This window comes from Lithobates pipiens, unplaced genomic scaffold, assembly GCF_037356315.1.
Source record: "Lithobates pipiens isolate NorthernLeopardFrog02 unplaced genomic scaffold, aLitPip1_a1.2 Scaffold_1, whole genome shotgun sequence".
NCBI classification, from domain to species: domain Eukaryota; kingdom Metazoa; phylum Chordata; class Amphibia; order Anura; family Ranidae; genus Lithobates; species Lithobates pipiens.
Genome location: NW_027507685.1, coordinates 202,672,854 through 202,744,942, shown reverse-complemented (window position 1 = coordinate 202,744,942; position 72,089 = coordinate 202,672,854). Strand labels below are relative to the sequence as shown.

Here is a 72,089-nt window from a genome sequence, read left to right as displayed (position 1 = left end):
TGAGTCCCTCTTTGGCGCTCCTGCCCCCTTCCCCTCCGGTTGAGTGCCCCCACAGTAAACGGCTTGCTATGGGGGCACCCAAGCCAAGTCACAACTCCCTGTGTCAATTCAGGCACAGAGCCCAGCCCCCTCTCTCCCCTGATTGGTTAATTGACTTTACCATTGGCTCCCGCAGCTGTGTCTCAGCCAATCGGGAGGAGAATTGCGGACGGCTAAGACACACGTTGACATCGCTGGAGAGCGATGGGGCCCAAGTAAGTCAGTAGGGGATGCTGGGGTAGCTGTCACACACAGAAGTTTTTTTGTTTATCTTAATGGATGGAATGGATAAGATTGGGATTCTGCACTTCTGGGTCTGGAACATGCATGTGTGCCACTGGCGACCTGTTCCTGGTGTGACTATACACAGCAGGAGCTAATCCGTGGGTACCACAGACTCGATGTCCACCGGCACCCGCTGATCATTAGGCAGAGAGCCAGAGCGGCGTTCTGATGTAAACAAGGCAGATCGCCGTTCTGTCAGTAGGGAAGTCATTGATCCTGTGTTCCTGAAAAGCAGACAGAGACATGGATCAATGCCTTCCCCTAGTAAAAGCACCTCCCCCATAATACACAAACACCGGCTAGGCACACAGTTAACCTTTTGATCGCCCCTGATGTTAACCCCTGCCCAGCCAGTGTCATTAGTACAATGACAGTGCATACTTATTAGTATCACTGGTCCCCAAAAAGTGTCAGTGTCTGATTTGTCCGCTGCAATATCGCAGTGCCACTGATCGCCACCATTACTAGCAAAAAATACATTAAAATTCCATAAACCTATCCCATAGTTGTACATGCTATAACTTTTGTGCAAACGAATCAATATACACTTATTGGCATTTTTTTACCAAAAATATTTAGCAGAATACATATTGGCCTAAATTGATGAAGAAATCGTTTGTTTTTTGTTTTTTGTTTTTAATTTTTTTTTTTTATTGGATAGGTTTTATAGCTGCACAATTGTCAGTTAAAGTAACACAGTGGCCTAATGCAAAAAAATGCCTGGTCATGAAGGGGGGTAAATCTTCCAGAGGTCAAGTGCTTAAGGATCATGCTGTAGTAGTCTGTCTCAGTATCTCCAGAACATGAGTAGGTTAGGATGCAATTATCCTTGCAACATACATGGAGCAGATTGCACTGTATGCTCAATCGAAAATGGAGTTTCACTTTATCCCTCTTTCTAGTAATGTCCTTAACAGCTAACTGAATTTTAGCTTTGTATTTGATGAATCGGCTAAATAAATTTTAGAGATGATTTAAATCTCCTAATATCTGATTTCAGAAGACTTTGTTTTGTGAGTACTGGGACTAGTAGTAAGGTAAACCATAGATAATGTGAATTTCTTTCCTGCAAACACAGTCAGTACTGATGGGGGAATCCCTCAGGCAGTGCTACTGTGTGCTGCCGGCGAGGAGCCTTCCCTGCCAGCAGAACACAGTAATCACTGCTAGTGGCTATAACCGCCGGCAGTAATCACATGTAAAAAAAATCAACAGACTGGTTGCACTGAAGTTGATTGATGGATCCACTTCGATACCACCAGCCTGCCCATAGATGAACCCAGGGCTTTTTTTCTCAAACAATAGGTGCTGGAACTTAACCACGACCCCCCCCCCCCCCAAAACCCTTCCCCCTACACACACCCTCCAAATCACATCAAATAGTGGGTGTGGTCAGTCAAATTTCACAAACAGTAGGAGGGTCTTAAAAGTCATTAAATACCAGGATTACATTACACACAGAATGCAGAGCTGTCACTTGTAAACACAAAAACCAGACTTCTGTGTTTACAAGTGATAGTGGTGAGCAGGGAGCAGAGGGTCTGAGCCAGAGGCGATGAAACTCAGTACTACATGGTTTTTCAGCTCTTTAGCGGCACCCTTTGGGCTCCTTCTGACAATTTTGTGTTAGTAGAAGTTTTGTGAGTGTTGATTCGCACTTTTCAGTTTGTTTCTGAGCGGCCGTTCGTCAATCAGACATGTTGCGGAATCGGAGGAGATAACGTGTTATTTATTATTGGCCTTGGAGTTATTACTTTGACGTTATTTTTTTGGTTGAATAATGATTTGATTTGGTAAATTTTCTATATTTTTGAATGCATAGAATGCACTTTTTAGTTAAGTTCTATTGGCAGATAGCATGTCTAATTTTATTTGTTTTGTTTTTTTAATGCACAATAAAAAAAATTGTGCAGAATAATACATGTGTGTATACATGTGTGAATAATATGTGTTTTATTTCAAATGACAGTTTGAGAGTAGGCAGTTACATTTTAAAAAATACAATGTAAAATTGACAAGGAACACCAACATAGTTGTATCTTTGATCTTATAAACTACAGGATAATGGTGTTGACGTAACGTGCCCAAATAAAAAAAAGTCAGACAACAATTGTCCGACGGAGCATACACACGGTCGGATTTTCCGCCAACAGCCTAACATTGAACATTTCCCATTGGAAAATCAGATCGTGTGTATGGGGCTTTAAGGTTTGACCTCATATTATATGGTTTTGGTGAATCTGAAGCCAAAAATCTGCAGAAAATCTAATAGTGTGTATGGGGTCTTAAGGCCTGCACACACGGTCAGAAAATCTGAAGATAAATTTCGTCTGATGAACGATCTGTCAATTTTCTGATCGTTGGTATGCTGCTTTTGACAGCCGATTACGAATTTTCGGCAGACAAAAACTGGATGTGCAGGCTTGAAAATGTTTGTCTGATGTAACCACAACGTCCGATTTTCTTTTTCATTAGTACGGTTTTCTGACAAAAAAAATAAATCTGAAGAGCAAGACTAGGCATGCTCAGAAATTAAAGCACACATACAAAACAATTCAACACATTACGTCACTTCAGACGTTGAATTCTGTCATCAGAAGATTTTCTGATCAGGAGTACCCTCTTCACTTTCCATTTGAGACTAGCATCAAACAAAAAAACTGACGAAAATGTGTCCAATAATCTGACTGTGTGTACAAGGCTTTAGTTTCAATGCTTTGCAATTTGATATTAATACTAACAATATGCTGTCGGTGAACAAGTTCTGTGGCCCCAGTACAAAGTCTGAAGATTAGTTTACGTGTTCATTTACAAAGAAGACTTGTAATCGAATGTAACCGTTTTTACATACAGTGATATATTTGTAGCACTAAGGAGCTGCTGGTTATTTTTGGGTTTACCGTTACCTTCCGCTTCTTCTTCTGGCACGTCTACGGGATGTCCCCTGGTAGGTGACCCAGCAACTTGAGACTGACAATAGATCCAGTTGAATGGGTTTTATTTGCAAACTTCAACCATTGAACAGTCTTTACCTTGGGATCAGAGGGTTGGAAAGGAGAGTTCAGGTACTCTCAATGTCAAAGTCAAAAACGTTAGGGAACTTGCTTACTTTGACTGCATCCAGAGAATAGCCGTTCGCAGCTAGATTGACATTCAGATTGGACAGTCTCTCTCTCACAAGGCCTAGCAGCCAACAAGGTGCTTACTCAGGAACAAAATCTTTATCACCGACATTGTTGCAGAACACATAGGAAAGTAAGTGGTAGAACACTTGTAGGATACCTGGATCTTTCAACCAGCTTGGTGATATCCACAAGTCCAGATTCTCTTGGTTACTTCAGCCCTTCCAGGCTCTTGTTAAGAAAACCAAACTCACTCGTGGTAATCTTCTAAAGAGTCCTCCCTTGGAATGCTTGAAGTTCAATGGGTCTCTCCCGAACCGGAGATGGCACCCAACCACCTCAGAATCCTCCTCTAGTTTCCCTGCCCTGGGCTAGCCGAGTCGGGTGGATCTACACCCCAGGTCATAGCCTTCTTGGGGACTGGTCAGGAGGACCAGGACCAAGTACTCAACACTTCATACTGGACCGGAACCTCGAACCACGTGATGTCCGTGTCTTAAATACCCTCTCCCAGAGGGCACAGCGGGAGGGCCACTCCCACTGACCTGGCTCCGAAAGAGAGTAACCAAACACCTGACTAGACCATAGTTCCACGCCTGCCACCAGAGAAGCGCGCCCCTCTGTGGCCGGGCTGAACATTTCACAGCCCAGTCAGACTGACACAAAAGTCTAATTTAGATAAATAGGCCCAAACCAAACTGTAGTCTGGGTAAAGTTTTAACTTTGAAAAACATAGCGGGTGCTCTTCAGGAGCTCGCCGCTACATATTTTTATCTTAGGCTGACTGATATCACATTATCATCAGTGAACACTGGGCTGTACATACATTGGATATAGACATTCTTTAAGCCTGATTTTCCTGTTTGTGGCTGATAAAATGTTATATACTGCCCTCCAATGGCCATTTATAGGTAGTAAATCTTAATTTCTTTTCTAGGCACCAACATACACTATATTACCATAAGTATTGGGACGCCTGCCTTTACACGCACATGAACTTTAATGGCATTCCAGTCTTAGTCTGTAGGGTTCAATATGGAGTTGGCTCAACCTTTGCAGCTATAACAGCTTCAACTCTTCTGGGAAGGCTGTGCACAAGGTTTAGGAGTGTGTTTATGGGAATGTTTGACCATTCTTCTAGAAGTGCATTCGTGAGGTCAGGCAATGATGTTGGACAAGAAGGCTGTTTTTGCTCTTTGCTCTTATTCATTCCAAAAGTGTTCTATCGTTTTGAGGTCAGAACTCTGTGCAGGATAGTCAAGTTCCTCCACTCCAAACCCACTCATCCATGTCTTTGTCAACCTTGCCTTGTGCACTGGTGTGCAGTCATGTTGGAGCAGAAAGGGGCCACCCCCAAACTGTTCCCACAAAGTTGGGCGCATGAAATTGTCCAAAATGTCTTGGTATGCTGACGCCTTAAGAGTTCCCTTCACTGGAACTAAGGAGCCAAGCCCAACCCCTGAAAAACACCCCCACACCAGAATCCCCCCTCCATCAAATGATTTGTACCAGTGCACAAAGTAAGGTCCATAAAGACATGGATGAGCGTGTTTGGCATGGAGGAACTTGATTGGCCTGCACAGAGTCCTGACCTCAACTCGATAGAACACCTTTGGGATGAATTAGAGTGGAGACTATAGCCAGGCCTTCTCCTCCAACATCAATACTTGACCTCACAAATTCGCTTCTGGAAGAATGGTCAAACATTCCCATAGAAACACTCCTAAACCTTGTGGACAGTCTTCCCAGAAGAGTTGAAGCTGTTATATCTGCAAAGTGTGGGCCAACTCAATATCAAACCCTAGGACTAAAGCCTCGTACACACAATACGATTGTTGGCCAACAGAGCGTCAGACTTTTGTCCGAAGGGCATGTACCAGGAACTTGTCTTGCATACAAACAATAAACAATCGTCAGCCAACAAACGCGCACGTAGTGACGTACTACGATGAATTTCAGCTCTTTTACATTTGTTGGCCGAAGTTGGACAACAATTGTCTGATGGAGCATACTAGTGGTTAGATTTTAGGCAAACAGTCTGTCATCATGCAATTCCCTGCCGAAAATCTGATTGTGTGTACGAGGTTCAAGACTGGGATGCCATTAAAGTTCATGTGTGTAAAGGCAGGCGCCCCAATACTTTTAGTAATATAGTGTAAATTGGACATATACGTTTTTTAAGTTTGTGCATGATAAAATGTCATGTACTACCCCTAAATGGCCATTGGAAGGCAGTATATCTTAATGAATTTCTTTTAAAGAACCAATTTATGAAGAGTGGATGACAGACCTGTGCAGGTATAAGAATCTGTTCCTTACTTGTCCACTACCATATTTGGGAGAGCACAGGACAAATATGTGAATTTACAGCTATCATATTATATAATTCAGTGTTCATTATATATGTAGCGCTGGCTCCTGACAAGCAGGCACTATGTTTTTTTTCTAAAGTTAATTTGCCTGAAACCATGGTTGAGTATTGGGGCTATTTCTCAAAATTTCTGGTTTCAGTACCAGTCCAGCTGGGTTGCACTGGGTTCTCCTTGACCGCAGGTGTCACTGTCACCGCCGGCAAGAGTAGAAACGCAGTTTAGCTGGGTGTATTAAATGCCACTGTTCTCTCTGAACCAGCCCAGTGGGAGTGTTCTCCTGCTGTGCATTCTGGGGGGTGGTATTTAAGGTACCGATGCACACACCAAAAAAGTCCAATACATGCACCCTTAGTACGTCCTACAACCTATGGTCAAAAAGACTCACATATAACACAGACAAAACGGACAAGGCCCCACTCTGATCACTCACACATTGAGTTCTCTTATGGGAGTAATCTCCCTTATTACCAAAAATCAATCATTTATACTATAACAGAGAACTCAGTGTGTTAGTGGTTCCCTAGAATTACAATCTAAAGCGATCAAACTAGTTTTCTATGACGTGGTTAACGGAACAACCGATTTGTTAATGTCAGGTGTTACTAATGAACTATTACCGCTAAGGCAGATCACTTTGCTCTCCATCAAATCTCATTGAAATCTTCTGAAGTGCTAATATTCCATAAAGTATGTTGTTTCATTAAATATTAAGTAAGCGATATGTTTATATATGGGACAGAAAGATGTCAAGTTCAAATACTGGTAAGGAAGAAATCTTATTCCATTATGGTCAGAAAATTTTGTTAATTATTTTAGATCGCAGATAACTTCCACAGATGTCTCCTGTAGGGATGAGCTCAGGCGTGTTCACATGGAACACGTGCAGAGCCCGCCAGGAAGTCGGCACAGCGCTGCGCTAATCACAGGCAATGAGACATTGCCCGATCTCTGCAGCCACACATCGGGGCAATGTCTCACTGCCTGTGATTAGCGCAGCGCTGCACCGACTTCCTGGCAGGCTCTGCACATGGTCAATGCGAACACGCCTGAGCTCATCCCTAGTCTCCTGTATTGAAATACAAGTCCTCAGTCCTAAACAAAGTAACAGACTGTTAGGGATGAGCTTGGTGTTCGACTCGAACATCAGTTGTTTGCCCGTTCGACGCAGCCAGAACTCTGTGGGCCGCTCGTGCCAAATTCGTGTGGCGCTCACGCCCCACAATGCACTGCGCCATCGCTTGGAGTGGATGACCAAGCCCTCTTCATCCTCCTCATCCTCTCTCACCCAGGCTCAGGGTACTAGCAAAGCAGCTGCCAACGCATTCTCTTCCCTCGTCTCAATGTCATCATCAGTTACTCCTTCCCTAGACCCACCATGCCCTCCTGAGTAGTCCCCCGAACTATTTGAGCACAGTGTTACTACTCAGCTAGAGGAAGGCAGTAGCGTGAGCACAAAGAGAGGGGATGCTCAAGAAGGACAGCAATCTGGCAGTCATGTTCCACAAGCTGCAGCATACTGCCAGGTTTGCTCCAGGGATGAAGAGGGAGGGGATGATGAGGTCACTGACTCCACATGGATGACTGATAGGAGAGAGGAGGAGGAGGCACATCTCCAACGAGGCAGGATGCTCTCCGGGGGCCAGCTTAGGGGCAGCACACCGACTGAATCACACCGCAGAGCTCCGCCTGTGCAGGGCGCTGCCTCTGCGCGTTATTCCAAAAGTTCTTTGGTGTGGGCCTTTTTTGAGACGAGTGCATCAGATCGCACTGCTGCTATTTGCAACATATGTCTCAAGCGTATCTCGCATGGCCAAAACATCAGCCGCTTGGGCACCACGTGCTTGACCAGACATATGTTGACCTGCCATGCAGCTCGTTGGCAAGCGTACCTTAAAGAACCACACCAAAGAACAAAGCGGACCAGGTGGGATGTCCAACCCCACTAGACCTTCAGTCCTCTCTGAAACCTGCACTGAGAGGAATGAAGGTGTAGAATTAGGTGTTGTGTGCCTCCAGCACAGCACAGTATACACCTGTATCTACCCTTTATTGCTGTTCTCTAATAGAGCCATCTGCATGAGTTAGTGGGTGTTGTGTGCCTCCAGCGCAGTATACACCTGTATCTACCCTTTATTGCTGTTCTCTAATAGAGCCATCTGCAGGAGTTAGTGGGTGTTGTGTGCCTCCAGCACAGCACAGTATACACCTGTATCTACCCTTTATTTCTAGTGTTCTCTAATACAGCCATCTGCAGGAGTTAGTGGGTGTTGTGTGCCTCCAGCACAGCACAATATACACCTGTATCTACCCTTTATTGCTGGAGTTCTCTAATACAGCCATCTGCAGCAGTTAGTGGGTGTTGTGTGCCTCCAGCACAGTATACACCTGTATCTTCCCTTTATTGCTGGTGTTCTATTATACAGGCATCTGCAGGTGTCAATGGGTGTTGTGTGCCTCCAGCGCAGTATACACCTGTATCTACTCTTTATTGCTGTTGTTCTCTAATACGGCTATCTGCAGGAGTGAGTGGGTATTGTGTGCCTCCAGCACAGCACAGTATACACCTGTATCTACCCTTTATTGCTGTTCTCTTAGCCCTCGTACACACGGTTGGACATTCCGACAACAAAATCTGTCGGATTTTGTCCGAAACTGGTGTTGCATACACACGGTCAGACAAAGTTGTCGGAGAATCCGATCGTACGTAACGTGATGATGTTATTTCGTTACGACGGGACTACGTTCAGGCTAGTAGCCAATAGCTTTGGTCTAGGAATTTGATCTGAGCATGCGTGGCACTTTGTCCGATCGGAATTCTCTACACACAATCGGACAAAGTCCGATCGGATCATGTTGTCGGAAAGTTTTATAGCCCAGCTCTAAAACTTTGTCGGTCGGATATTCCGACGGAAACAGTCCGATGGAGCCCACACACAGTCGGATTATCCAACAACACAGTCCAATCGGACATTTTCCGTCGGAATGTCCGACCGTGTGTACAAGGGCTAATAGAGCCATCTGCAGGAGTTAGTGGGTGTTGTGTGCCTCTAACGCAGTATACACCTGTATCTACCCTTTATTGCTGCTCTCTAATAGAGCCATCTGCAGGAGTTAGTGGGTGTTGTGTGCTTCCAGCACAGCACAGTATACACCTGTATCTACCCTTTATTGCTGGTGTTCTCTAATACAGCCATCTGCAGGAGTTAGTGGGTGTTGTGTGCCTCCAGCACAGCACAATATACACCTGTATCTACCCTTTATTGCTGGCGTTCTCTAATACAGCCATCTGCAGGAGTTAGCGGGTGTTGTGTGCCTCCAGTGCAGTATACACCTGTATATACCCTTTATTGCTGTTGTTCTCTAATACAGCCATCTGCAGGAGTTAGTGGGTGTTGTGTGCCTCCAGCACAGTATACACCTGTATCTACCCTTTATTGCTGGTGTTCTATCATACAGGCAGGAGTTAGTGGGTGTTGTGTGCCTCCAGCACAATATACACTACCCAATTGCTGGTTTTCCCATCTCCATACAGGCCATTACTATGTCTGGAAGGCCAACAAGGAGAGGCAGACAGCCACGAGCCAATAAAAGAGGGCAAGCAGGCTCTGTGTCTAGAGACAACAGTGCTGGTCGTGGACGCGGTGCATCGTCATCAGCACATGGCCATGGGACACGCTTGTCCTTATTTTCGGCAGCTGGACGTGTTGAGCCGCATCATGCCGGAGACTTGGTAGAGTGGATGACCAAGCCCTCTTCATCCTCCTCATCCTCTCTCACCCAGGCTCAGGGTACTAGCAAAGCAGCTGCCAACGCATCCTCTTCCCTCATATAAATGTCATCATCAGTCACTCCTTCCCTAAACCCACCATGTCCTCCTGAGGAGTCCCCCAAACTGTTTGAGCACAGTGTTGGGTACATGCTCCAGGAGGATGCCCAGTGTTTTGAAGGCTCTGATGATCATACTCAGCTAGAGGAAGGTAGTAGCGTGAGCGCAGAGAGAGGGGATGCTCAAGAAGGACAGCAATCTGGCAGTCATGTTCCACAAGCTGCAGCCTACTGCCAGGTTTGCTCCAGTGATGAAGAGGGAGGGGATGATGAGGTCACTGCCTCCACGTGGGTGCCTGATAGGAGAGAGGAGGAGGAGGAGGCACATCTCCAATGAGGCAGGATGCTCTCCGGGGACCAGCTTAGGGGCAGCACACCTACTAAATCACACCGCAGAGTTCCGTCTGTGCAGAACGCTGCCTCTGCGCGTTATTCCAAAAGTTCTTTGGTGTGGGCCTTTTTTGAGACGAGTGCATCAGATCGCACTGCTGCTATTTGCAACATATGTCTCAAGCGTATCTCGCATGGCCAAAACATCAGCGCTTGGGCACCACATGCTTGACCAGACATATGTTGACCTGCCATGCAGCTCGTTGGCAAGCGTATCTTAAAGACCCACACCAAAGCACAAAACTGACCTCTCCTTGCTCCTCATCCTTGCTCCTCCTCCTCAACAAAGTGGACCTCTCCTTGCTTCGCCCCCTTTATCCAGACAGTTTTCCTGCTGTGCCACCCATCACACAGGAAGTGAACGAGGAGGAGGAGGATTGTGTCAGCATGGAGGTGGAGCCTGGCACTCAGCAGCAGCAGTCTTGTAGGGATGATATACAGTCCAAGAAACCCGTAGACTTGTACGTGGCTGGGAGGAGGTGGCTGCGGATCATGTTGTCCTTAGTGACCCAGAGGACTCCGGACCGAATGCCTCAGCTAACCTACGCTGCATGGCCTCCCTGATCCTGAAAAGCCTGTGGAAGGATCCTCGTATTCTTCGGATCAAGGAGAGGAACCATTACTGGCTGGCCACTCTCCTTGATCCATGGTACAAGGGTAAGGTTGTGGACCTTATCTTGCCGTCGCAGAGGGAGCAGAGGATGAGACATCTTCGAGAGGCCTTGCAGAAAGGTCTGTGCAACGCGTTCCCAGAGACTGGGAGGTTACAAACTCCTGGTCCTGGTTAACGTGTTGCTGAGGCTTCGGTCAGAAGGAGAGGTGGAGAAGGTGGCTGACCGATGCATTCAGACAATTTTTTAGTCTGCAGGCCCAGGGTATGGTCGGTTCCAACAACCATCGCCAGCGTCTGATTTACATGGTGCAGGAATACCTAGAGGCAAGGTCAGACTTGGACACCTTTCCCATCGAAAATCCTCTGGCTTACTGGGTCTTGAGGATGGATCACTGGCTAGAGCTTGCACAGTATGCAATTGAGCTACTGGCCTGTCCTGCATCAGGCGTTCTTTCGGAACGCACCTTCAGTGCTGCTAGTGGCTTTGTAACCAATCACAGGGTGTGCCTGTCCACCGACTCAGTTGATCGACTGACCTTCATAAAGATGAATCAGTCTTGGATCACCACCAGCTACCAAGCACCTGAGGCTGATGTAACCAAATATTTTATTTTTAAATGTCACATCTCTTCAAGACTGCCTATGCTGATGCTGAGTGACTGTCCTGTTATGTTGACTGACTATCCTCTTCCTCCTCAATGATCCCGCTGATATCTTGGAAGAAGATTTTTGGTTCTGGGTGATGCCACCAGCCCAATTTTTCAGCCCCTGTTTAACAGGGGCATGTAATTACAATTTTTGATGCAATGCTTTACAGCAGGGCTCATTCCTGCACTTCAACTAGAGTATATGGTAGAGGTTGCAGTGTATAGGCCCAATTTTTCAGCCCCTGTTTAACAGGGGCATATAATTACAATTCTTGATATAAAATTTCACAGCAGGGCCCATTCCTGTGCCCACCGAGAGTAACTGTGAGGACTTAGTGTTGTGGCACCAGCACCACCACCAAAACCACCAAAGGCCCAATTTTTCTACCACTGTTCAACAATGGCATGTAATTACAATTCTTGATATACTCGTTCACAGCAGGGCACTCCAGCGCCCACCAAGAGTCACTTTGAGGGCTTACAGTGTTGTGGCAACACCAACACCTTGTTCCGCCATTTCTGCAGAGCATATAGGGCAGGCCCCTACTTTCAAACATCCAACTTACAAACGACTCCTACTTGCAAACGGAAGGAGACAACAGAAAGTGAGATGAAAAAAAGACAGACGGCCCAAAAAATTATACAGGGGTGATAACCCTTCCCATGTTTTCCAAAAAGCTTAAAAATAGATTTTTTGACTCTGGAGCTACACTTTCAAAATGTACCAGTTCAAAATTACAAACAGATTCTACTTAACACAACAAACCTACACAGTCCCTGTCTTGTTTGCACCGCCTGTATACTGCTGTTCTGAGTATATAGGGCCTGGGGGCCCCACGCCTTTCCTTTTTTTTTTTGGGGGTTCCCCTTAATATCCGTACAAGACCCAAAGGGGCTGGTAATGGGCAGGGGGGCTACCCATGCCATTTTTCTCAATGATTTTCACCCATATTGCCGGAACCAGATATTAAATTAAAACCGTAAGCAGTTTTAAATTACTTTTTTTCAGTTAAATATCATTTTGTGCAGGGACTGTTCTAAACACGGGAAACACATGGCACTTCACAGGCATACTATAGAACCACCCAGGCAAGATATTTAAAGGAATATTTCACTTTTTTTTTTTCATTTTAATCGTCATTAAAATCAGTGCTCCCGAAAAAACGGCAGTTTTTAAAAACAATTTTGGCATTGACCCATGTCCCCTGGGGACATAGCACTTTTTATTTCAAACGTTCGAGTCCCATAGACTTCAATAGGGTTCTAAAATTCACACAAATTTTTGGTCCATTCGAAAGTTCTGGTGTGAACCGAACCGGGAGGTGTTCGGCTCATCCCTACAGACTGTGAAAGCAGTGGTTTTAAATAGCATACATTGTAGCCATGGCATCTCACATACAGATATTCAGTTTCACAAAACTTTGCTACATTACCACTTCCTGACGGAGAACCGACCGATTGCTGGCAGTTTGCCGGGTTAACGCCCGTAATTAAACATCCTCATTTCTACTTCAAGTTTCCAGAGGGCAGGACAATGTCTAACAGAACACTGCTCAGCCTATCCGATCAGCCAGAATACAAGCATATGTTGATGTAGTTGATTTTACTTACCCGATGTCTCAGTACAATGCTAGTCGGCTGTCAGCATTTTTCTGGATCTCCGTTCAAGTGGTCGTATCCTCCGCTATATTATAAATCACAGACATTAGAATGTCCGGTAGAGCACTGAATCGTTGTGAATGTTTTTTTCAATGTCAATTAAATTTGCATAGCGCTGACATAGGCTACCGCTCTCCACGCTAGGGATAACACTTTAAGCACCTGTAGTCCGCGATTACGTTGACGCGTTTCACAACGGCATCTTGCGTAGCTTCAACTGGACGTGGAGGAATCAGAGCTGCATCTTTCCCTTTATAGTGTATCTAGACGCTGTCATTCCTCCTATATTTTCCTGTTCATTCAAATATTAACCGGGACAAGCTAGATATTAGCTCGGATAAATATCTTGCCACTTGGTTGACAGTTCAAGCCCTTCATGTTCAATTTTATTTGTTTACAGATGAGTAAGGATATCATGTGTTAGATACAAAACTACCAAGAAATCTTTTTCATATAAGTGCCTCTACATAGACCTGATATGTTGTGAAATCCACATATACATACAAATCTCTACATTAGCAGCCCCCTCCTATAAGTAAAAAGGAATAATCAAGGGAGAAGGGAGAAAGGAAAGAGGGGAAAAGGGGGGGATTTTTATATACATAAACAAACAAAGAAACAGAAGAGGAAGTTTCCTTAAATAAATAAAACAAATAACAAAAAAAAAATAAAAAATAAGAAGCCTGGTGGCTTAGTTGAAGGACGCAACCTGGATCCATACTCATATGGTATCGCCGAATCGGCTAAGTGAACCTGGTACCGTATGATAGCTTTAAATTTATCTACGTCCCTCAGTAACGCTCAAGTGTATATCACAAGTCTGTGGCAGAGACTTTGTCAAACACCCTACCTGCTGCTAGGCCTAGTGAGAGGAGGTGTATCCGGGGGTGGTAAAATCCAGTTGTGAAACGATCTTTATTCTCTGGATTTACTATAAGGACTTCCTTTATTTTTTGCAACCTAAGTACCTGAACTTACTCCTAACCCTCTACCCTTTATTGAAAGACTCTGTTTCTGTTACAAATAAATAACCCAAAAGAAGATTCAGTGTCAGTTTCCACATTCTTTGGGCCATCTACCACAGGAACCCCTAGACGGAGAAACAAACAAGGAGGTAACGGTAAGCCCAATAAAACCAGCAGCTCCTTCGGGGGTCAGTGCTACATATAATATGAGTAATTTTGTATTTTAATTCCTGTTGAGTTACTGTATATACAGCTAATTTGCAGATTTTGTTTAAATATTTCTGTTTAACTTCCCTGGCATTATGATTATTTCTGATTTTAGGTGCTGAAAGCGGTACAATTATTTTGCATGGAAATTTGGCGTTTTATATTGTAGGCCTGCAATTCTTAGGAATAACTCTTAAATCTGTTCAAACAAGAGTCTAGTAGACATGCCGGGTATGATAAAGTATATAATATAATAAATAATGATAATAAATAATAATAAAAATTATTCAATAATGTAATCAAATCCAAAAACACAGAAATGTGCTCATTTGCAGAATTGTCGCTGTCATTAGATTCAGTGTTTGATGATGAATTTCCCCACAAATCACTATCGCTCAATTCTGCACATGATTCTAATTTATTATCACTGTTTTCTAGTTGGTCTAAAATCACTTTTGACATAAAGGGACACTTTTTGGTTGCTATGGACAATCTCCAAATTCCAGGCAGACCACTATGGACAAAGGGGGTGTGTATTTTTTTTTATACAGTACTGTAATCTGTAAGATTACAGTACTGTATGTGTTTTGTGTATTTGTACTTTTTTGAATTTGGTGCCGATCTCCACTCCCGTGCGTCGTAACGTCGCAGGGAACGGAGCTCGGCGGCACTCAGGCACTGTGTGAATCGAGTGGAGGACAGCTCGCACACACAGTGGGGGGACATCGCTGGATCCAGGGGACAAGGTAAGTAACCTCTCCCTGTATCCAGCGATGCGATCCAGAGTCTGGCTCGGGGTTACCGCTCGTGGTACTGAAATTGCAGCCCGAGCCAGACTCTGGATTACCGCTAGGGAGGTTGATGAATGCATACACTTTGCTACCTAACGTTAAGGAGTAGACCAAACACTATAAAACAACCTAAATCACTACTAAACTGTGCAGTTCTAATTACCTCAAAAAATTAAATGGAAAAGAAGCCACTTGGAAATTTAAATGATGTTGCCATCTTGGCTAGGCTTTAAATTGTGTAACACAGAGGGTGGGCTAGTAAGATCTACAGACTAATTGCGGTTGGTTTACTAATGCCGCGTACACACGAGCGGACTTTTCAACATCCAAAGTCCGAAGGACCGAGTCCGTCAGACTATCCGATCGTGTGTGGGCTGCAACGGACTTTTGATTCACCAAAGTCTGACGGACTTTAGAATATGGAACATGCTTCAAATTTTCCCGAAGGAACTCCGCCGGACCCGGTCCCCTTCGAAAACTCCGCTCGTGTGTATGCTACTCCAACGGACTAAAACCGACGCTAGGGCAGCTATTGGCTACTGGCTATGAACTTCCTTATTCGAGCCGAGTCGTACGTCATCACGTTCGAATCCGTCGGAGTTTAGTGTGATTGTGTGTGGCCAAGTCCGTTCGGCCGAAAAGTCTGTCAGAACTCCGTCGGAATTCCAGCAGAACTCCGACAGAACTCCTTTGGAAGTCTGTCGGACTTAAGTCCGCTCGTGTGTACGGGGCATAAAGGCAAATAGGTTGTTCACTTGGCAAGGGAAGTTGAGCTTTGCAAAGGAATTTGCCCCAGAGCTTAGCAAATGTGGTAAAGTTTCACTTTGCAAAGAATACCCAGTCACTTTAACCACTTGAGGACCGCCGTATTGCCAATGTACGTCAGCACAATGGCACAGGCAGGCACAATCACGTACATCTACGTGATTGCCTTCCAGCGGGTGGGGGGTCCGATCGGACCCCCTCCCGCTGGTTACGGCGGTCCGATTCGGTCCAGGAGCGCTCCGTGATGAGGGGATGGCCGTTGGTTTTCGGCCACCCCCTCTGGATCGCTCCTGGCCAATGAGAAGCTTCCTCCCCTGTGTATTGTTTACACAGGAAGGAGGAAGTGATGTCATTCTCCTCGGGGCGGTCTTTTTGACCGGACTACGAGGAGAAGAGTAAAAGTAAGTGTGCACCAACACTACACTGACATGTAGGTACACACAGGCACACAAACCCCCCCCCGATCCCCCCCCCGATCGCCCCCCGATCCCCCCCGCCCCCCCTCCCCCCCCAGTCACAGTGTCACTGATTGCATTGATCATTTCTTTACTGATCAATGCATTCAGTGTCAGTTGTGACAGTAAAAACTGTCAGGACAGTTAGTGTTAGGTCCAGGGTAGCCCCCTATCACCCCCCAATAAAGATTTAACCCCCTGATTGCCCCTAGAGTTAACCCTTTCACCCCCTTTTGCCAGTGTCACTAAGCGATCATTTTTCTGATCGCTGCATGTGTCGCTAGGTAGCTAGTTATTTTTTTAGGTTCACCGCCAGGTTTTTATATCGCTAGGTACCCCGATATACTACCCAATAATGGGTTTAACCCCCTGATTGCCGCTAGTTAACCCTTTCACCCCCTTTTGCCAGTGTCACTAAGCGATCGTTTTTCTGATCGCTGCATTAGTGTCGCTACAGTCGCTAGGTAGCTAGTTATTTTTTTAGGTTCACCGCCAGGTTTTTATAGCGCTAGGTACCCCGATATACTACCCAATAATGGTTTTAACCCCCTGATTTCCGCTAGTTAACCCTTTCACCCCCTTTTGCCAGTGTCACTAAGCGATAATTTTTCTGAACGCTGCATCAGTGTCGCTAGTGTCGCTAGGTAGCTAGTTATTTTTTTAGGTTCACCGCCAGGTTTTTATAGCGCTAGGTACCCCGATATACTACCCAATAATGGTTTTAACCCCCTGATTGCTGCTAGTTAACCCTTTCACCCCCTTTCACCAGCGATCACAGTATAAGTGTCACTGGTGACGCTGGTTAGCCAGTTAGTTATTTAGGTTCCCCGTCAGGTTTTTATATAGCGCCAGGGACCCCCATATACTACCTAATAAAAATTTGAACCCCCTGATTGCTCCTAGTTAACCCTTTCACCACTGATCACCGTATAAGTGTTACGGGTGACTCTGGTTAGTTTGTTTTTTATAGCATCAGGGCACCCACCATTTATTACCCAATAAAGGTTTAACCCCCTGATCACCCGGCGGGTGATATCAATTAGGTTTTAGGGTCAGGGTCTGCGTCGCCCCAGGCAGCGCTAGGTTAGTGCCAGTACCGCTAACACCCACACGCAAAGCATACACCTCCCGTAGTGGTATAGAATCTGAACAGATCAATATCTGATCTGATCAGATCTATACTAGCGTCCCCAGCAGTTTAGGGTTCCAAAAAAACGCATTGTTAGCGGGATCAGCCCAAATACCTGCTGGCACCTGCGTTTTGCCCCTCTGCCCAGCCCACCCAAGTGCAGTATCGATCGATCACTGTCACTTACAAAACACTAAACACATAACTGCAGCGATCGCAGAGTCAGGCCTGATCCCTGCCATCGCTAACAGGTTTTTTGGTAGCATTTTATATTCAAATCCGGAAGGCAGTGCTTGGTTTTCGGGGTCCCGTACGTGGCTAGGCTCCCAAAAAGTCCCCCACATGTGGTATCCCCGTACTCGGGAGAAGCAGCAGAATTTATTTTGGGGTGTAATTTGACTTCTGCCCATAGCATGTGTGAGCAATATATCATTTAGTGACAACTTTGTGCAAAAAAAAAAAAGTTTGTAATATTCCCGCAACTTTTGGCAAAATATAAAATATTCCATGGACTCAACATGCCTCTCAGTAAATAGCTTGGGGTGTCTACTTTCCAAAATGGGGTCATTTGGGGGGGTTTTGTGCTATTTTGCCATTTTATGGACTTCGAAACTGTGATAGGTAGTGAGGAGTTAGATCAAAAATTTGCACCCTTAGAAATCCTGAAGGTGGTGATTGGTTTTCGGGGTGCCGTGCGCGACTAGACTCCCAAAAAGTCCCACACATGTGGTATCCCTGTACTCAGGAGAAGCAGCAGAATGTATTTTGGGGTGTCATTTCACATATGCCCATAGCATGTGTGAGCAATATATCATTTAGTGACAACTTGGTGCAAAAAAAAAAAAGTTTGTAATATTCCCGCAACTTGTGGCAAAATATAAAATATTCCATGGACTCAACATGCCTCTCAGTAAATAGCTTGGGGTGTCTACTTTCCAAAATGGGGTCATTTTGGGGGGTTTTGTGCTATTTTGGCATTTTATGGCCTTCGAAACTGTGATAGGTAGTGAGGAGTTAAATCAAAAATTTGCACCCTTAGAAATCTTGAAGATGGTGATTGGTTTTCGGGGTGCCGTGCGCGACTAGACTCCCAAAAAGTCCCACACATGTGGTATCCCCATACTCGGGAGAAGTAGCGGAATATATTTTGGGGTGCAATTCCACATATAACCATGGCATGTGTGAGCAATATATCATTTAGTGACAACTTTTTGTAAAAAAAATTTTTTTATTTTTTTTTGTCATTATTCAATCCCTTAGGACAAAAAAAATAAATATTCAATGGGCTCAACATACCCATCAGAAATTTCCTTGGGGTGTCTACTTTCCAAAATGGGGTCATTTGGGGGGGATTTGTACTGCCCTGCCATTTTAGCACCTCAAGAAATGAGATCGGCAGTCATAAAGTAAAAGCTGTGTAAATTCCAGAAAATGTACTCTAGTTTGTAGACGCTATAACTTTTGCGCAAACCAAAAAATATACGCTTATTGACATTTTTTTTACTAAAGACATGTGGCTGAATAAATTTTGCCCTCAATGTATGACTAAAATTTAGTTTATTCGATTTTTCTTATAACAAAAAGAAGAAAATATCTTTTTTTTTCAAAATTTTCGCTCTTTTTCCATTTATATCGCAAAAAAAAAAAATCGCAGAGGCAATCAAATACCATCAAAAGAAAGCTCTATTTGTGGGAAGAAAAGGACGCAAATTTCGTTTGGGTGCAATATTGCATGACCGCGCAATTACCAGTTAAAGCAGCGCAGTGCGAAATTGCAAAAAGACCTCTGGTCCTTAAGGTATTTATTGGTCCGGAGCTGAAGTGGTTAAAAAAAAAAAAAAAAAAAACTGAATTTTTTGCTTGCACATGACTGGATAATGGAAGTCAGCAGATCTTCCCCCTTATTCACTATGCTCTGGGGCAAATTCCCTTGCAAAATATAACTTTCATTGCAAAGTGAACAGCCTATTTGCCTTTAGTAAATCAACCCCATAGTGTCCTAACCCAACCATGTTCTGAACTGAACATGGCAATTCATTTATCTTGGCAAACGATCAACACTAGATTTGTCATTTTTAATTTACATAATTAGGTGTTGTATGGCAACCAAAAAAGCATGATTTAAAAAAAAATTGTGCTTCAAATTTTAAATGGCATTCCAATCAATACCAAAGTACCACAAAGATGGTGTTTTATGTAAGTAAAAAACGAAATAAAATGTCACTAACCTTGTATGATGTCATGTTGTATGCAACTAATATTTTTTTTTTTCTGGCTGTGAGCTATATTACAATTTACATATTACCTCCCCCCAGCTGAAGTTTTTAATTGCCAATAGTGTAGAGATCGCTGCTTAATAAAAACTGTCTTTAAAAAAAAAAACCCACAGACACAGTTTTTTTTTGGGGAAGTCTTGTTTTTGTTTTTTTTTGCTGAAGGGAAATAAGGAGAATTTATGGGGAATTTTTCCCCTTTTAAATGGTATGTTCAAAAGCAAAATGAGTCATGGGTAAAGAGTGGTAAATAGATCTGGGAGAAATGAGGGACACACAAGCCAAATGCATTGATAATCTACACATGATTAGATTAGTACCCCTATTTGTGTTTCCTTGGATTGATCTCTGGACACTGAATAAGTAGGTTATAGCCAGTTCTTGGCTGTCCACCCTTATTCTTGGTTGGAGTGTTCCGCATGGGTAGCACTCTTACTATAGGCCTGGTTCACACCTATGTATTTGTTTTTCATACATCATGGGACACAGAGTCAGGCTAATATTCATTACCTGCTGGATTATACTCCATCATTAGGTGAATGGACACTGGTAGACCAAAGGTCTTCAGACAGGAAGTGATCCCCTATATAACCCCTCCCATACAGGAAGTACTTTAGTTTTTTTTTACCAGGGTCTGCAAGGTGGATGGCACGGTTTGTTTGAGCTCTCTGAGCTCCAGGTCTCTAGTCCCACAAACGGTTCCAAAAATGAATCAAGGGATTGACCGATCCATTTGACACAGGCTTTTATGCTTGGATAAATGGTACCCGAGCCTCGCAAAGAAGACTCTAGCTCCTGCGAGGTTTTGCCTGTAACGTGGCCTCCGAGGTGCTGCACCCTGCGGAGTGGAAATCCTGAACACTACAATGCTAAGGAATTTCCTGCAGGGTGCTGTACATGTCCAAGGGAGTGGACCCTAAACATGAAAGGGCACCAAGTCTTTGAAGGTCCAAGTGACAGGAACCCATCGTGAAGGGTGAAGATTGGGCCCTTATGCCGCATACACATGGTCAGACTTTGAATCCTTTTCAGGCCGCACAGACTTTCCCGCTACACCCCCTGTTGGAACACGCAGTGTATGCTGATTGGGAACATCCTGACAGGGCTTTTTTTGCCTCCTAAAAGGTTTTCCTTTATATCCCATTGATGAAAAGTTGGTTAAGAAATGGAGCATGCCAACCGTACAACTTAACTTGTCCAGTGGATAACGCACAGGGCTTAAAGACCCCGTTGACAAGAAATTGGAGTTATTATTAAAGGCTTCATTTTCTTTGGCCAGTTCAGCTATTCAGCCAGCTGTTGCAGCAATTGTATTTGCCAGTCCGTAAGGATCAGGTCAAAAGGCCCAGATAGGCCTAACCAGGAGGATGATCTGCCTGAAAGTAAGACAGATTATCCTTGAGCGCTGTGTTTTGCTGTTGATGCTTTAAAGGATTTAATACAGCAGATTTCTCATCTGGCTCTCTTGTCTGTACATATACGCAGACTTTTATGGCTTAAGAACTGGTCAGCCAAGCTTCCTTGTAAAAAGTTATCGGCAGGTTTCCCGTTTCATGGGGAGTGTTTATTCGTTGATCACTTGGACAAATATATCCAAAAGATTTCCAGAGGGAAGAGTTCTCTACTTCCTGTGAAGAAAAGCCCCAAACATCCTTTGTTTAAAAACCCAGGGACTGCTTCGCCGCTAACAGGAAGCTAGGGCCAGGGGCAAGCCGCAAGGCCAGGGCCTAAAAAGGCCCTGGGTCCAAAATTCTTCTAAACCCAGCACCAAGCCCTCCTTTTGAGGGGACGCCCCCCACTCCATTGGGTGGGGGGAGGCTGTTGCACTTTGCGGACATTTGGAAAACTACAATTCAGGACAAGTGGGTCACCTCAATTATATCTCCGGTTACAAATTGGAATTACGGGGGGTTCCCAGAGGTTTTTAAGATCCAGCATTCCCTCAGCTCCTCCAAAAAGAAACTTATTGCTTCAGGCACTACATCATCTAGTGCATTAAGGAGTGATTGTAGAGGTGCCTGTATACGAAAGGGGCACAGGGTTTTACTCAAACCTGTTTATGGTTCAGAAACCAAATGGGGACACAAGGCCCATTTTGGACCTAAGGTCCCTGAACAAGTATCTATTGATACATTCCTTTCAGATGGAATCTGTCCACTCAGTAGTTACCTCACTCCAGAGGGGAGACTTTTTAGCTTAGGTTGGATCATAAATACCGAAAAGTTATCCTTGAGACCAGCTCAAAGTCTAAGGTATTTAGGTCTCATTCTAAACACGGTCCAAACAAGAGTATTCTTGCCGCTCATAAGGATCTGTGCCCTGAAAGATCAGGTGCGTCAGTTAAGGTGCACTAGACAACCCTCCATTCGGCTCTGTATGAGACTTCTAGGGAGGATGATATCCTCCTTCGAGGCAGTGACCTATGCCCAGTTCCATTCCAGGCCTTTACAACAAGACATCTTGTGGGTTTGGAACAGAGTAAGAAAAGCGCTGGATGATCCAATATGCTTATCTCCTCAGGCATGATTAAGCCTAAACGAGTACGTCAGATAAATATCAGGTGCGTCAGATAAGGTGCACCAGACAACCCTCCATTCGGCTCTGTATGAGTCTTCTAGGGAGGATGGTATCCTCCTTCGAGGCAGTGACCTATGCTCAGTTCCATTCCAGGCCTTTACAACAAGACATCTTGTCGGTTGGAACAGAGGAAGAAAAGCGCTGGATTATCCAATATGCTTATCTCCTCAGGCATGCTTAAGCCTAAACTGGTGGTTGCAGGATAAGAACCTGCGAAAGGTAAAATAATTTCTCCCAGTAATTTGGAGAGTACTGACTACAGATGCCAGTCTCTCAGGCTGGGGAGCGACCTAGATGGGCTCACAGCTCAGGGGAAATGGTCAGGGACAGAGCAGACCCTGCCCATCAGCGTCCTAGAATCATGAGCAGTACATCTTGTCCTGGATGGTGGAGCTTCAGGACTGCCCCATCAAGGTTCGGTCCGAAAATGCCCCAGCAGTGGCCTATATAAACTACCAAGGCAGTACCAGGAGTCGTTCAGGTCTGAAGGAGGAGGTAAACTACATACTAGCCTGGGCAGAGGGACATGTGCCAATTATATCGGCAGTCCATATCCAGGGACTAGAGAACTGGAAGGCAGATTATCTCAGCCGCCAGCAGATCTGTCCAGGGGAATGGTCCCTACACCCAGAGCTGTTCCAGGAAATTTGCCAAAGTCGGGGATGGCCAGAGGTCGACCTACTGGCATCCAGGTTCAACAACAAGTTACAATAGTTTGTGTCTTTAACAAAAGATCCTTTGACAATTGGAGCAGATGCTCTGATAGTTCCATGGAGCCAGTACTCCCTGGTTTATGCTTTCCCTCCAATCCCTCTCCTTCCACATTTGTTGCGCCGGATTCGGAGAGAGGTTGTTCCAGCCATTCTGGTAGCACCAGCCTGACCCAGAAGGCCCTGGATCCCGGAGATTGTGAGACTGACAGTCGTTCCTCGTTGCCCTGATTTACTGTGTCGAGGGCTTATATTCTACTTCATATCATCCCACACATTCCTGGGTGAGCTCTCGAGTTTGGGTGCTGCAGCAGCAACCAGCTGGATACTGGTTCAAGTTACATAGTTACATAGTTAGTCAGGTTGAAAAAAGACACAAGTCCATCCAGTTCAACCCAAAAAAATATATATATAATAAATATCATACCAGCCCATATACCCAATTCTATACCCACAGTTGATCCAGAGGAAGGCAAAAAAAAAAAAAACAGCAGAGCATGATACAATTTTCTAAAGCAGGGGAAAAAATTCCTTTCTGATCCCCGAGAGGCAATCGGATTTTCCCCGGATCAACCTTACCTATAAATGTTAGTACCCAGTTATATTATGTACACTTAGGAAATAATCCAGGCCTTTCTTAAAGCAATCCACTGAGCTGGCCATAACCACCTCTGTAGGGAGTCTATTCCACATTTTCACAGCTCTTACTGTGAAGAAACCTTAAAAAAAAAAAAAGTCACAGTGAAGATATTTGCCAGCAGTAATTTATTGCATGATCACAACACAAGGAGAGTGCAACGTTTCGGAGTGACGCAGGACCCCTTCATCGGAATATGCCTGCGTGATTCCGAAGCGTTGTGTTGTGATCATGCAATAAATTACCCGTTTGGATGCTATTTATGCCTTTCCATGGTGTGCTGGCAAATATTTTCACTGCCACACGTTCCTATATTCCACCCCAATTTATAGTCTCTAAATTTGATGACATGGCTATTGTGTTAAAGGACCATTGCATTTCGGGACCAGTCGTGTCTACTCTAGTGAATGTTAGAAAAGCTGTCACTAGGAAGATTTATCATAAGGTCTGGAAGACTTATATTGCTTGGTGTGAAGCCAGAAAATGGCATCCTCTAAAATATGTGATTGGGAAAATTCTCTCTTTTCTACAGTCAGCTGTGGAAATCAAATTGGCTTTGAGTACAATCAGAGGTCAAGTTTCGGTACTATCAGTATTCTTCCAAAGGCCTTTAGCCTCCCATTCACTGATCTGAACATTTATGCAGGGGGCAACTCGCTTGCTTCTCCCCATTAGGTCACCTATGTGTCCTTGGGACTTGAACTTGGTACTGTCTGTGTTACAGAAACAATCATTTGAACCAATTAAGGAAATTCCATTAGACTTGCTGTCATGCAAGCTAGCCTTCCTGATGGCTATCACCTCGGCTAGAAGGTTGTCAGAGTTGGTGGCCCTTTCATGCAGGGAACCGCACTTGATCCTTCACCATGACGGAGTCGTGTTATGACCTGTTCCATCATTTTTGCCAAAGGTGGTGTTGGCCTTTTATTTAAATCAGGATATTATTTTGCCTTCTTTTTTCTCTCAACCTCGTTCAGCGGAAGAGAGACAACTGCATTCTTTGGACGTTGTCCGGGCAGTCAAGGTTTATTTGTCTAGATCTGCAGAGATCCAAGGATCAGACTCTTTTTTTTCTTCCAAAGCTTCCATTGCCAATTGGGTCCATCAATTGGTCATTCAGGCCTATGGTCTAAAACATAAAGCTCCTCCCTTTAGGGTGAGAGCTCATTCTACCAGGGGTGTAGGAACCTCCTGGGCTTTTCGCCATCGGGTATCTGTGGCTCAGATTTGTAAGGCTGCTACCTGGCCTTTAGTGCATAAGTTAACAAAATTTTATCAAGTGGATGTTCAAGCAGCCGAGAATTTGGCTTTCGACCGCAGTGTACTGCGGGCTGCCGTATAAGTTCTGATGGCTATTGTTTGACAGGGTGTCACCCTCCCCTCAAGGCTATTGCTCTGGGATGTCCCAGCAGGTAATGAATATTAGCCTGGCTCTGTGTCCCATGATGTACTCAAAGAAAAGGATTTTACAGGTAAGTTTGACGTAAAAATCCAATTTTTTGCAGAAACACACTACAGTCTATTTTAAAATGGTTTCCTATGGGTCACGTTCATATCTGTGCATTTTATGGAAAGGGCCAGGGACAAGCAGGTTGTGTGTTTGGTTCCATAGACTTCAATGGGTCAAATACATGTATTGAAAAACGCAAAATGCACCTGGAATATGCACCAACTGCAAACTGGATAGGTGTGAACCAGGCCTCTTTTTTTAAATGCTAATTGCCAGGCTATTATGTTGTTCAAGTGACTTTCATACCTTTTGAGTCACTGATTCAGAAGAGTTAGGCTGGATTCACACCTATGCAGTTTGAGTGCTTTTTGCAGATTTGCACTATAGTCCATTTAACATTGTTTTCTATGGAACACGTTCTGTAGTGCAAAATGCAAAAAGCACTAAAAATGCATAAATGTGAATCCAGCCTTAAGACCCATATACACGATCAGACTTTTTGACAACAAACATGCATATTAGCTGTTTTGGAGCAACATCCGACCGTGTATGCGCCATCAGACAAACTTTTTTGGTTTTCATCAGACTTTTGTTGGCTATGCGAACGGACAAACTTTCTGGCAACAAAAGTCAGATGGAGCAAAGTCTGATCGTGTGTACAGAAAACCATAGGACTTTTGTACAAAGTACAAACAGGCATCCTTAGAACCAATGCAAAAGATCAGCCAACAATACAGAAGTTGACCAAAGGTGGCGGTAAAGAGCAGAAAAACCACATGATTTGGTGAAAGTTGGCTGAAAAAGTCCTGCCGTGTGTATGCAATACAAGTTCTCGGCCGACGCCCTTTGGACACAAATCCACAGGAAAGTTTGTACAAAGTCCGATCATGTGTATGAGGCTTTATACAGGTCAGCAGTTGTGATTGCAGTCTGATTTGCTAATATGCCTGCTGGGTCAGTGTCAGTGACTCAGACTTTGAAGCCAGTGCCAGGCAACTAGTATTTGAGGAAGAAAATCTGCAGTAGCAGTTTCCATGTTCCTCTTTATACAGGTTTCTTTTAGGAAGTCTCTACATGAAAGATGCACACAGTCTTCCTATGGAGAGAGCTACAATACAGAAAGTGGGATCCAAGACTCTCCTCATCTGCCAGTCTAATAGACCTTCTGCTGCATAGTTCTATGATCAATCAAAGTTAATCACCAGCAAGAAAATGTAAAGATATGAAATCTCAAAGCCTTGTGGAAATGTGCATTATATGTGAAACAGTTGTGACTATTGCTGCATTAAATGACTATGCATGACCCAGTGTAGAAAGAAGTCCAAGGGAAACATTGACTGACTTTTAGGACCATCTCAACAGGGGTCTGGAAAGACATGCAAAACAGGAGAGAAGGTAAAGTACCAAAACTCTTCTTAACAATTAATAGCTGTAGTCCTTGAACCTGTCATCCTGATTCATAAAAATGACGATAAACTGGGTCCCAGACTGTGCTTTATTCCCCAACAGACAGACCGGTTCCCATGACAAGAAATTAATTTTCTAAAGTATTTTTGGAGAATGGGGCTTTGGAAAAGTCCAGTTGGGAACAGATCATGTGGTGGCCACAAAAATTATGAAAAAAGACACTGGCAGTATATAAACAGCTCATGAATGTACAACTACAACTGTCATGTAAATGCCCTTTCTTCATTCATTGCTATGGGACATACCAGACACACAGCTACTTATGTGCTGTCATGGAGCTGGCCAGAAGTGGGATCCTGTTTAGCTGGTTTGCGAGAACAGATTCCTGAAGACTAAGGTGGGAAGACATATCACTGTGGAAATAGTCTGTGGGATCAAGGTCTTGCATGGAAAATAGATCATCCACAGAGACCTGGAAATTGAGAATGTTTTATTGAACAATGATGGCCATGTGAAAATCAGATGTTGGCTCTGATATGTAAAATGTTTTTGGAAATGCAAAAATAAATAATATATATATATGTAAAAACTGGGACATTGGGATGTGGCCCAGAGGTCCTAACAGGTTTGCCCTGCAACGAGAGCACAGAGAGGTTAACGTTGAGTGTGATGTTGCATGAGTTGCTCACCAGACCTTACCCCTTTGGGGCCCCACATCCAGTCACTGTCGAAAGCTTGCTACTGTTCAGTCAGATTAGGCGACCCATCAGAGTTTGTAACGGAAGTGATGTTCCGTCATGGCCATCTTGGTACACCCCGCACTCACCCATGCTAAGCCTACAGTCTAAAGTCACCAAGTGGACATCTTTTTACACCCACCAAAGTCTTGCATTTCACACTTATTTCTACCACTAAACTGAGCTTATATTGTCAAATACAGTATTTAGAAGTCTGTGACACTGTTTTGACGTTGAATTTTAAAAGTATCTCACACATTTGCTAATGTGATAGAACTCGGCTGCTTTTAAAATTCAACGTCAAAACAGTGTCACAGACTTCTAAATACTGTATTTCACAATATAAGCTCAGTTTAGTGGTAATGGTAGCGTGAAATGCAAGACTTTGGTGTGTGTAAAAAAGATGTCTGCTTGGTGACTTCAGACTGTAGGCTTATTGTGGCTGGGTGCAGGGTGTACAAAGATGGCCGTGATGGAACGTCCTTTTGGGTACAAGTTTTGACGGGTTGCCCAATCTGACGGAACACCGCCTCAACATCTCCAAGATACCATCCTTTCTATCTGAAGACACCACAAAGCTTATAATCCACTCCCTGGTCAACTCTCTCCTCATTGACTTACCTTTAAAAAGGCTATAACACTTTCAGTCCATCATGAAGGCTGCTGCCAGGTTCATCTCATTTACAAACCGCTCTGCGTCTGCTACCGTTATCTGCCAATCCCTCTATTGGCTTCAGGATGCTAACAATAACTTATAAAGCCATCCACAACTTGGCCCCTAGCTTTATCACTAACATAGTCTCAAAATACCAACCTAATCGTTCTCTTCGTTCCTCCCAAGACCTCCTGATTTCTAGCTCCCTTGTCACCTCATCCCATGCTTGCCTCTCTGACTTCTCCAGAGCCTCTCCCATCCTCTGGAACTCTCTACCCCTATCTGTCCGACTATCTCCTACTCTGTCCACTTTCAGACGATCCCTGAAAACTCATCTCTTCAGAGAAGCCTATCTGGCCCCCACCTAACAGCTGCAAATTTATTTTCTCCATCAGCCCATCCGCCACAGATATTACCTCTTGTATCTCTTGACCCTCCCCCTTAGATTGTAAGCTGTAACGAGTAGGGTTCTCTGATTCCTTCTGTATTAGATTGTATTGTAATTGTACTGTCTACCCTCATGTTGTAAAGTGCTGCGTAAACTGTCGGTACTATATAAATGCTGTATAATAATAATAATATTGATGATGCTCTGAGGGACTTGGGTGCCCAGTATACCTTGCGAAACGACAGGCAGCTTTACACCCGGAACCCAAAATAATCATACTTCCAGGAAAGTGTATTTAGAGCTCTGTATGTACACCTCTTTATGTGCACATACCAATGTGACTAACTAAGATAGGCAAGAATTCGACTTAAAGCGGGGTTCCACCCTAAAGTGTAACTTCCGCTCATCGGAACCCTCCCCCCGCTCCGGTGTCACAGTTGGCACCTTTCAGGGGGGAGGGAGGTGCAGATACCTGCACCCCCTCCCCCCTGTGTCGGTGGTTTTAGTCTTCCCTATGGCCTCTTCTCCTATCCCTGGATACGTATGTCCGAATTGAATGGCGTATGGCCTATATGCTGCTGAGGATGTTTTCTCATGCAACCTTCTCCCATTGTGTAGCCAGCATGCTGCGTTTACCATCATGCGGTGCGCATGTCATCACCTGCCCTCATCTTTGCAGGTGGCATCATTACATTCGCAACATCCGGGAGCAGGATCATTCTATACGCAGCATCTCCCTCGCCACATTACGCATGACGTCACTGCCATTTCTTTGTCTGCAGCATACCACGTCTCAATTTGGCAGCCCACATGGTGCAATGAAAGGAAGACGCCACGGACCACATCGGTGCCATTCCTCTCCTTGCCACAGAGTTGGAGGACACTGTAGTGCAGCCACGTTTCGGGGGGTAATTTTACCCTACACAATCTATCTGGACTGAGCTGTTTGTAGCCAATTGTTAAGCCTTTGTGGTCGAATATACATGACAACTATTCAGTAAGTGGTTTTTTTTTATCCTTTATAGGCATTTTTATTTCTTTTGGCTTTCCATTGCCTCATGTTCAGGTGGCTCCTTCTCCTTAAGGATGTGGTGACTCCTTGTGTAGGGTCCTCTTCCCTTGTGAATTAAGTGCTTCCCTGTTGAGGGTTTCCTTCTTCCCTTGTGGTTTAGGGGAATCCTTGGGAGGTATATACATATATATTTCAAAATCTGAATTGAGTATATTACTACAAACATATTATTTTCTTAGTTTTTGCAATTGGAAACTTTGGGTTTCCTCCCTGTTCCTGCTTTTTTGATTCCCTTATGAGATTAGTCCAGTGGCCCCCTTATGTGATGAAAGGCATATTTTCTGCAGACTTTCAAAATGGACATCAGTGTTGATGGAATGCTCTCTCCAATAATATATTTGATAGGTAAGTTTGATATTTTGGAAATATTTTTCATGTTTCATATGATATTCATCTATTTTAACTTCAAAATGTATTTATACTCTACTCTTTATTTTCAGGAGTGGTATCAGTTCCTGAAGAAGAATATAATTAATACATATGTCAAAACGCGTTTGATATTCCCACTACTCATCATCAACTGTAATTTGTATGGATGGTACTCTCTATGTGTAGTGGGGTGATACAACTTGTGATACAATTCACATCATTATGATAAAAGTATAAGTGTTTTTTTGTTTGGGTTTCCCCTCTGAGAATCTTTTTATCATGTAAAAAATTGTGTATTAATACATTTCTACTTTTTGAAAAAAAAAGTATTTTCTTCAATTGCCTTAAAAATGCCATTTAGAGGTACTCACAATTTTACAGACAGAGATTTTCATTTACTTTCACTTTCAATGATAATGGTAAACAGGACAAATAGAGAGGGTGAATCTCTGGGGACAAAGACAGCAATAAAAACTGACAGGGGGTCTAATCCCGCTCCATGCCATCCAAAAAAACAAACAAAAAAACAAAAAAATGTTTTTTTCACTTTTAGTTATAACTGTTTAACCGATCAGCCTGTCACAGCCCCTTTAACAATTTAACAATTACCTTGCGAGCAATATGAATAAAACTCCCAGTTTATTTGAGAAATGTATTTTTATTGGCTCCAAATAACATTTGACCTGTGTTTCTGCCTAGCAAGAATATATCATTTAGAAATTAACCAGACTTTGTGTTTTGCTGCACTATGAAGTGGGTGCGTGCTTTAAATCTGTACAAGTGACAAGACAATATTTCCTCCAATTTCTAGGGTATCAATCATCTGCACGTTGGGGAAGCGGTGGGCGTATTCACAGAACTGCTGTCCATTCACATATACCTTATAGCGTCCATTGCCTGTACGGATGGAAATCTGGGAGAAGAGAACATAATACGTGTCAATGGAGGTGCGAGTAGTTTTATAAGCCCCTGTCCAAAGCTGACAATATACACTACAGTTATCCATTTCTTTTTTGCACACTTTTCCCATTCTTTTAATTTCAGTCAACGTATTATAGTCACTTATACATTTTAGGTTTTTGTTTCCTTGGGATTCCTAGTATGTTTCGGCCCCCAGGTCTGGCCCTCTATCAGCTCCTGAACAGAGCTTACTCTGAGAACCGTATTCTATCTGGTTGTAAACCTTGACATACTTTCACCATCAAGTGTAAGTATGCCCTCTATATGGATGAACTTCCACTGCTTTGGAGGGCTTCATTTACATATAGAGACAAAATCTGTACCAGCCAATCAGATTTCCACAGTCTGCTTACAGATTACTTCCAGTAATGCTTTGGCTTGTTGAAGTTTGAATACTTTGCCACTGCCTTGCTTAAATAAGCCTGATAGCTCTGAGTGCATTAAAGGGATTTGGGGGGGGGGGGGGCATTATTTTTTTAGGGCTGTTCCTTGGCGAGCTTAGAAATACTTACATCAAAATACTGGCCGGCTAGGAAGGGATTAAATGGAGCGCTCCTTTCCTCATGGCCCCAGCCTCCGCCCAGAAAACTGTTCCTCACCACTGCGTTTTCGTTCAGGCGGACGTTGAAATGCAGAGCAATGTCATTAGTTCTCGATGACTTAAAGTTAATGTGGAAACTGAAAAAAAGATGTGTGGTAGATGGTTAGTCTATCATGAAGAAATGAGTTAGGCAATCATTGGATTGTCTCTGGCCAGGAGATACTACAACAGTGAGCTCGCAACATACTATTAACCACTTCAGCCCCGGAAGATTTTACCCCCTTCCTGACCAGAGCACTTTTTGCGATTCAGCACTGTCGCTTTAACTGACAATTGCACGGTCATGCAACGTTGTACCCAAACATAATTGACGCCCTTTTTTTCCCCACAAATAGAGCTTTCTTTTGGTGGTATTTGATTACCTCTGTGGCAACGTTGTATCCTGGCCTAGGCCGACAACGCTCAGGCCTAGGGCAACACTTTGCAGGGGGCAGCACTGAAAGAGTCCCCACCAGCTTGCGCTGTTAGTGTAGCGCCAGTCTTATAGGGCGGACTGGGCTGAGAGGCAAATTAATATAGCGCCCCCATAAAGTGGCCGCACTGCTTCCGGTATGCGAGAGGCCGACATTCTGTAACTGTGGGGGGGGAGGGGGGGGGGGCTTCCGTCTTGTAGTTGAATCTGAGCACGCATCATTTTTTGAGTGTCGGAATTGCATATGTAGCGATGACACTTTGGACAAGGAGTCTGTCATGTATAAATTTAGTTTTTGCCTCAGAACAGTAATGGGGTTCTGAGGGTTAATTGTGTAGGTTAACTTTGACATCAGTTTGGCTGGGCTGTGTTAGAGTTCTGCCTGGTCATGTGTACAGTGAGGTGCACATGATAGGCTCAGAACCAGGCCTGTTTGGATGGTTTGTGTATCGGCGTTCCTCGGAACCAATCAGTAGGTGTGCCGGGGGAAGGGTACTTAAGATGTTGAAGTCACACATTCAGGGTTCGTTCGTGAGGCCATGGTGGCCTGTTCCTGATACTGGACTGGGGTAGCCCCACGAGGGGTCTCGGTCACGGGAGCATATGTCACTCTGCAACATACTTCGGTTGGTTAGCCCCAAAAGACCCGCCTGGTCTGGGGCGGGGATCCGTCCGTTCCCGAGTCTCGGAACCGGCTGGTCCGAGGTGCAGTAACTGAGGGAGGATTCAAGGCATCCAGGTGTGCTCTCGACTTGAAGGGGCACCGCAGCTCGTGTAAGTGACCGGGGGAGGACTCTTTGGAGGAGGGCCGACAAGCTGGCATCCCGAGAAGTGCCTGGTTGCTAAGTTGTGAAGGAGACTGACGAATTCACACTTTTTCCAGTACTGCCAAGGAGACAGAGAATGTTCCAGGTACTGATGAAAGGTTCCTGTTCACTGCTGTTACAAGTTACTCAAGGTCCAAGGTTTCGCAAGTTCTGAATTAATGCGCTGATTGCCATAATCTCTGGCTAGAGATTTGTTCAGCTTTGAAGCACCCAGCTGCGAGTGGCTACTCTCTGGGTGGTATTAGAGACTTTCTGATATTAGCAGTTCAAGGTGCCTGAGTTCCTTCACCCCTGCCCTCTGTTCCCATACGAGACTGTGTTTATTGGATGTTACCCTTGCAAATAAAAACCTTTTCTAAAGGACTTTTATGGTGTCCGCATCCAAAGTTGTTGGGTACTAACCCTGGGAACCCCTAGACGTGGAAGAACCAGCCAAGGGAGGTAACTGGTAAGCCCAGAAGTCAAGGCCGCCCTGCCAAGGGTTATGGCCGCTACACATACACATGATCGGAATTTACGAAAGCATGTTCTCATTTTTCCCGACAGAAAAACTTTATATCAATTTTTGGCTGGCGGAAATTCGGACAGCTAAATTCCATACACATGGTCGCATTTTCCGATGAAAAGCTCTCATCTGTCTTTTTCTGTCTGGAATTGCGATCATGTGTACGCGGCATTAGGGCACTTTTGCAGCTCCCAGTTCTTTAACTTCCACATGAAAGCCTATGTGACATTTGAGCCAAGGAGTCAGCTAGTCAGCAAGGAACTAGCTGAATAAAATTATTGCCAAAATAGGGGCCATTGTACAAGTAGGTTGTATTCTATAAATTATTTTAAAGTGGTACTAAACCCAGGACCCTGCACTCACTATGACTGATCTCCCACAGTAAACAGAACATGGAAATGCAATTATTTTAGTGACTAGAAATGGCTAAATACCTTTTCTAATCGGCAGCTAGAGCAGTCTTGTGACTTCTATCAGTGTCTGGTTAAAGCTTGTGGAGGAGTTTTCATTCTACTTTGACTATCCTGTGAGGCTGCATGACTCCTGACCCTCCCGCTGGACAGTGCTGATTGGCCCTGTGCTAATCACATGCACCCGCCCAAGAAAAATAAATCCTCTCACAATACACCCCAAACTCAGCATGTGCCTCTCAGGCTCTGTTCTATCAGCAGATGGTTTGGGAACAGTGAAAATAGGGGAGGATCAGAGAAGACAGGATCAAACAGCCTTTTTTACACAATGCAGAGAATTAACCCCTTAGGTTCCACAGTGAGTATAACAAGCATGCTTATACTGCATATACAGACTACTTTTAGGCCGCGTACACACGGGCGGACTGTTCGCCCAACCTTGTCCGCTGAACAGTGTTTGGGCGGACAGTCCGCTCGTGTGTGGGGCTTCAGCGGACAGTTTCAGCGGACAGTTGGACGAACAAGGTCTTACGGAAATTCCGAAAAACTGTCCGCTAAAACAAGGTTTCAGCGGACTGTTCGCTCGTGTGTAGGCTTGTTCGGCCAACTAAGTCTCGCGCATGCTCAGAAAGGATTTCCACGTCGGAAGGTTGCATTGCAGTGTATTGGACGTCGAAATTTTCGATCCGTCGTGCGTGCCGAAACGTCATCGCGCACGGTTTCAGCAAACTGTTCGTCCGTCGTGTGTGGCCATGTCCGTCCATGCTAAGTTTGAGCGGACTGTTCGCTCAAACTGTTGGACGGACAAAGTTGGGCGAACAGTCCGCGCGTGTGTACGCGGCCTTACTGTTGTGGGTTTAGTAACACTTTAAATATAATATTTTTATGTTTTATTTCAGAGTTCCTCTAATTACACAATACAAGTAGAGGGTGATCAAGCTGGTTAATAATATGATATGTTAGAGGTGATAAAGATGGTAATATACCACAGGATCGACAAAGCGACACCAAAAGGAAGAATACTGTAATGTTGTTGTGTTTCACTTACCTCTGCCCTCCTTGGGGTATAAATCCTTTCACTATAAAGGTCCTTTTGGGTGAAACTCCTCCAGGTATGTTGGCATAGTAAGGAACTGGCTGTGATGTGGAGGATAAAGAAAGTTTAATGAGTATAACGTAAAAAAAAACAAGCCATTTATACGAGAGCAATGATGATATGCACAGAGCAGTAACCTATTATCAATCAGATTTTTTTTGGGATGATTGCCGATTCATTGCTATGTGGGAAGGTACTGTGCACATTATTATTACGGTACTCTTTGAACCACTTTTGAATACTTTTGTGGGACAGACAGACACATTACATCAAGCTTTCTCAACCAGGGTTGCTAGGGGTTCCTTGAACAGTGACAGTTTTATCTCCGACCCACAATGACCCCCAATGTAGGGCGGTAAATGCTCTAGGTATGTCAAATTCCTCATTATTTTATTTAAAACTTTCTACAATTTACCTGTAAGCAGGGGCTAATTTTAGTATGGTCTCTGCCCCTGTGTGTAGTTGCCTTTATAATCTGGTGTGAGTGGGGTCCTGGGTTGGTGGAGTATGGGAACAGTAGAGTAGAGAGCCTTCCAGGAACAGGCCCAGGAAGAAGGGCTCTAGATGAGTACCAACTGTAAAACGATTCACAGTGGAGGAAGCAAGAGGATGGCTGGATTTTCTGAGTTCAAGCTTTTTGCATAATGATGTGGAATAGAGCTACACTGAAATGTGAAGATGGAGAGAGCCTTTTGATTTGTCATTGCACATTAAAATCTCTAAAAGGCTCCTTGTGTGGACATTCCTTTATTCCTGATGGTGAACCTCAGGCCAGGAGAAAGTGAGTACAACATGGAAGCAGGTTTACAGGTGTGTGTGTGTATACCGCTAGCCTGAGAAGAAGAGGGGGGTACCCCTGATCAGCTCAGTGGGAGCTGGTGGCAAATCGGGGCTGCAAACATACTAATAGTGCAAATGTATCAGAAGCTGTAGATATAGGAATTTATAACAGGGGCTCCTGATCTCTTTAAATTATTTCAAGGGTTCCTCCAGGGTAAACAGGTTGAGAAAGGCTGCATTAGATGATGAACTGTTCATGGCCAACAAAGCAACCAGAATTTACCAAAGCAGTCCATGGTGGAGAATCATGTCTCAATAATGGGGATTAGGGTACACCATGCTGAACAAATAGCCACACAATTAAATCTATGGTTATCCTCCACTAGGATAGTAATGAATGTATCTTATACCACTAACACTTACTGCACTGAAGTGTTGAAATGATGTCTGTTATGTGGTGCCATTAGTTTGGACTTACACAACTGCCTGTAGCCCTGTGTCTCTGACATCATGATTTTGTTAAAAAAAATAAGACATACAAGCCAGAGAAGAGTAGGACAGAATAGAGAACTCTTATACTATACAAAAAATATCTATACTTTTCCCTACAAGGGCTGTCATAATAGTATATCATATTTTTTTTTACTGAATCTACAGTTCTCTATAGTAATCTACTTTTTCATGATCCCTTCTCTGGCTTCTCCCAAGCTAATAAAATAACAAAGCAGGAAAAGTCTTAGGCATGCCATAGATGGTGCAAATCTCTTTCCTGCAACCTGTGTGTAGGAAAGAAATTTTCACTATTTCCCCATCAACAGACAGTGTTGACAGGGGAATCCATCCGCCAATCAGTTGTCTGCTTCCGGCGGGGGAAAACTTGTGGCATTGCAAGTAAGGGAAACTTCACAGTCGGTTTCCTACTGTGCATGCACGAGTCGTGCGGCGCTTTCTGAATGGTCTCGTTGTCTTCTGGGACACACAGGTCCCAGAAGACAGTAGGGGGAAGGAGTAGGGCCAGATGCAACCATGGAAGTGACGTACCTCTCCGTGGCAACATAGGATGGAAGTCCCGAAGAAAACATACAAAGAAGAGGTACCAAAAAGATATCTGAAAAATATCTAAAAGATATCTAAAAAATATCTGAAAAAGAGGGGGGGGGGGGTGTTCAATTGTTTGAGACCGAGTTCTCTTTTTGCCTGGAACTCTGCATTAAACATCTATTATCTATCTTTGTCTTAAAATCACAGTTAAGCTAACCAAGCACAGCTCAAATTTAGTCATTTCCCTGCTAATTTGGGTTCAATTTGATCTGTGGGTGGCCCTGTTGACACCATCTGGCTTGACTAAAGTTGATTTAAAAATCAACTGAGCCAGGTGAACAATTATCAGCTGACCAGTGACTGCACACTATCAGATGCAGTCTATTTAGACAGTCATAGGTGCCGAGGAACAAAAGAAATCCAAAGGTGTATGGCTAGCCTTAAGCTAGCCATACACGATATGGTTTTTTTTTGTTCAGCCAGGTGGCTGAACGTAAAAAAAAAAACTTTACTGATTCCCTCATTCACACATTCGAGGTAGATGGGGAAATCCTCCCTACAGCACTATTGTATTCTGTGCTTTAATCAGACAGGGCGGTTGAACAAAAGTAAATCGGTAGATCAACTTCTGTCCAACCACAGTGGCCACACATGGATCAAAATTCAGCCAGCCCCTGCTGAACCAGGCAAATTTCCATCCACGTATAGCCAGTTTTAGACTCCTATTTTAATTTTTTTTTATATATATATATATTCTCCTTAAAGAAGAGGCAATTAAGCAGGGATATGATCCCCTTGTATAATTATATCAATTGACCATATAGAAAACTGCAAAAACTGGTTTAGTTTAAGGTCATTGCTAATGACAAAGGGGCACTCTAAAGGAGGTTCAGCCTCTACATATGAAAGTACTGTTTTGCAAGAAGAGCTGTCTTCCACAGGAGTGCTTCAAAGAGGGATGGATATGTTTCTAAATTCACATAATAATACTGACTACACCACATATATTATTTAAAATAAAGATGTAGATTGTTGATTTAGAGCAGAGTTGGACAACCAGTGGCCCGCAGAGCCCTCTGATGTGGCCCGCGACCTCCTGCTCTGGAATGGTGGGTTAGCATGCCCAGATCGCAGGTTGCCAACCTGTCATACCACAGCATCAGTGTTGCAAATGAAGCTGGTGGTAGAGGAAGAAAGCGGCTGCAGAGAAGAGCCCCATAAGCCGATGCTTCCTGTACAGCACCAGCTTTTGCCACAGGCAGAGTCTATGGCAAAGTTCAGTTAACCCGGAGGATAGACACAGGTGCACTACACTGCATCGGTGTGGGTAAACCGTAGCACATCAGTGTGAAAGCAGTTTAGGCCCTTTTCGCACTTAGACCCTCAATTCACCTCTACAGAGTGGCAGACTTAAACAGACTTTTGTCCCGCCTCCCTCCAATCCGATCTTCTAAAAAAAAAAAAATCGAAGGGAATTCTCGTCCCCTTCCATCTGGGTGGATCGGATCGGAGGTCCTATAGAGTAGCCGTGACCTGTCATCCGCCTGCTCCACTCATTGTGGCCCGTGACTGGTTACCAAGTTGCTTAAGTGGCTCTCGCTCTTAAAAAGGTTGGGCACCCCTGATCTAGAGTATCTGATTGCCTTGGCGAATATAAAGGATTTTTTTTTCTTGGAAAGGTTCTGAGCATGCAGATTTTACATAAAATGCTGTAGTAAATTTCAGATCACTTCTCTTACAAGCATCTTCCCCTGGATAGACTCACAGACAGGAGGAAAGACATACACACATATAGTTGTGCACTGACCGGGTTATAAATGGGTGCTCCCATTACCTGTCAAAATAGGGAGAAAGATATAGGTTAGAACCAAAGATCTTATACAATAACAGAGTGATAGGATGTATTCATGTAGTACTGCGTTCTGTAAACATATACCTGTAAGCAGGTGCTGAGAGAGTGCCTGTGAGTATTTCAACCCTGTCTGAACTGCATGTTATTTATGTTGGAAGTGCTAGTTAGCTGCTGCCTGGCAGGGAGGAAAAGGATTAACTTGTTTCCTGGATCTCTGTTTTTGTTTTTTTGGTAGGGCTACTGCTGGGCTCTGCTCCTCTCTGTTCACATAAATTCTGGAGAGAGTTTTGCCCAGAAGAGTCCAGCTACATGGGAGAAGACAGGCTGTCAGCTGCAACCTGATTCTTTAGCACACCATCCGCCCGGATGGGCTCTGCTCGTCCCTGCATTCAGCTACCTTCTCATCCTGTCTATCCTCGGCTGCCTGAGCTGGCCAACATGTATGAGACTGCTGAGATCTGTAGTCCCACAATACACAGCCTGCTGCATGGAATGACACAACCAGCCAGCAAGGTGTGGGCAAGAGCTGTGCTGATTCCAGCAATGCGGCTACAATCCTATGAAGCTCTGAAGTTACAGCAAGACCTTCATAGCGCATGCGCCGGTGACTTAACTGGCTGAATCCAGGGTGAATATCTTCTAAATGGTGCACGTTTAGAAGATATTCATTTTACTTACAGGTAAGCCTTATCATAGGCTTACCTGTAAGTAAAAATGACCAAGCGGGTTTACTACCGCTTTAATGTTGAACTGTTAACTTATGTTTATCATGCTGCACTATTCCAGTAAAGCTTTTGAAACCTTTCCATGCCTGGTTTGAGTTTAATTAGAGGGGTGCATGGTGGAAATGGCGTATGGAAGAACAGGGCCTGTATTGCACACATGGTGTGAAATGGTGACATGCTGTTGCCAGGGTCAACGAGCACAAGAGAAACATGATGTGAAGGCCAGAAAGTGGGTGACCAGTACTGGCAGGGGTCACAGGTCTCATGTATGATGTGGGGAGCGGTTCATGGCCTACTCCCAAGTGGTTCGTGCCCCAGAAACCAGGACCGGACCCGCATGATGGAGACCCTAGGGACTTAGCCAAATGATACGGAACAGTTAATTACTTGCATGCATGGGTGCCGCGCTGTTTCCCAGCAGGACCTGCTCTGTCACTGTCTGATGGGTGGCGGAGTCTAGTTGGACTGGTGGACTGGGACACTGCAATGGTGTGTCCTTCAAAACTTTGCATCCTGAGCAGCTGTATGTATGTATGTATGTATGGGACTGTGAGGAACCTGGACACAGCAAAGAGAGCAAAATGCCACATGTGCACCAGGTGAGTCAGCCCCATATACATTGGATAGACAAGTTATGGTCAGTTTGTTACCCACATTTTTAGATTTATTTACAGCTACTACTAGTTATAAGATGAACGTCACCCATCCTGACTGTACCAGCTGATTGAACAATCATATGTCTATGAGCCCTGAGCATAACTGCCAGCTGACTGCTTCTAGGAAGTAGGGATGAGCCAGTGGTTTGAGTCGAATGTAAGGTCGACTCGAACATCAAGTGTTCATTTGCTCGCAAATTAACTGAACATATGGGGCGTCTGTGGGAAATTTGTGCGCCGCAGAACGCCCCAGAATGCACTGCGAGATCACAGTGCATTGATGTCTGATGATTGGCCAAAGCATGCATCTTACCTGCATGCTTTGGCCAATCACAGCACACTGCGAGAGCCATAATTGGCCAAAGGCAAGGTGCCTTTGGCCAATCATGGCTCAGGGGGATTAAGTCAATGCTTCACACTTGTGTAGTGTGTGGACGGAGATAGATTGAGCTAGATTAGACAGGCAGGTTAGTTAGTGGCAGTGTATTTAATAAATAAATAAATAAATAAATAATATATATATATATATATATATATATATATATATATATATATATATATATATATATACACACACACACACACACTCTGCATTTAGTGTAGACTAGATAGTCAAGATATTCAGTGTAGATTCAGTCTGTGCAGGCAGTGTAGTATATATAACACAGTGTATTGAAGTGGATATGGGGAACCCCACGTTAAAAAAAATAAAAAGAAAAGAAAATGGTGTGGGGTTCCCCCCAAAAATGCATACTAGACCTTATCCGAGCAAGCAACCTGGCAGGCCAGGATAGGGGGGGGATGAGCGAGCGCATCCCCCCTCCCCCCCACTCCTGAACCATACCGGGCCACTTTCCCTCAACATGGGGAGGGGGCTTTGGGGGAGACCCTAAAGCAACTTGTCCTCATGTTGAAAATTGTAAAAAAAATTGCGTGGAGCCCCTCCAAATCCATACCAGGCCCTTATCTGAGCATGCAGCCTAGCAGGCCAGGAAAGGGAGGGGATGAGCCCTCCCCTCCTGAATCATACCAGGCTGCATGCCCTCAACATGGGGTGGGGGGCTTTATGTACGGCACATGTTGATGGGGCAGGGCCACCCAGTGAAATCACCTGGTGGCCCCACCCCCTTGTGACATCACTGCCCCAGCATGCACTGGATGCACCTCTAAAAGAGGTTGAGAAGCCTCAATAGAACCGGCCAACATTCCGCAAGTGTGTACAACAGCCTGTCAAACAGAAGCTGGCATAACGTCTGGCTTCTTAACCAGCATGCTGGAAAACCAGTAGCCGCCCAGCATTCGATCAGCGCTCGCAGCCTATGGCTGTGAGCGCTGACCAGTGTGTACTGGTGGTTGACAGTCCCCCTGTCAGAACAAAATAGCTCAGCAGGGAATCACTCTACTAAAATCTCATAGTTAGTATAAGCTTCTCATGACCTCCTCCGTTATTTTTTTCATTCAGCCCACTGGGTTGAACGTAAGAAGAAAAAGAAACTATCTTTGTGTATAGGATTAAGGGGTTACTTTGGATGAAAATACAAGAAAAGCAGAAGATGCATTCCAGACCAACGGCTGAGAGTCCAGGTGTATTTATTTATTAGTAAAAGATGTGACAAACCAATACTCTTCAGGGACTCTGAGGGTCCTCGATGGCCTCAGACTCAAAAGGGTGAAAACTTTTTAAATTAATTAAAGGCCAACTCAGAGAAATGTAAAAATTAGTACTTACACTGCAATGGTTAACTGCGTGTTTAGGTATAGAGGACTTAAAAAAGAAAAACTACTTATCCAATCCTCTTTTCCACTGTACTGAGTCTTCTCCCCCCATGCTTCAGCGGTCTAAGGTCCTGACATCATCAAGACCGATACAGGGTCCATAGCCCTACATTAGATGTGATGACGCTGAGGGACATTCCACTGCTGGAACGAGGGGGAGTGCCATCTGCTGGGGGAGCGGAGGATCAGTTATGTTAAAGTACAAAATCTCTCCCCAAGACTAAACGAGCCATTAACTCTTGCAGTGGGGTTTAATAATGCAAAAAAAAAAAAAAGTCTGTAAGTTAGAAAGCAAGCTCCAACAGCTATTTTTGGTGTAGTGTAACTGCCAAGCAATATATATTACTAGGTACATGAAGAGACAATAGAAGAAATACTCACAGGTAGGTTCATAGATGGGTAAGCTGGCAGTATCATCTCCTTGAATTAAGAAAGAAAGAGACATGAATTATTATGTTGATAGTAGTTACAGCTTACATCTGTAAGGTCTAGGTGTGTATGGTACTTACCCCTCCTGGTGGGTAAGCAGGACCACCCATAGGAGCCTGAAATAAGCATATACAAGATAATTTGCATTATGTTTCTGCACTTAAAAGAGATGTATCTGTTGGTTTTATTTCAAAATCATACTTACCTAGGTGGATGCAGCAACAGTCCGATGCTGCATCGGTCCCCTGGCACCAGGAGCACTGGGCTGTGGAGGTGACAGGAGTGGCCGACTCAGGCTCTCATCAACTCGCTGAGAGGTTTAGCCGAGTGATGGTCCAGGCATATGGGCGGATCCCAACCATATGGTTGCGATCTTGCTCAAACCTGAACCATCTCTGTGACATCAGCCAACAGCGGGCTTCAGCCGCTGTCTGCTCAAAACGGGTCATAGGAACTCAGAACGAACTTTGGCTGCACTTCTCTTTTAATGTAATTCCTAAACAGATTTGCAGAACATTATAATGGGGATGTTAAACAGAATCAACTGTTGCCAACTTTTTTTCTTACTCTACAGATCTGTTTTTGTTTCTTCCAAAAGCAATTCTAAATTGACTTCCTCTTCTATTTAAAACCAAACTGAACTTTCAGTTTTAAAATAGCTAAATATGTTCCAGATGCACCAACAAACATAAAAGGTGTTCCAAGCCGGTTCCCTGCCAGCATGCTGCAGAGTAGGACCCTGGCTTTCTGTGTGGATGCAAGGGTCCACTGCATACTCCTTGTAGAATCAGACCTGTTAAAAAAGTGACAGTGTCTGTGTAATGCTGGTTCACTCCTCAGGGAACTTGACAGGCTCCTTGTCAGTTCAGTAGTGGCCCATTACTGGCAGAACCTCACAGTCCCTTAACATTAGCACATGTTGAGTGACACAGTTTGTAACCTTCCCTTCTGCTTCCTTTGTGGCCACCTGGCTACAGCTGCCTCTTTCACCAGCCCTACTGGCTGCCTCTACACCAGTCTGCCCGACTGACCCTTCACCAGCCCGCCCGGCTAACTCGAAGGTGATCTCTCAAAGGAAAAATAGAAGACTTAAGCCCACTGCTTTCAAGGGAGACTACATAGCTACATGTGGCTGTCTCCTCCCTTTGTTAGTCCCCACCATTGCTGAATTTACTCACTCAGTCCTCTCCTTGCTCCAGTGCCTTCAAGAAAACTTCCTCCCTTGTGTCTTTGGCAGGATCCTTCCTGCACCCGAGTCCTGGCTGAAAACAGGGAAACCCCCCTCCTAGACTAGGGGTACCCCTCAGGGCCACCAACAGTCTCCTTTAATACTCCACCTTCCACCCGACTGCCCTGCTGTTATGGCCTATTTCTTTTTATGGGGTAGTCACTTCTGAGGATTGGCTGAGGCCCCACAAATATTAATGGCAGCCCCTCCTAGCCCTCACTCTCTAGTTCTAGAAGGTTCTCCAACCTTCCAGACAGTGGGGGGGGGGGGGGCACCAGAGAGCTGCCAAGATGAGTCATTGAGCCCTGGCCTCTAATAACCCTGACCCAGTGACTCAGATTATTCTTGGCCAGAATATATTTCATATACTTTACCAATGGTGGCAGCACACACTAGAGGGTGCTACATAAAATTATATAATATGTGTAGATCCCTGGTCTACAGTGCTGCTCTGTGTCTGGCTGCAGGGACTGAGCTACTATCAGTGCTGTTGCCCTGCACTTCCTCTTCTCCTCTCAAGCTATTAAGGACAGGAGCAGCTGGGAGCAGAGAGAGAGACAGAGCATTGGCCAGCTGCAGGACTGTATGCAGCCACAGAGAGAGCTGGAGGAAAGTCCCACCTACCACCCGGGATAGCAGAAAGATAGAGCAACTATGACAACGAAGACGTTTCCAAACAGGTGGAGACTGTTTTTTTTTTTTAGATTGGAGGAGGGACTACATATCTCAGCATTATAAGAGGTCTGTGAAGAGGAAAATGAAGATCTAGAGGTAGATGTGGTGGGGACATTGTGGGAGACAGACTGTGCTGCAGGCTGTTAGCAGGATATTTTTCCACAGCATTAGGGATGCAGCGAGGTGGAGTAGCAGACATCTCTCGGAACATGAGAATGCCACTGTCATAGACTGGTGCTGCTGCCTGATTGCTGGGGGAGAACACCGCTGACTTTTGCTGAGATGATGAAGGAGAATAAAAGGGAGATGAGCTGTCACCCCAGGAGTTAATGAGAGGTCGCTGGCCAAACCCTTCTGCACCCTTTTAAGCTTGGGACACAGTGCAGGTGCCTATACCTGGATTAGGAGGAAATTATCTTGAGTGCTCCAATGCCAGATCTGGGCCCCAATATGCTGGTCAGCAGAGAAATGGTTTAATACAGACTCAAATGCCAGATCTGGGCCCCAATATGTTAGTCAGCAGGGAAAGAGTTTAATACTGACTGTTACTGTAACATTGACCTTAAGCAGAATTATCTCCAGTATAGGGCTTAGGGGACATCCTCTGGACTATTGGCCCATTAGCACTATTGGCCCATTAGCACCAGCATATTCTACTTGCTACTGTATATATCTCTCTCTCTTGCTCTCTATACACATACACCCACTGTATATTTGTTTACCAACTGTATACCCCATTTGCCATTGTTTTATATATTTGTTTGAAGGGTTGTTGCCATTTCCATTCCTCTGGTTGGTATGTGTGTGTGTATATATATATATATATATATATATATATATATATATATACACACACATATATATATATATATATATATATATATATACATATACATACATATATATATATATATATATATATATATATATATATATAGCAGCTCCTTTGAAGGAAAGCACTACATAAGCATATAACAAGAAGGCTTTCTAATACCTTAGCATGCTTTGTTAAGATTTGGTCCATTAAGCAGATTTCTTTCACATGTACCTCTCAAAACACACAAAAGATCATTTCCTTCCATCTCCAGTTTTAAAGCAGACTTAAACTTCATTGTCTTTGCCCAGGGTTTATGCCACCATTTCCAAGTATGCACAGCATACTTTCCTCTGAGAGTGAGTGCCACTCCATCCTCGCTACTGAACATCAGCGTTTTCGGCCATCTCAATTTGCTAGTGTGCAACATACACTATACAGTAGTACCTTGGATTACGAACATAAATTGTTCCAGAAGAATGTTTGTAATCCAAAGCACTCATATATCAAAGAGAGTTTCCCCATAGGAAATAATGGAAACGCAGATAATCCATTCCACAGCCATAGACGAGCATAGTAAACACTCAGAAACACTTGGAAACCACTCGGAGATGCTCTGAGACACTCTAAAATGGAGTGTCTCTGAGCATCTGAGTGTCATCGCCGCCCCCGCACCTCTGGCCAAATGCGGTACTGCACACCCCAGCAGCTTGAATACTGCTCATTTTGCGAGACAACGCTGGCAAAGAGAGTCAGGATTTTTAATTTTTTTTAAATAGCTCGTATTGTGAAACGCTCGTAAAATGATTTACTCGCAGTCCGCGGTTCCACTGTATTGTCAAAAGCATTGGGCTGCCTGCCTTTACACGCACAAGAACTTTAATGGCATCCTTAGTCTAAACCATGCCCACTTTTTGCTGTGGCATGCTATGCATGCCACATTCTTTTTCATTCCTTGGGCCCACTTTTAATCTTGCACGTGGGCCCAATGATTTCATGATATGCCCCTGCTTAAGGCGTCAGCATACCAAGACATTTTGGACAATTTCATGATCCCAAATTTGTGGGAATACTTTGGGGAAGGCCTCTTTCTGTTCCAACATGGCTGCGCACCAGTGCACAAAGCAAGGTCCATGAAGACATGGCTGGGCAAGTTTAGGGTAAAGGAACTTGACTGGCCAGCACAGAGTCCTGACCTCAACCCGATAGAACACCTTTGGGATAAATTAAAGCAGAGACAGCGAGCCAGGCCTTCTTGTTCAACATCAGTGCCTGACCTCACAAATGCGCTTCTGGAAGAATGGTCAAACATTCCCATAGACACACTCCTAAACCTTGTAGACAGCCTTCCCAGAAGAGTTGAATAGGTTATAGCTGCAAAGGGTGGGCTGACTCAATATTGAACCCTACGGACTAAGATGCCATTAAAGTTCATGTGCGTGTAAAGACAGGCGTTCCAATGCATTTGGTAATATAGTGTATCTCCTTCTCTTTCAACTTTAAAAAAAATGGTCCATGGGGACTTTGAGAGGTCCACATTTATTTTCGTTCGGGAGGTCAACCTCCCAGCTGAACTCCAATCCCTAATCATTTTGTTCCTCCTATAGTCATCAGCTTATGTCACCTTCCACCTGTTTTCCCTTTCAATGATTAACAAATCAGCAAGCTATGGATTACACATACAATTTAAAAATAATTTTGAAGCTGCAAAGTCTGACATGAGCTCAGTGGCAGTAATTGCTCATGGGCCCATAAAGCTTGATATAGCCACCCTCCCCTACATTTACAATAGTACAGTAAATCAGGAACTTTTATACCTCCCATTTATTAGATGGCTCTCAGAAGTGTCGTGGATATAGGATAAAAGTAAGATTGAACCAACAATCTCCAGTGGATTGAAAGAAAGATATGAAAAATCTAACAAAATAAAATCTACATCTAAAAAAGCCCAGCGATAAAATTCAGTGTTCCAGAAGTATGTTATACTTGGCGACCTTTCAGCCAAGACCACTGTCCTGTCCCCTTTATTGGCCTGCTCCATTATCGCTAGCTTCAATCTCCAGCATGTTCCTTCCATGTCCATTTATGAATCACCACCAGCACTTGATTTCACTTCCACCCATATCCTCTCTAGATAAGAACATGGTCTGTACATTCATTACCTCCCTCCTTCAGTAATCATCATGAGTAATGGTCATCTATTTATACGCTGAATCACCTGTTTGTTCCTTTTTGCTTGACTAGGTCGCCATAAAAGAGGAAATTGTATTTTGAGACTAAAAAAGCATGATTGGCTGCATATTCTTTGCATTAGTGTGTCTATAGGTCAGTACAGCAAAAGCAAGGAAGATTCCTAGTCCTTACATGACCAACAGTAACAGAAATCAGACCTGTTACAACTTATCAGCAAGGTCCAGGGTGAAATCAGCAGCATGCAGTTGGCAGAGCACAGCTCTAAGCTGTCAAATTTAAAGTGGAACGAAGTTCCAATCAACATTAACTTTTTTAATCCTTATGTGGCTAGCCTAAGTAAATAGATTGTAAGGTATATTATATGTACTTGTTTTAAACTTTTTTCTTGCATTCCTTCAGTTCCTTCCTGATTTTTGGAATAGGCCAAAATGAGGTCACACATCCCAGGAGTCTTATGCCGCATACACACGATCGTAATTCTAGCCGGAAGAAGCTCTGATGGTTTTCCCATCGGAATTTCGCTCAAACCGTCTTGCCTGCACACGGTCACACCAAATTCCAACCGCCAAGAACGCGGTGACATACAACGTGTACGATGGGACTAGAAAAAGGAAGTTCAATACCTAGTAGCCAATAGCTTCCATCTCGTAGTTGAATCTGAGCGTGCGTGAGTTTTTGTGTGTCGGAATTGCATACACTCGATCGGAATTTCCGATAGAAAGTTTTTCCATTGGTAAATTGAGAACATGCTATCAAATTTTTGCTGTCAGCTAAATTCCAATCGTGCATACACACGGTCGCATTTTCCAATGAAAAGCTCTCATCTGTCTTTTGCTGGCCAAAATTCCGATCGTGTGTATATGGCATTAAAGTGGAATTCCAGTCTATATCTAACTAAGCTTAAAACAACTCCCATCCCTCTTCTAACTTATTCTAACTACCCTGTAGAAGGAAGATGCTCACACTTACCTATTCTCAGGGCACTCTCGTCCAGTCACATGATCAGCTCCCAGTGATGACTTCAGGGGGGAGGAGAGACAGCCGACAACACATGCCCCATAGGATGCCAATAGGGGACATCACTGCCCAGGCATTCCATCCATTGTCAGTGATCTCTCTGAAGCCGGCCGATGGGGAGATCACATCAGAAGGGGGTGGGAGCAGTTTTAGAATTAGTTAGATATAGATTAGAATTCCATTTTAATGGGCATTTCTTTTTTCTTTCATCTGGATGAGGGAAGGAGGGGCTTTCTAAGTTAACCACTACAGATCCGCGCTATTGCCAAATGACGGCAACAGCGCGGACCTACATTTCCGGGACTACGTCTATTGACGTCGTCCCGGATACGAGCGGCCTGCGCGCCCCCTGAGGGGCGCGCGCGCCGCGCTCTGTGATCGGCGAGTCCGTGAGACTCGCCTGATCACCGATCCGTGCAAGGGGTCGATCCCGACCCCTTATCACGTGATCAGCTGTCAGCCAATGACAGCTGATCATGTGATAGAACGGAGCCGGTAATCGGCTATTATTCCTCCTCGCGCTGACAGCGCGAGGAGAAAAAAAAAAAGCCGATCACCGGCGGCCGTGATCGGGACATCAGTCCCAATCACGGCCATCAATACAAGGGACCACCTGCCACCTGCCAGTGCCCACCTGCCTCCCACAGTGCCATCCTGAAGTAAAATAAAACGCAAAAGTAAGTGCCCCCCGTCAGTGCCCATAGTGCCCACAGTGCCACCCACAGTGCCACCCACAGTGCCACCCACAGTGCCACCCCACAGTGCCACCCACAGTGCCACCCACAGTGCCACCCAATCTGCCTCAAAGGTGCTGCACCCCAGTGCCGCCCATCAGTGCCCAGCAGTGCCGCCCATCAGTGCCCAGCAGTGCCGCCCATCAGTGCCCAGCAGTGCCTCCTATCAGAGCCACCTATCAGTGCCACCTATCAGTTCCCATCAGTCCCATCTATCTGTGGTACCTATCAGTGCCCATCCGTGCCACCCATCCGTGCCACCCATCCGTGCCATCTTATGTGCCCATCTTTGCCCATCAGTGCCGCCTTATCTGTGCCCATCGGTGCCGCCTTATCTGTGCCTATTAGTGCCGCCTTAACTATGCCTATCAGTGCCCACCAGTGCAGCCCATCAGTGCCCACCAATGCAGCCCATCAGTGCCCACCAATGCAGCCCATCAGTGCCCACCAATGCAGCCATCAGTGCCGCCTAATCAGCGCACTTCAATGAAGGAGAAAAATGACCCGTTTGCAAAATTTTATAACAAACTATTAAAACATGATTTTTTTTTTATTATTTTTTTGCATCTTTTTTTGTTTGTTTAGCAAAAAATAAAACTCCGAGCTGTAACTAAATACCACCAAAAGAAAGCTCTATTTGTGGGAAAAAAATGATAAAAATTTCATTTGGGTACAGTGTTGTATGCCCGCGCAATTGTCATTCAAAGTGCATCAGCGCTGAAAGCTGAAAATTGGTCTGGGACTGAGGGGGGTTTAAGTGCCCAGTAAGCAAGTGGTTAAGAACACCCTCCTACCTGCATATCTGATCTAAGGGCAGACAGAGTCCAGGACGTAAATGCTACATAAATCATCTGCCCATACTTAAGATGTTTCTACTTTAACAAAAATATTGTATATAGTGCACAAAATAAAAATAGCAGAGGTGATCAAATACCACCAAAAGAAAGGGGGGGGGGACAATTTTTATTTGGATACAGTGACACAGGACTGTGCAATTGTCAGTAACGCAATGCTGTATCGAAAAAAATGGCCTGGTCATGAAGGAGGTAAACCTTCTGGACCTGAAGTGGTTAAACTGTTAAAATAACATTTTTAAAGGAAGACCTATTTTATGAGCCATCATCCCTTCTCAACTATCTTACTAATAGGTCCATTCTTCTACCTGCCTCATGATACTGTAGCTGCTCAAAGTATCACTACTTACCCCACCTCCAACGGTGGTGATGGACTGGATCTTTACATCTCCAGCCACGTGTACACATTGTACCCGTTCCATAGGTATCCTGTGGCGGTATTCATAGAATAGAATTCCGTTCACATTAATCTGCACACACAGAAAAAGAGACAATTACCATGAAAGAATGCATTACCATTGTAAATTGTATACCAGACTGACAATTATGCTCACGTTCAGAAAATTACTCATGGTATAGGTCTTAATTTCATCTACTTTTTTCAGGAATCGCTATTCACAAAATTCTAAATTTATACCTAAGTCAGGGGCTAGTAGACACTTGAACATTCTTTAAAGTAAAAAAAAAAAAAAAAATTAAAATAAGATTGTTCCAAAAATAAACCATTTGTTCTACTGAAAATATCATAAAAATATATATACAAAAGGAGCCTGTTTTTTGGAAATCATGCTTCCAGCTATGGGAAATTAAATGCATACTATGTATGATTGTCCTAAGATGGAAAAACAGACATGTGAAAACATGGGCGTCCACATAGGGGGCCATGGGGGGGCACCCTCCCCCCATGGAGCAAGTTGTCCACACCCGCCCAGGATCAGCCCTGAGGGTCCGAGGGCCATCACATCAGTGACATCACATCATGAGGCTGAAGCAAGGCACCAGAATTCAGAGCGGAGGAGGCACTTCTTTCTCCTTCGAGCCTGGTCAATTTTGGCTCCACCCACCTCCTCCAGGCATCATGGCTGAAGGAAGGGAGAACGCTGGAAGAGCTGAGTGTGAGGCTGTCCACCTGCACCAGCACCTGCCTGAGGTGAGGCAGCCTGTGCCCATGCTCTGGAGCTCATATAACAGCACTACTTGTATAATTGTGGTCAAGATTAATTATTTCATGATAGATAAACACAGGTCCCAGAAGACAGCAGGGACCACTCAGAATGCTCAGCATGACTCGCACATGCGCAGTAGGGAACCAGGCTGTGAAGCCGCAAGGCTTCACTTCCTGATTCCCTTACTGAAGATGCTGGCGCCTCCACCCAGAGCCCAGGGACAGGTCGAGTTTGGGTGAGGACATTGCAGGTGCCCTGTACAGGTAAGTGTCCTTATTTTAAAAGTCAGCAGCTGCATATTTTTAGCTGCTGACTTTTCAAATTTTTTTTTTCAGGCGGAACTCCGCTTTAAGAAAATCGTCAATTCTGTATAAAATTGTATTCTATTTTGTATGCTTTGCCTATGCATCTCACACTGCATTTATTGTGCACACGGCACTAATTTTGTTACATGTTATTTTCATTACATGTTTGCATTCTTTCGAGTCCTGATTAGAATTAGCTTGCCTATGTTATGCTCCTTGTTACCATACAAGTACAATTGTACTATTAATGTGATATCTATGAAATCATGTGTATCTTTTGTGTCTGTTCCCTAATGCAGTAGTTATTAATTTGGAACCATTAATCAATATGAGGTGAGGAGTTGCCTATCTATAAAATTTCCAGAACAGTGCCAATGGTATGACTCAAAATTGCCCCTTTCTTAAGACCCCTTACCTTATGTCTATGGGCAATCTTACTAATAAAGGTAAAATCAATTCTTTAAAGTGTGTTGTGTAAAGTGACGTCATGGTGTTAGTGCAGGTATATAGCTCCCAACAAACAAAGCCCCTCCATCCCTCTTCCTTATTTGTCCCTCATTTTGGTCTGTTCTACTGTATATAAAATGTGTGAATTATCTTTCAAAAAGTGATTCCCAGTGCTAAACCTTTCATCCAATTTCTAAATTGCTGCATTTGTAAAATTTCCAAAGTCAATATAAATGAATAGTAGTGGTAAAAAAAAGCACTTCCGGGTTTAACTAATCTTTTTTTTTTAATTCTCCTTTAAGAGGGTGTGGCAAGGGGTGTGTCCTATGCCTAATTACTTCTGCCAATAGGTGTCACTCGTTTATATCTCAAAATGTTGGGAGGTATGTAGGTGCCCTGCAGTGCCTGTATATCTCTGCAGTTATCCTCCAGAGATCCCTGGGAACCATAAATTCCAGGTCACTTTAATATGCAAATACTGATTAGGTATATTCTGGTTCTGCCCCATTCCCACATTCCAGGATTGGTGACTGAAGCTGCTTGTAATGCTGACAGGCCAGTTTGGAAAGGGGTGAGACAGAAGGGGACAAGGCCAAGCCCAAATACCTAGAATAAGTCATGCTCCGTATATTAGAAAGCCCTGGATTTTGGGGCTCTGGAAGGTAACTGAGGAGGTAAATGGGCACTTGAATTGATTGACAGTGTGTGCCAAAACAGTAAAACACAATCAAGGCTACATTCTTTGTGTCAGTGAGGACCTCTACCTACAATAGACCTTTCTTATCCAAAACCCCCAATAATTTTTATATAGTTCGGGATGCATATGCAAAATCTGTTTTTAAAAGTATTATCTTGCACTGATTTATATTGTGACCAAGTTATTTGAAACTTTTGAGGGGTTTATCTACTAAGGAATTGGGGGTTATTCACTTAGCAAGGGGAAGCCGTGTTAACTTCTATCATCTAGTTATTTGCTAGCATAAAATCCTGGTTTACAATCGCTTTTTTTTTTTTTTTTTTTGTAATTGGGCATTTGTAAGTAATTTGGATATTTAGAACAGAAATGGGCTGAAATCCTCCAGAGGAGACACAGGAGGAAAAAAAAAACCTTTTTCTACATTTGATAAGGGTAAAAAAATGTATTTATTTTTTTAATTATTTATCCTCACTTCCTGTTCAAAAACAGAACACAGATGGCATTTTGAAACCCACAGAAGCCCCTCTCCAATCCACCCAAAATAATAAAAATGGTTGTAGTTGGACTTTAGGCACATATTAACTTTATGCAGTAGAGGAAGGTTATACTGATTTCCTTACCTGGTAGCTTACAGGGGTGACCAAAATGGCCATCTCAAAAGGAGTCCCTCTGCGTAAAGGGATGCCGTCGTTCCTTCTCTCCTCGCCCCCCCAGGAACCGGACTGGAAGGTGTTAAATACGACTGTGTCCCTCCCTTCAAAGCGGGGATTAAAATGTAAGGCAATGTCTGTGCCGTCATACTGCCCACAACCCATATTAACTGCGAACCTATAAAAAAGAAAGAAAGCAAAAGAGAGAATAATCCACAGGTTTCAACACAACAAACATCCAGATGCCACAGGTTTAAAACCATTCAGCCAGAAAGGCAAGTATGGGAAGGACTGTGCTACAATGCAGTGAGGTAGACAGGTTGATGAATAACTGGCTACGTTCACAGTATGGAAAGGTCTGCCATACTCAGACTGCAAATGTCTGACATGTATGTGTACCCTTCCAACTGCCATTCCACATTAGCTGGAGAATGAACATTAGCAAACAAAAATGTAACATCCATTAACTGCTACATGTGGTGTTACATAATATATAAAATATGGGTGATGCCAATGTTTTCCTTTTAAGACCCAAACCAAGGTTGCAGCCAATTACATCTAGACTCCAGATCGGCATGCTTAATTTAGGAAAGTGAATACATAAGGTGAAAACCCAGGATAAGGATGCCTGTCCTGGTGCCACATTTAAGTCTTTCAAGGGTCTGAAAAAAAAAAAAATTATATATATATATATATATATATATATATATATATATATATATATATATATTAAAAAGTGTCCTCAGACATCAGCACTAAGTAACAGAATTAGACCACACCCGTCCCGTTGTACAATTATACTGTATGAGGACATATACTGAGGGCTGTGGCTGTTATTAAGTCTGCACAGAGTACCGCAGTGTAGTGTGACTTTAGGAAGAGGCATTTTCACAAATAAACACCAATTATTTGAGATATAAATTTGTCACAAATCATAATCTCAATTCAAAGCTGTTAATAAAGTATTGCATATTTCCTGTAATACCTTAACATTGGCATATAACATTTTGAAACCTATGTTAGGTATCATAACTGACATTTCTTTACCATGGGCAGCCAACATTTAATTTAAATTATGCGTTCATCAAAAAAATGTAGAAAAAAAAAAGCAATTGTAGCGTACTTTAAATGTTCTTGATATCAGCCCCTTTAATCCTCTGCAAAGCAGGAAACATGCTGGAAGAAGGACAGGCAGCACTGTGAACCAGTTAGGGCTCTAAAGCTTTTCATAGCATTAGCAGTCTTATGCCCTGTACACACGGTGGGAAATTCCGACGGAAAAAGTCCGATCAGATTATGTTGTCGGAAAATCCAGTCGTGTGTGGGCTCTATCGGACTTTTTCCGTCTGAATTTCCGATGAAAAAGTTTGAGAGCAGGATCTAAAATTTTCCGACAACAAAATCCGATCAGACTTTTTCCGATCGTGTGTATAGAATTCAGACACACAAAGTGCCACGCATGCTCAGAAAAAATTTGGAGACGAAAGCTATTGGCTACTGGCCTCTACATAGTCCCGCTGTACGATGTTTACATCGCCTCGTTCCGAACAATTGGATTTTCCGACAACTTTGTCCTACTGTCTGTATGCAACACATCTAAAATCTGCTGGAAAAATTCAGAGGAATTTTGTTGTCGAAATGTCCAGCCGTGTGTACAAAGCATTATGCTCTGTACACACGGTCGGACTTTCTGACGGAAAATGTTGATCTTGTTGTCAAAAAAACCCGATTGTGTGTAGGCTCCATTGGACTTTTTCCATTGGTTTTTCCGACAACAAAATCCGATCGCATAAATTACGATCGTGTGTAGACAATTTCCGACGGACAAAATGCCACGCATGCTCAGAATAAACTAAGAGACTAAAGCTATTGGCTACTGGCCCGTTTATAGTCCCAACGTACGTGTTTGATGTCACCTCGTTCAGAACGATCGGAAATTCCGACAACTTTGTGCAACTGTGTGTATGCAAAACAAGTTTCGGCCAAAATCTGTCTGAAAAAATCCGATGGATTTTGTGGTCGGAATGTCCGACCGTGTGTACAAGGCATAAGACAGGGAACATACCACACGAAGAGAAGGCAATGACCTCAATGTTTTACTGCACATCTGCATTGTGCAATAAAAGGCACTTGGAGATAAAGGGGCAAGCTATGCTTTGTGAAAAGAGTATATATAAATATATATACTGTATTGTACTGGGAATTTAACCAACTAATGGTGAGGGTAGGGGCAGTGCTAAGGGTAACTTTAGATACTAGGGATGCAAATAGGTTGGAAGGTAACGTGTTTATGGCTTTAAAAGACAGGGTCTGATTTTAGAAACTGATGCTTAATTAAAAAAATAAAGAAAGATATGAACAAATCTTATTGAACTAAACTTAATATCAGAAACCAAATACATGCACATTGCCCAGAAGCTTTACATTCCTTATTCTTTGCCCTGCGTTTACACTGCATAGAAGAACAACATAATGCAATTCTGCATTTTTGTTAAACCCCCTGCTTACGAGTTTGAGTGTTTGGAAACCTTGCCCGTAATGTAGATGGCCATCCCAGGGCGTAGCCCGCCATAAATGGGACTTCGGCAGGGGATAGTCTGGAAGAAAACAGAAACAAATCAGAAGTTAGTTAACCTGTTTGATGGCTGCATGAATAAAATATCACCTAAAACTCCATCATTATCAGAAGGAAGCAAATTTACCCACACAAATATGAAATTGCAGTAATGGTCAGTGTTGATGAGAGACAAAAGCTTCTATATATTGAAGCCTACCAGTCCTTAAATAAAGCACTTGCATTAGTTCTATTTTTTTCAGGCTTGCGTTCCTTTATTTTCACATGGTAATTCTGCAAAAAAACACACTTCCTGTCTCTGGGTGGCTACATTCACTCCTTCACTGCATCTATGGAGGGAGCCATGGTTGCCACAAAGGCAGACCTTCAAAAACATGTCTGCCTTTGTTCATCTCAATTACATGAGGGGAAGGATTAGTGGTTTGCAAAAGAAAGATAACATTGTTTATTAACATTGTCAATTCACACAGGATATTTCACCCCATTTTTGGCAAGATAGACAGGTATTTTCTGTACTTTGTAAAAATTTTCTTAGTCTTGAAAAAAGAAAATGAATGCAACCATCACATCTAATGACTGGTAAAGTGCAATATATTACATTTCTGTTCTGGGTTTAGTAATGCTTTAAACATTTACACTTATCTTTAATAGCCAAAGTCTAAGCAGTTGGCATGTAATCACTCAAGGAAATGTTGATCTTTGTCAAATGCATACACATGCATCCAAATAAGAATTGCTAAATGATCAGCATCTGCAAAGGCGTTGTGTAATTTTTAAAGCAAAAAGGTGGTCTGCTTTTGCTAGTGGGCTGACTAACCCCCTGGTTATAGCACTTTCTGAGTCACTATCAAATAATATGCACTTATCTGTATAGTCATTCTGGGTTTGTGTCTCAGAGTATTGAAGTCAAAGGGTCAGCATGACAGCCAAGCAACTAGCATTTTCTGAATCAGAAGTTAGCAATAGCAGCCTACATTTTTCTAACTTTTTTTTTGTGATAATACAGTCACCTACAAAAATCCAGATTTGCCCCAGTGCACAGAAGACAGAAAGAAATGCAATGTATGATTCTGGGAAGAGCAGAAAGCATAGAAAATGAGCAAATCAGACTGTGTGCCTTATTTAATATAATAATTTAAAGATCACTCCAGCCTTCACAAAGATCCACCAAATATCCAATTAAAGTATTGTGTAATTAGGCTATTGAAAGGTATAGGCTTGTTTCTAGTGCTAGTTAATTACATTCAACTGGACTTTTTCTGTAATGTTGAAGACATTTCGTAGCTCGTCCAAGCCACATCTTTAGTTCCAATTCATTCATTTAATGTTGAAGATATTTCATAGGTTGTCCAAGCCACATCTTAAGTTCCAATTCATTCATGGAGTGTTGAAGACATTTTGTAGCTTGTCCAAGCCACATTTTCAGTTCCAATTCATTTGTTGCATTTTGAAGACGATCCATAGCTTTTCCAAGCCATGTCTTCATTTCCAAATACTTAGTTAAATGTTCAATTTGATTCATAGCTTGTTCAAGTTACTTCTTCAGTAATACTTTGTTAGAACTATAGAAGTGGCTTGGAAAAGCTACGATACGTCTTCAACATTATAGAACAAGTCCAGTTGAATTTGACAGCCTACTTCTAGATACATCAAGACATGGATAAAGGAGAACCTTCACAGACGGGTCTGGTTGTTGTATTTGTTTACAGCGGTATGCACTTATTAAAAAGGGCCTGCTGAATGATTTAGGAAAGCCAGCCAGTCACAAAGTGCAGTAACCAACCATCTTCCATTGTACTGACCACTCTAAGTGGATAAAACATCAAATATGGTTGGTTAATGAACTACTGAATATGTGCAAGATGTCCTGTAGACAAAAAGGTTGAAGTTGGCACTTACTGGATTGTACAATGGATAGTATCCCTGAGCTGGAACAAACGCCATGGCTGATCAGTTGGTATCGTCCACCTGGTAAATTCACCTGTAAAACAGAGAATGGCTTATACAGACGAATGGATTATATATGCTTACGTAGTGTGGGAGTGTCAGATGATTTGAGTTATTATTTCAACCTTTGTCCTTCAAACTCCTTCCTTCGGCAAGCAGCAGAACCTCAAACATAAACTTCAGAATAACTACTGTATAGTGGGGAGGAGTCAACTACTCTTATCAGAACCTCACAGATAAGACAGAGATAGGAAAAGCTTGCAAAAGTAGAAGCTAACCTGGGACCTCTCAATGAAACATATGACAGTTATTTATACAATGCTGCTTTATAGTTTATCACTTACTATTATTGTATATGGTTGTCTAAAACAAATATGCACCTATGTATATCAAGGTTGCCACATTGCAATTGTGGCTAGTTGGGGATAAGTCACATGTGCATTGGCCAACTTATCTCTTCCTCATACCCAGTGAGAAAAGAATTTATATTATAGTGATGCATAGCGGTACCCCTGTAGGAGGTGCTGAAATGTTGGATTGTCTGTCACCCTGCCCAGCCCAGCATTCACCTTTTAGACACTCAAAGAAATCGAACAGTCCATATGCTTTGTTTTGTTTTGTTTTTTGTTTTATTGAGGGGATTGAACTTGGATGGGGTAAGGGAAATATGGGATGCCCAGTAGAATTGGTAGAACTTGCTTGGGATAACTATATACAGTCCAGTATATACAGTACACACCATTTCTCTTCCTGCACATCACTTCCTCTCTAATCTTCAGGTCTTTCTCCTCCAGCACATCGCTTCCTCTCTAATCTTTAGATCTTTCTCCTCCAGCACATCGCTTCCGCTCTAATCTTCAGGTCTTTCTCCTCCAGCACAACGCTTTCTCTCTAATCTTCAGGCACAGCTAGTACAAAATGGTTAGGCCTGACACTGGCTCAGCCAGGCCTTTAGTAATTGCTCTTTGCAGGCAGGGACCGTGGACCCCTATAGTGTAGCAAAATAGAAAATCCCTGGTACCAGCTGTCCTACACGTGGCTACTGAGCCTAGTAAGCCATCTTCAGGCTACCTTTCTCCACTGCCCCTTTCACCACAGTCTGCACTGCATGTCCGCGATGGGTCCAGTCCTCTTAGGCATGCCTCCCCAGTTGAACTCTCCACCATATTGCTCATCTGCTTCGTGGTGTCTGCTAGTAGGGAACGCTGGATCTCCTCTATGGCGTGGCACCACCCCCTCGCTTCCAGACAGATTGGCATCTGCAAAACTGATAGGCAGGCCCCTCTTTGATCATGCTGCTGTAACCCCTTGTTAGATGAACTGAAGTTGGCAGGCATGCTGTGACTAGCCAGACTTGTCCAGGCATGTTGCTCAGCACCGACTGTGCCCAAACAATTGAAAGCAGATGACCGCTGACTCCTTCGATGGTTGCCTGTAGCAACAATAAAGTTTGTAACCCCTGTCTCACTGACAGAAACACTCTTAGCACAGTCCCGATCACCCCGAGCAATAGTAGACAGTTCCAGGCACATTTTACTGTAACAAACAGGAATTTGAAGCAAAAGTTCAGAATGTTCAGTATTAGCAGAACACTTGACATATTTGTAATCCAGGTAGGGATATCCAGTAGTAGTAAAATGATGGACATATTTGTAATCCAGGTAGGGATATCCAGTAGTAGCAAAATGATGGACGTATTTGTAATCCATGGGGGCGGTTACCCGGCGTGGTTGCCAAGGGTGACGGCACATGGTACAAAGTTGCTGAATTGTAGGATCAGCACAAGTGCCCAACCCAGCTGCGGTTGGGGCAACTGGGCAGGTAGGCAGCAATAATGATTAGATTTGAAGGCAACTCCTGCTGGTTGCTAAAAACAATGGCACTTGTTACTGTGGCATTAAATAGCAGGCTAAGCACATAGGTCCTTCCCCAAGTGTTATTAATTAACAGTGGCAGAACAAAGTAAAGTTCCCCAGCTCAATCAACTTCGGTTGCTAGGGGCAACGGCTGGCAGGTTAGCTGTGAACAGACATCCTAGACTTTGCCCCCAAATGTAGCAATGCCCCCGTAGGGGCTGCTGAAATGTTGGATTGTCTGTCACACTGCCCAGCCCGGCATTCACCTCTCAGACACTCAGAGACATAGAACATTCCATATGCTTTGTTTCATTTTAAAATAAGTAAGTGACTCCTACGCTGTCAAATTGAGAACTAAGGATACACTGCAGCAAACACCTGGTAGACTGATCCTTGACAGAAAAAATAAGTGAATGAATAAATGATGGTGTTGCGCTGTGTGAACGCTGAAAAAAAAATGTGTGCAATAAAAAACTGTCTAATTATTGAAGTGCCACGTGGGGAATACCACAAACTTGCTAGGAATAAATGGATAACCAATAGTAATTATGAGTGGGGGCTAATTATAAAACATATAGAATACATCAAACAAATAGATATAGAACAAGTGAAACAAAGTGACATGAGTCCAATATGCACAACTGAATATAAAATATAAAAGTGCAATCCAAGCAAAATGATGATAATCCAACAATTAGAAGATGTGATCCAAGAAGTTTACTGTGACAGTCTAAAAAGTTTTTCATAGATAGTGAACCCCTCCACCGTGAAGCAACAAAAGCCGGTGCCTAGCCAATCCACTGTGATGGCACCTATGTGTGTGCAACCTCTCACCTTACTGCCGTAAGGTTTACAGCATGAATCAATCACAGGCAGCAGTCTTCAGATGATCCCTCTTGATTTATAAAAAACCTTCTTTATTATTATTATTATTATTATTATACAGGTTTTATATAGCGCCAACAGTTTGCTCAGCGCTTTATAACATGAGGGCAGACATTACATTTACATTACAATTTGGTACAAGAGGAATCAGAGGGCCCTGCTCGTTAGAGCTTACAATCTAAAAAAGAAGGGGCAATTGATACAAAAGGTAATAGCTGTGGGGGATGAGCTGATGGAGGAAGTAAAACAGTGTTAGTTAGAAGCAGGATAGGCTTCTTTGAAGAGAAGGGTTTTCAGGGATTGTCTAAAGATGGATAGATTAGGGGATTCTTTCACTAGTAGTCTCGATATGTGGGGTTTAAGCAAAAGAGAGAGAAATGCCCATAGCATGATCCCATTTAGGAGAATTTATTGTGACAAACAAAATAGATACACTCACTTTTTAAAATATGACAAAACAGATACAATCCACGAGCGCCGAGCTCTTACACTTCTGTCCAATCTTGGTAATGCCTATTGCTCCAATCCCGACACGTATCGTCACATCACGTGACTTCATCAGGGATGATAACAGGCTGTATTTTCTGTCAGCAATGGTCTGTGCACGTATGTGATGATAAAAAAACAAATTACAACCCCCCCCCGAAAAACGGGGATAAAAAATATACATATAAATTTCTAAAATGGACATCTGGGAACGTAATATAAGAATGCACTAAAATTAACTAAGACAGGACACTTAAAATAAAAAAATATATATAATTAGGTAAATAAAAATGCACATAAATGGAACTAACAAATGACAGAAATAATAGGAGCCCCAGGGATACCAGGAGTGACGTAAGAAACAATAGGTAAAATAACTAAAAATACAAATAGCAGACTAAGTTAGAGACAATATACAATTCCTATCATATGTGATAAGGGAATGAAAAGTTTTTAGCAAAGTGTGTCTGGAAGCGAATGCCTGGCTGGACAGGGTGACAGATGGAACTACTACACTCAGAAGTAATAGAGATATAATTTACTCATCAACATTTGGCAAACTCTCGTAAGGGTATGATATCTTCAACTGCTGTTTCAACCTCTAATCTTATATTAACCACTTCACCTCCAGATGGTTTACCCTCCTACCTGACCAGGCCATTTTTGCCGATATGGCACTGCATTATTTTAACTGACAATTGAGCGGTTCTGCGACACTACCCAAATAAAAATGTATGTCCTACATATATATATATATTTTTTTTTATTTTTTTTTTACTTTCTGCTATAAAACATATCCAATATAAAAAATGTAAAAAAAATCTAATTTCTTCATCAGTTTAGGCCAATATGTATTCTGCTACATATTTTTTGGTAAAAATAAGCATATTGATTGGTTTGTGCAAACGTTAGAGCATCTACAAACTATGGGATATTTTGATGGCATTTTTATTTATTTGTTTACTAGTAATGGCATCGATCAGCAACTTCTAGCGGGACTGCAATATTGTGGCGGACAGTCAGGACATTAACTGACACTTTTTGGGGACCAGTGACACCAATACCGTGATCAGCGATAAAAAATATGCACAATCACTGTACTAATGACACTGGCTGGGAAGGGGTTAACTACAGGGGCGATGAAAGGATTAAATGTATTCCTAGCCTGTGCTTTACTAAACTATGGGAGGTGCTTGTACTAGGGGAAGGCAGAGATCCATGTCCCTGCTTATCAGGAACACAGGATCAATGTCCTCCCCGCTGACAGAACGGCAATCTGCTGTTCTGCCTGTGAAATGAATAATGGGCGGTTGCTAACGAACGTTGAGTCTGCACTAGCAGCTTATTGGCGCCTGCTGTGAATAATCAACCCCAAAGTGCAGGATAATGTACTAGGTATGTGATCCAGCACAGGAGAACTGCCTTGCTGCTGTATATACAGTATCTCACAAAAGTGAGTACACCCCTCACCTTTTTGTAAATATTTTATTCTAGGTTTTCATGTGACAATACTGAACAAATTACACTTTGCTACAATGTAAAGTAGTGATTGTACAGCTTGTATAACAGTGTAAATTTGCTGTTCCCTCAAAATAACTCAACACACAGCCATTAATGTCTAAACCACTGGCAACAAAAGTGAGTACACCCCTAAGTGAAAATGCCCAAATTGGGCTCAATTAGCCATTTTCCCTCCCCAGTGTCATGTGATTCGTTAGTGCTACAAGGTCTCAGGTGTGAATGGCGAGCAGGTGTGTTAAATTTGGTGTTATCGCTCTCACTCTCTCATACTGGTCACTGGAAGTTCAACATGGCATCTCATGGCAAAGAACTCTCTGAGGATCTGAAGAAAAGAATTGTTGCTTTACATAAAGATGGCCTAAGCTATAAGAAGATTGCCAAGACCCTGAAACTGAGCTGCAGCATGGTGGCAAAGACAATACAGCGGTTTAACAGGACAGGTTACATTCAAAACAGGCCTCACCATTGTCGACCAAAGAAGTTGAGTGCACATGCTCAGCATCATATTCAGAGGCTGTCTTCGGGAAATAGACATAGTGCTGCCAGCATTGCTGCAGAGGTTGAAGGGGTGGGGGGTCAGCCTGTCAGTCTTCAGACCATACACCTCACACTGCATCAAATTGGTCTTCATGGCTGTTGTCCCAGAAGGAAACCTCTTCTAAAGATGAAGCACAAGAAAGTCCACAAACGGTTTCCTGAAGACAAGCAGACTAAGGACATGGATTACTGGAACCGTGTCCTGTGGTCAGATGAGACCAAGTTAAACTTATTTGTTTCAGATGGTGTCAAACATGTGTGGCGGCAACCAGGTGAGGAGGACAAAGACAAGTGTGTCTTGCCTACAGTCAAGCATGGTGGTGGGAGTGTCATGTTCTGGGGTTGCATGAGTGCTGCCTGTACTGGGGAGCTGCAGGGCAGTATTCCAACATGATAACGACCCCAAACACAACTCCAAGACAACCACTGCCTTTCTAAAGAAGCTGAGGGTAAAGGTGTGTTGTGGGAATTTTTATTAATGTATGTTGTCAGATATCCCCCAGTGTCAGTTTTGCTGTAATAAGCTCATGTGCGTGTATTTGCACATACAGACGTTGGTGGAAGACCATTGGCTGCGGAAACCTTGCCGTGGACATGGCAGATCTGTTTGCTCTTTTAGGGATGTTCGTGTATGCCTCACCAGGAGACTGGCCACCTCATGGCGACTGCATTAATGCTCCAAGCAAGCAGATCTGCGTACATGGGAACCATAGAATAACCATACAAAATTATGGCCCACTGAGCCATGATAGAGTACGGCTCACATCATTGGTAGCAGTGGGAATGTGCACACGATCGTGTTCAGAGCCATGTAAGTAGTCTTCAAATTGAGAGACACTTTGTGTCTCACAAGAAGCTTGCCGCATGGCTCTGCACACGACTGTCTGCACACGTCACTACTGGAATTCTATTTCAATATATACATGTGTGGGATTGGTTCTTTTGAAGGAATACAAGTGTCTGATTGGCTGATTCTGAAGCCACCACATTCCTTTGTTATTCATGTTTACAGTATAAATAAAAGTAGCAGAGCATTCTATGGCAGGGATTTTGCTAAGCTCAACGTGATACCAGCGTCTGTCTGTGTTACTTGGAGATAAACGAGCGTGCTTTCCCGGCATTATAAAAGAAAGCTATGATTGTGCTTTTTAGCTCATGTAATTATTTGCTTATAGGAGAAGCTTTATTTAATCCACAACAGGTAATGGATTGGCCATGCCAGACCTAAACCCTATTGAGCAATCCTATTGAGTGAGGTGGGAAAATGGCTAATTTGCCCCAATTTTGACATTTTCACTAAGGGGTTTACTCACCTTTGTTGCCAGTGGTGTAGACATTAATGGCTGTGTGTTGAGTTATTTTGAGGGGAGAGAAAATTTACACTGTTATACAAGCTGTACACTCACTACTATACATTGCAGCAAAGTGTCATTTCTTCAGTGTCGTCACATGAAAAGATATAATAAAGTATTTACAAAAATGTGAGGGGTGTACTCATTTTGTGAGATACTGTATACAGTGTACTGTCAGCAAGCAGTTAATCACACTTTCACGTAAAAAATGTTTACCACAAATTTAACTTCCATAGTTGCAAAAAAATAAGCATTAGTGCAACTTTCACAGTGATGACTGATTTTGAAAACAGTTTAAGCTAATTTTTATGCATATAACATGGATACAACTACAGGTCATGGGGACCATAGCAAAATTCTGATGGGGTACCCCCTGGGGCAACCTTTCTCTACAGCACCTGTCAGTGTCAAAAATGTTAAGCCTAGTACACACCACTAGTTTTTGTTTTTCTCAACTCAAAAAACTCAAACTCATAGCTCAGATCAGACCTGCTGTACTAACAATCCAATGTTAGTACAATGATCTCCCCTGCTGGGCTATTGTGTTCTGACAGGGGGAAGTCCCCCCACCAGAACACGCCGGTCAGCACACTCAGCCATTGTCTATGACAAAAAATACATCTCCAAACGGCCAGTGTTAGCAACTAATCCTCTCAATCCAATGGTAACACCCAGGGCTGTTTTTCAGAGAGAACGTGGGGGAATGCAGTTCCAGCACCTCCAGCACTGAATGTATGTAATGGGTGCTGTAGGATCTGTTGATGCTAGCTGCTGAGGATCTATTGTCACTAAAAGGAATCTATTTTTGCAGGGGGTATATTGTTTCTGGGAGGTCTGTTGTTGCTGGCAGGGGATCTATTGTTGCTGGAAGGGGTCTATTGCTGACTGCTGGAGGGTGTATTGATGCTGGCTGTGGGTAGATCTGTTGTTGCTGCCAGAGGTCTATTTTTGCTGAGGGGGGTATTTTGTTGTAGGTGGTCCATTGTTGCTGGGGGGGGGATCTATTGCCGATAATGCTTGGGGATCTATTGATGTTGGCTGTGGGGAGATATGTTGTTGCTGCAGGGGGTCTGTTGTTGCTGGGGGGGGTCTATTGTTGCTGGCTGTGGAGGATCTATTTTACTGTTTTTCTTGTTATCATTAACAAGTTGCAGTGCTCAGAGGTGGGTAGGGGTGGAGACAAGGGGTGACTTGGAAAGGGGGAGTTCCTGCACAGTTTCTCTGAGAAAAACAGCCCTGGTAACACCAATAAGAGATAAAAACGCCAATAATAGAGTGTAAAACCCTTTCCAACAGGTCTTATTAAAAGGTAATGCACTTACAAGTATGTAGGTAAAAGACAGCAATTGCTGGACATAAAAACTTCCATGAACAGATCCTCTGGTTGCAATGACAGGAAGTCACACCCTTGCCCAACTGGTTTCATCACCATAAGGACTTCTACTGCGGCATATGCATCCTTCCCTGTCATTGCTAGTTGTATTATCCATATAAATCCAAGCCTCATTACCATCCTCTGCCTTGCGCAGTTCATCCCACATAGCCAAGCCTCATTCTGGTCGGAGGAGCCATGTGCGGTTCAGCACATAAAGCCAAGCCTCGATCTGATCTCATAGAACAACCAGACATGAGACCACGTCCCGCCCCACTCTAGTTACATATCCCTATTCAAGATTCAACCCGGGAGGACATGAGGTCATGTGATCCAATACACGGGAAATGTTGGAATCTCGGCTATAAACAACTTGGGGTTTTGGTGGTAAAACTGGGCGCAAAACTCAGTCGTTTTGAAGAATATGCCAATGTTTATAATAAAATTAGTTTGATAGTTAAAAAGTAGAAAAGGAGGTAATTAAAGAGCAATTGGTTTAATATCCACTTTCACCCAGGTTCATTGGTCTGTGTATAAGCAAAGAGTCTCTATCAATGTTTCTAACTTGGTTTTTGGTAGTTTCCAAAGTCGTAAAAAAGTTGAAGAAAAAGTCGTAATGTTTTTCTAAAAATCTTTGTGTCAAAATTCCTGCCTGATGTTCAAAATTCTTAAGGGAAGTACAGCTGCGTTTGATACAAAGGTACTTTTCCTTAGGAACCCCTTTGAGCCATAGCCTGTGGTGGCAACTGTCCCTCAATATATACGCATTACGATCCTTAGATATGAAAAAAGTAGAGGTGGTCAGCCGACCCTCCTCCACCTTAATCGTGAGATCTAAAAAAAGTATCTCTTTCTGACCTCATCTCATAGATAAGTTTAATGCCTTTATTGTTCTGATTAAGAGTACTCAAAAATTCAACAAGTGAGGAGGAGTCTACCTTCCATAGGAGGAGAATGTCATCTATATACCTTGTCCACAGGGCCAAATTGCCAAATTGGTCAATTGTTGGGCATAGATGACAGCCTCCTCCCACTTGGCCGTAAATAAATTAGCCACACTTGATGCATGCTTGGCCCCCATTGCAACACCCCTATTTCGGAGGAAGAACTCACCCCCAAACCAAAAATAATTATGGGATGCTGCAAATTTAAGAAGATCTAAAATGAACTCCTTCTGAATGGAGACCAATTCAGAATCTTTGTCCAAAAAAATGACATTTTGTCTATATCCAAATCATGGGAAATTATAGTGTATAGTGAAGCGACATCCGCTGTCACCATCCACCATCCTTCCTGAAAAGGGCTATCCTTGATAAGATTGATAACTGCTCTGTTGTCCTTAATGTATGAGGGGATTTTCTTAACTAGTGGTTGAAGATAGGTATCAATATATTTGCCCACCTGGGATGTCACAGAATCAATGCCACTGATGATGGGACTTTCAGGGGGCAAACTGGATCCTTATGAACTTTATATGTTTTTTTCTTATATTTATCTTTAGTTTTTTTAGTGCAACACATTTATTTATCTATATTCTGTTTTGTGAAAATATCTCACTAGAGTGGTGCAGCTGTAGTTTTTGATCATAATTTATCACAAGCGCATTTTTCTTGATTTTCACTCTTTGATATTACATTTACTACAGCTGTGAATTCATCTATTATGAATGTGTTTGACTACAGAGCTTCATGAAAAGTCAACATCGAAGGGATTTTTGTCATTTCTAAAGGAGATGATATTGATTTGGGGGGTCCTTTCACGAGGTTGAAAAATCTAACAGTTTCTGAAATTCATGCACAATGGGATATTGCATTTTTTGAACAATATCTTGTAGATAAAATGGCTTCCAGAAGCCTCCAATGGTAGATCAGGCCCCAAAAAGGGGAAATGCAATTGGATATATGATTCAAATATTTTAATGAGGCAGGCCTGGGCTTTTTTACATTTTTAAAAGATAGGAAGATGCAGAAATTATCCAGTTTAGATACTCAGATCAAAGAAATTAAAGAGAAATTACTTCCCTTTAAAGATAGCGAGGAGTATAAGGAACGCGCTACCATTTTAAAGAAAACCCTTGAAAAGGAAGAAAACAAACTGGTAAGTAGGGATGAGTTTCGTGTTCGAGTCGAACGCATGTTCGACTCTAACATCGGTCGTTCGTGCGTTCGCCGAATTCCGAACGTTTGGGCCGTTTGCGGCAAAATTCGTGTGGCCCACAATGCATTGCGATGGCGCAATGCATTGCTGTCTCACGATTGGCCAAGCATGCACTGTGACCCCGCATGCTTGGCCAATCGCAGCGCCAGTAGCGAGGAGAGCAATGGTTGGCCACAGGCATCCTGCCTGTGGCCAATCATAGCTCAGGCTGTGTAGTGCACGCCCCACACTATATAAAGCTGCCTTTCAGGCGGCCTCGTGTAGTGTTTGTTAGCATCTGAAGCAGTGGGTGTTCTGTGTACCTTCAACACAGTTACACACCAATCGTTTTTGGCTGATTTACTATTTTGCTCTTGTGTAGTGGTTACTGTCTGTGCCCTGACCGCAGTATACACCACTATATTCACCTCACCTATATAGCTAGTGATCTAGCTTTAATAATAGAGCTTGCAGTCAGTAGTGTTAGTGCGTGCTGTCTGCGTGCTCTGTACCCAGTACATACCACTATATACACCTACATAGCTGTTCTCTATTTGAGCCCGATTGTCATTTGCTGGAGTTATTGGAAGTTGTGTGTGCCTCCAGCACAGCACAGTATACATCTGTATATACCCCTTTAACTCTGCTGTTTTCTTGTTATTGTCTGCGTGCCCTGACCGCAGTATACACCGTGATATTCACCTCACCTATATAGCTAGTGGTCCATCTTTAACAATAGAGCTTGCAGTCAGTAGTGTCACTCAGGAGATAGTGCGTGCTGTGTGCCTGCTCTGTACCCAGTACATACCGCTATTATCCACCTACATAGCTGTTCTCTATTTGGGCCCGATTGGCATCTGCGGGAGTTATTGGAAGTTGTGTGTGCCTCCAGCACAGCACAGTATACATCTGTATATACCCCTTTAACTCTGCTGTTTTCTTGTTATTGTCTGCGTGCCCTGACCGCAGTATACACCGTGATATTCACCTCACCTATATAGCTAGTGGTCCATCTTTAACAATAGAGCTTGCAGTCAGTAGTGTCACTCAGGAGATAGTGCGTGCTGTGTGCCTGCTCTGTACCCAGTACATACCGCTATTATCCACCTACATAGCTGTTCTCTATTTGGGCCCGATTGGCATCTGCGGGAGTTATTGGAAGTTGTGTGTGCCTCCAGCACAGCACAGTATACATCTGTATATACCCCTTTAACTCTGCTGTTCTATAAAAAAGGCATCTGCAGGAGTTAGTGGGTGTTGTGTGCCTCCAGCACAATATAAACTACCCAACTACTGTTTTACCCAACTCCCTTCAGGCCATTACCATGTCTGGAAGGCCAGCAAGGAGAGGCAGACAGGCGCGAGCCGATAAAAGAGGGCAAGCAGGCTCTGTGTCTAGAGACAACAGTGCTGGTCATGGACGCGGTGCATTGTCATCAGCACGTGGCCATGGGACATGCTTGTCCTTCTTTTCTGCAGCTGGACATGTTGAACCGCAACATGCCAACGACTTGGTAGAGTGGATGACCAAGCCCTCTTCATCCTCCTCATCCTCTCTCACCCAGTCTCAGGGTAGTAGAAAAGCAGCTGCCAACACATCGTCGTCCCTCCTCTCAATGTCATCATCAGTGACTCCTTCCCTAGACCCACCACGTCCTCCTGAGGAGTCTCCTGAACTCTTTGAGCACAGTGTTGGGTACATGCTCCAGGAGGATGCCCAGTGTTTGGTGGGCTCTGATGATGACACTCAGCTAGAGGAAGGCAGTAGCGTGAGCACAGAGAGAGGGGATGCTCAAGAAGGACAGCAATCTGGCAGTCATGTTCCACAAGCTGCAGCATACTGCCAGGTTTGCTACAGCGATGAAGAGGGAGGGGATGATGAGGGCACTGACTCCACGTGGGTGCCTCGAAGGAGGGAGGAGGAGGAGGAGGAGGAGGCACATGTCCAACGAGGCAGGATGCCCTCCAGGGGCCAGCTTAGGGGCAGCACACCGACTGAATCACACCGCAGAGCTCCGCCTGCGCAGAGCGCTTCCTCTGCGCAGAGCGCTTCCTCTGCGCGTTATTCTAAAAGTTCTTTGGTGTGGGCCTTTTTTGAGACGAGTGCATCAGATCGCACCGCTGCTATTTGCAACATATGTCTCAAGCGTATCTCACGTGGCCAAAACATCAGCCGCTTGGGCACCACATGCTTGACCAGACATATGTTGACCTGCCATGCAGCTCGTTGGCAAGCATACCTCAAAGACCCACACCAAAGAACAAAGCGGACCTCTCCTTGCTCCTCATCAGCTGGCATCTCCAACCCCACTAGACCTTCAGTCCTCTCTGAAACCTGCTCTGAGAGGAATGAAGGTGTAGAATTAGGTGTGTCACAGCCAAGTGCTTCCGGGAACTCTGCTAGTGGTACATCCACATCCGATTATAGCAGACAAATGTCCCTGCCCCAGCTGCTGGACCGGCGGAAGAAATTTACTCCCAGCCATCCACATGCCCAGCGGTTGAATGCTAGCTTGGCTAAATTGCTAGCACTTCAACTGCTGCCTTTTCAGTTGGTAGACTCGGCCCCCTTCCGTGAGTTTGTACAATGTGCGGTTCCTCAGTGGCAGGTCCCCAAACGCCACTTTTTCTCACGGAAGGCGATTCCGGCTCTCTACCGGCATGTGGAAGGCAATGTCCTTGCCTCGCTGGACAGGGCGGTCAGCGGTAAGGTGCATATTACCACTGACTCATGGTCCAGCAGGCATGGACAGGGACGTTACCTGTCTTTCACGGCCCATTGGGTCACTCTCCTGGCTGCTGGGAAGGATGCAGGACAAGGTGCAGTAGTGTTGGAGGTTGTTCCGCCACCACGCCTCCAAAATGCTACTATTGGTTGTGACACACCTCTCTCCTCCACCCCCTCCTCTTCTTCTTCCTCCATGGCCTCTTCCAGTGCTCTGTCCTCAGAACCAGCGGTGCTCCGTAGGCGTTGCAGGGGCTACGCAAGTACGCAGGCAAAACTATGCCATGCCGTGCTTGCGCTGGTTTGTTTGGGGGACAGGAGCCACACTGGGGCGGATGTTTTGTCAGCTCTGCAGGGGCAGGCCGAGAGGTGGTTGACGCCACGCCAGCTTAAGCCAGGAATGGTGGTTTGCGACAATGGCACCAACCTCCTCTCCGCCCTCCGACAGGGACAACTGACCCATGTGCCCTGTGTAGCTCACGTCCTTAACCTGGTGGTGCAGCGGTTCTTGGGCAGGTACCCCGGCTTACAGGATGTCCTGAAACAGGCCAGGAGAGTCTGTGTGCATTTCCGCCGATCATTTAATGCCTGTGCTCGGCTGGCTGAGCTCCAAAAGGAGTTGAACCTGCCCAAGAACCGCCTTATATGTGACATGCCCACCAGATGGAACTCAACATTGGCCATGCTGCAGCGGCTGCACACGCAGCAGAGGGCCATCAATGAGTACCTGTGCGACTACGGCACCAGGACAGGGTCAGGGGAGCTTGGTTTTTTCTCACCACGCCAGTGGGGCATGATCAGGGATGCATGCACTGTCCTGTCACCGTTTGAGGAGGCCACAAGGATGGTGAGCAGTGACAGTGCATGCATCAGTGACACTATACCTCTTGTCCACCTCTTGGAGCATACGCTGCGTGGAATAATGGACAGGGCACTTGAGGCAGAACAGAGGCAGGAAGAGGAGGACTTCCTTGCCTCTCAAGGCCCCCTTTATCCAGACAGTGTTCCTGCTGTGCCACCCATCACACAGGAAGAGGGTGAGGAGGAGGAAGAGGAGGAGGAGGATGATTGTGTCAGCATGGAGGTGGAGGCTGGCACTCAGCATCAGCAGTCTTATAGGGATGATTTACAGTCCCAAGAAACACGTGGACTTGTACGTGGCTGGGAGGAGGTAGCTGCGGATCATGTTGTCCTTAGTGACCCAGAGGACTCCGGACCGAATGCCTCAGCTAACCTACGCTGCATGGCCTCCCTGATCCTGCAAAGCCTGCGGAAGGATCCTCGTATTCTTCGGATCAAGGAGAGGGACCATTACTGGCTGGCCACTCTCCTTGATCCACGGTACAAGGGTAAGGTTGCCGACCTTATCTTGCCATCGCAGAGGGAGCAGAGGATGAGACATCTCCGGGAGGCCTTGCAGAAAGCTCTGTGCAACGCGTTCCCAGAGACTGGGAGGTCACAAACTCCTGGTCCTGGACAACGTGTTGCTGAGGCATCAGTCAGAAGGAGCGGTGGAGAAGGTGGCCGTCTGACTGATGCTTTCAGACAATTTTTTAGTCCGCAGCCCCAAGGTATGATTGGTTCCAGCACCCATCGCCAGCGTCTAATTTACATGGTGCAGGAATACCTAGGGGCAAGGTCAGACTTGGACACCTTTCCCACTGAAAATCCTCTGGCTTACTGGGTCTTGAGGATGGATCACTGGCCAGAGCTTGCACAGTATGCAATTGAGCTACTGGCCTGTCCTGCATCCAGCGTTCTTTCGGAACGCACCTTCAGTGCTGCTGGTGGCTTCGTTACTGATCACAGGGTGCGCCTGTCCACCGAATCAGTTGATCGACTGACCTTCATCAAGATGAATCAGTCTTGGATCACCCACAGCTACCAAGCACCTGAAGCTGATGTAACCGAATAATTTTTTTTGAAATACCACATCCCTTCAAGACTGCCTATGCTGATGCTGAGTGACTGTCCTGTTATGTTGATTGTCTATCCTCTTCCTCCTCCGCTGATATGTTGGAAGAACATTTTTGGTTCTGGGTGATGCCAGCAGCCCAATTTTTCTGCCCCTGTTTAACAGGGGCGTTTAAGTACAATTTTTGATGCAATGCTTTGCAGCAGGGCTAATTCCTGCAATAAAACTAGAGTATATGGCAGAGGTTGCAGTGTGATGGCACCAGTGCCTAAGGCCCAATTTTTCTGCCCCTGTTTAACAGGGGCGTTTAAGTACAATTTTTGATGCAATGCTTTGCAGCAGGGCTAATTCCTGCAATAAAACTAGAGTATATGGCAGAGGTTGCAGTGTGAT

At 44.0% G+C, this 72,089-nt stretch overlaps 1 protein-coding gene across 1 annotated transcript; it reads right to left on the bottom strand.

Annotated features, from left to right (window-relative positions):
• Nucleotides 1–30,177: 30,177 nt before the first annotated feature.
• On the bottom strand, nt 30,178–57,025 carry LOC143982024 (galectin-4-like). The gene is made up of 10 exons (XM_077480366.1): nt 56,864–57,025; nt 54,898–54,986; nt 52,360–52,567; nt 49,475–49,594; nt 41,690–41,725; nt 41,562–41,600; nt 37,979–38,005; nt 34,303–34,391; nt 31,012–31,177; nt 30,178–30,452 (listed from the first exon to the last, which is right to left on the bottom strand). Exons 1-10 carry the CDS (start codon nt 56,906–56,908, stop codon nt 30,306–30,308), a joined length of 966 nt encoding a protein of 321 aa, XP_077336492.1. The 5' UTR covers nt 56,909–57,025; the 3' UTR covers nt 30,178–30,305.
• Between the last annotated feature and the right edge of the window lie 15,064 nt (nt 57,026–72,089).

Coding starts and splice junctions, on each gene's coding strand:
- LOC143982024 (XM_077480366.1), bottom strand. CDS start 56,908: ATGGCGTTTGTTCCAGCTCAGGGATACTATCCATTGTACAATCCA. Junction 54,987..56,863: donor ACTATCCATTGTACAATCCA/GTAAGTGCCAAC, acceptor GTTTTCTTCCAG/ACTATCCCCTGCCGAAGTCC. Junction 49,595..52,359: donor TCACCCCTGTAAGCTACCAG/GTAAGGAAATCA, acceptor CTGTGTGTGCAG/ATTAATGTGAACGGAATTCT.